The sequence below is a fragment of the Pristiophorus japonicus genome, unplaced genomic scaffold, assembly GCF_044704955.1.
Source record: "Pristiophorus japonicus isolate sPriJap1 unplaced genomic scaffold, sPriJap1.hap1 HAP1_SCAFFOLD_314, whole genome shotgun sequence".
Classification (NCBI taxonomy): domain Eukaryota; kingdom Metazoa; phylum Chordata; class Chondrichthyes; family Pristiophoridae; genus Pristiophorus; species Pristiophorus japonicus.
Window position 1 is genome coordinate 224,715 of NW_027252933.1, and position 71,510 is coordinate 296,224.

Here is a 71,510-nt window from a genome sequence, read left to right on the forward strand (position 1 = left end):
AGGTAGGCGACAGCCGAGAGAAAGTTTTTTATAATTTCAAAATATACTTTATTCATATAAAACTTTGTACAGTACATTCAAAAGCAGTTCAATACATTTAGCTGCGGTCAGCAATCCCATACACTACATTTGGGTGCTGACAGCAGTTCCGTTCGATACATTTCCTTGCTTTTCAGTTCAAGTACAATTCGGTCCAATACGGGATACATAGTGGTACATTCAACAAATTACATTACATGTGTCACGATACAGTACACGGAATGGGTGACGGTATATTTACATTTTTCTTTTCAACGTGCATTACGAAACAGACCTTGCATTGTACATGGCACTACATAGGTGTTTACTGATCATGGTGCTCCATGTTCACAAAAAAGAAGTTACAAATACAGCCCGAGGGGAGTTTTGTACTGATTCCTGCCCCTGGGTTTACCGTGGCAGAAGGGCTTTAAACTGTGGCCCTTCCCCACCGTGCCTTTGCGGCGACTGCACCAATTTTTAGTGCGTCCCTCAGCACGTATTCCTGGATCTTGGATTGCGCCAGTCTGCAACACGCAGACATGGACATCTCCTTGCTCTGGAAGACCAGCAAGTTTCGGCAAGACCAAAGAGCGTCTTTGACCGAGTTGATGGCCCTCCAGCAGCAGGTGATGTCAGTCTCGGTGTGTGTCCCTGGGAACAGCCTGTAGAGCACAGAGTCCTGTGTTACGGAGCTGCTCGGGATGAACCTCGACAGCAACCACTGCATCTCTTTCCAAACCTGCCTTGCGAAGGCGCAATCCTGAAGGAGATGGGTGACAGTCTCGTCCGCCCCGCAGCCGATTCGGGGGCACCGTGCCGTGCTGCTGAGATGTCGGCTGTGCATGAACGCTCTGACGGGTAGGGCCCTCCTCACCGCCAACCAAGCTACGTCTTGGTGCTTGTGTGACAGCTCTGGCGATGGGACGTTCTGCCAAACGAGTTCGACAATCCGCTCAGGGAACCAGCCTGGAGAAAGTTGTGAGGTCAAGGCTGGGCAGGGGGAACATTGTGGAAGTTTGGGTTGAGGTAAGGAGGGAAGAGGTAGATACAGCTAATAAGATGATCTCAGTCCATGAGTTCCTCACACTTGTTGGAGGGGAGGGTGGTGGTGAAAGGGCTGAGGGGTTTTAGAAGATAGGTGGTAATGGAGAACATAAGAACATAAGAACATAAGAATTAGGAACAGGAGTAGGCCATCTAGCCCCTCGAGCCTGCTCCGCCATTCAATAAGATCATGGCTGATCTGGTCATGGACTCAGCTCCACTTACCCGCCCTCTCCCCGTAACCCTTAATTCCCTTATTGCTTAAAAATCTATCTATCTTTGACTTGAAAAGATTCAATGAGCCAGCCTCAACTGCTTCCTTGGGCAGAGAATTCCACAGATTCACAACCGTCTGGGAGAAGAAATTCTTTCTCAACTCGGTTTTAAATTGGCCGTTCCGTATTTTGAGCCTGTGCCCCCTAGTTCTAGTCCCCCCTACCAATGGAAACAACCTCTCTGCCTCTATCTTGTCTATCCCTTTCATGATTTTAAATGTTTCTAGAAGATCACCCCTCATCCTTCTGAACTCCAAGGAGTAAAGACCCAGTCTACTCAATCTATCATCATAAGGTAACCCCCTCACTTCTCGAATCAGCCGAGTGAATCATCTCTGTACCCCTTCCAAAGCTAGTATATCCTTCCTTAAGTAAGGTGACCAAAACTGCACGCAGTACTCCAGGTGCGGCCTTAACAATACCTGAGACAGTTGCAGCAACACCTCCCTGCTTTTGTACTCCATCCCTTTCGCAATGAAGGCCAACATTCCATTTGCCTTCCTGATTACCTGCTGCAACTGCAAACTAGCCTTTTGGGATTCATGCACAAGGACCCCCAGGTCCCTCTGCACCACAGCATGTTGTAATTTCTCCCCATTCAAATAATATTCCCTTTTACTGTTTTTTTCCCCAAGGTGGATGACCTCACACTTTCCGACATTGTATTCCATCTGCCAAACCTTAGCCCATTCGCTTAACCTATCCAAATCTCCTTGCAGCCTCTCTGAGTCCTCTACACAACCCGCTTTCCCACTAATCTTAGTGTCATCTGCAAATTTTGTTGCACTACACTCTGTCCCCTCTTCTAGGTCATCGATGTATATTGTAAACAGTTGTGGTCCCAGTACTGATCCCTGTGGCACACCACTAACCACTGATTTCCAAACGGAAAAGGACCCATTTATCCCGACTCTCTGCTTTCTGTTCGCCAGCCAATTCTCTATCCATGCTAATACATTTCCTCTGACTCCGCGTACCTTTATCTTCTGCAGTAACCTTTTGCGTGGCACCTTATCGAATGCCTTTTGGAAATCTAAATACACCACATCCATTGGTACACCTCTATCCACCATGCTCGTTATATCCTCAAAGAATTCCAGTAAGTTAGTTAAACATGATTTCCCTTTCATGAATCCATGCTGCGTCTGCTTGATTGCACTATTCCTATCCAGATGTCCCACTATTTCTTCCTTAATGATAGTTTCAAGCATTTTCCCCACTACAGATGTTAAACTAACCGGCCAATAGTTACCTGCCTTTTGCCTGCCCCCTTTTTTAAACAGAGGCATTACATTAGCTGCTCTCCAATCTGCTGGCACCTCCCCAGAGTCCAGAGAATTTTGGTAGAAGAGAAGCTGGGGTTTAACTTTGCATTCCAGGATGATTCTGGGGTAGTGACCAGTTTGGGCACAGGAGAGCAGGACCCAATAGTGCTTTATGTGGCCAGAGCAGGCGATAAATGGCTAAACCAGTTGTGCACCATAAACAGTCAAGTCTGCATCTCTTGGATTTAAGGGAGCGAAGATGAGGGCCGTAACTGGGGGAATGTCCAGGGTGAGAGAGAGTAATGGTTTTAATGGGGACAAGGGCAGCAAAGGTGAGGGTGGGATTAGATATTTTGTGGATTAGAATGGAGGGCCAATGGCTAGACAGTTGGGAATTTGATAGTGCCTTGTAAATGACGGGGAGAATTTTTTTCAGGAGTGGACACAGAAGGAAGTGAGCGGTGGGAAGGGGGATGTGAGTGGAGAGCGATACAAGGGAGTGATCAGAGATGGTCTCCAACAGCAGTGGCTCACTGATGACCAACAGGGTTGGGGACAGTACTGAGACAGGGGGAGGCTGGTGTTGGTAGTGCCCCTGCGTGTGACTACAAATCCTTACCTGCTCCTCTTTACTGTCAATGACTATGAGGTGAGACCGGGTGGAGAAGTAATGCATGTTAGCTGCATTCCAGTCCTTCACAGATGCCTCCGAAATACTTCCAGCCGGTGGCACAATGTGTGCATTGGGAATCTGTAAACACACTACAAATAGTTACTCTGTGAAACATAAATTCCACGGCTTGTTCATTTCATTCCCCGTTATTACACGGGAGAAAGCAGTGTGCTGTGCAGCTCGGTGGTATCGCTGGTGTCCTAAACTCACTCAGGTTTCTCAATAGAAAACGATCCCCTCTAACCCCACACAGAGGGTGATGATGTCATCGTGGCACTGACACCGCTCGAACCCAACTTCCGCCCCTAAGTTACTGTCACTGCCGCGTATCCACCCCTCAGGTGTTGTCACTGCTCCCATTTTGATCGACTTCCGGATCCATGGGAAAAAAAAGAGCCGAATGTCGCTCAAGAGGCGACCTGACCCGCAGCTGTGGTAAAAACCATGGAAACGGGCCCCGTTTCGGGCAGGGGGCAATTTCAACCTCTTCGGGTGTTACCCACTGAGCCACAGCTGACACTAGAGGGCTACATGGAACATTCAGGGGGCAAAATTGCCCCTATTTGAGAGACCCATTAGCACCTCCGGGGGGTGCTAACGCGGCAGAAGAAACCGCCCGGGAGTTTGCGGAGGTGCTGCCCCTCACCGTCCCGTGCCGACCTCAATGCCCCGCGGGGGAAATTGCCTCACAGGCCCCGGGGTTGGTGCGAGCGGCTTCGCTCTCGAGGCCACACCTAAAGGGGAGGGTGTCAGCGCCCCACATCGCCATCTTTACTGGTTTGCCGACTCTCGGTTTGGGTGCCGGGCTACAGGCCCAGTCCCATGCTGCCCTGGTGGCCTAGTGGAGGACATCAGAAGCCTTGCAGAGTGCGCAGCGTCCTCCCCTTTAAGCGAAGGGGAATGGCGTTGAATCATGTCAGTGCTACGCGGAGCATTCACATAGCAATTCACTCGCCGCCCCAGTAGCACCCCACCAACTGCCCCTAATGGAAGTGGAGTGGCGAGATTGTGCCTCACTTCCTTTGAGGAACGGGAAGCCCAATTCAATGACAGGAGTGGGACTTATGTGCCAGGCACAGAAAGTCCCAGCTCCAGCTGGTTACCGCCCCCAATCGGGGCAGAGGGCAATTTCACAAGTGACTGTCACAATGTGGAACACCAGGAACAAGGGAATGTCACAATGTGGAACTACAGGCACAAGGGAATGTCACAATGTGGAACACCAGGAACAAGGGAATGTCACAATGTGGAACACCAGCAACAAGGGAATGTCACAATGTGGAACTACAAGCACAAGGGAATGTCACAATGTGGAACACCAGGAACAAGGGAATGTCACAATGTGGAACACCAGGAACAAGGGAATGTCACAATGTGGAACTACAGGCACAAGGGAATGTCACAATGTGGAACACCAGGAACAAGGGAATGTCACAATGTGGAACAAGGGAATGTTTAAGCCAATAGCGGAGCACCTTGTGTGGGTCTTCGAATGAAGAAACCCTCAAGCACTTTGGTATCAAAAATTTTTGGTTTATTCTTCTGTTTGTGAATAAATTCATCAGCTTTTGCACATTTGAAAGTTGTTTCCTTTCGTGGATTGTCAGAATGTCGCTGATAGCGGGCGGCTGAATGGGTTCTCTGTTCTTTAATGAAGGGAGCAGATTACATCGGACTTGCAGCACAGAAAAAGGCTATTCGGCTCAACCAGTCCATGCCGCAGTTTATACTCCACGTGAGCCTCCTCCCATCTTTCCTCATCTAACTCTCAGCATAACCCTCTGTTCCCTTCTCCCTCATACGCTTATCTTGCCTCCCCTTAAATGCATCGATACTATTCACCTCAACTACTCCCTATAGTAGCGAGTTCCACATTCTCACCCTCTCTGGGTAGAGAAGTTTCTTCTGAACTCTCTATTTGATTTCTTGGTAACTATCGTGTATTGATGGCCTCAAGTTTTGTTCTGACCCACAAGTGGAAACATTCCCTCTGTGTCCACTCTATCAAAACCTTTCATAATTGTAAAGACCTCTATTAAGTCACCCCTCAGCCTTCTCCTTTCAAGAGAAAACAGACCCAGACTGTTCATCCTTTCCTCATGGGTATAACCTCGCATTTCTGGTATCATCCTTGTAAAGTTAGGTAGTTACTGCTTCAGCAAGCCACAATCTGGCATGGAGCAAGATCTCCTCAAACAGTAACGTACCTATTCCCTGCCTGACTAAATTCTCATTGGGTTTCACATGACTGAAAGGCAGCAAAATAAAAACAATGAATTGCTTGTTGAATTTGCTGACACTCAAAAAAAACTTGCTGGTTAAATATGTTTTTTAAATGTACAGAACGACGACAAATGAATGATTTGGATGTAAATGTCGGGGACATGATAAAGAAATTTGCAGATGATACAAGAATTGACCATATGGTTGACATTGAGGAGGAAAGCTTTAGACTGCAGGAAGATATCGATGAACTGGTCATTTGGGCAGAAAAGTGGCAAATGGAATTCAACCCAGAAAAGTGAGGCAATGCATTTGGGGAGCGTTAACAAGGCAAGGGAATACACAATACATGGGGGGATACTGAGTGGTGTGGAGGAAGAGAGGGACCTTGGAGTATATGTCCACAGATCCTTAAATGTAGCCGGACAGGTCGATAAGGCATATGGAATGCTTTGCTTTATTAGCCGAGACACAGAATACAAGAGCAGGGAAGTTATGCTAGAACTGTTTGCAACACTAGTTAGGCCACAGCTTGAGTACTACGTGCAGTTCTGGTCACCGCATTACAGGAAGGATGGAATTGCACTCGAAAGTGTGCAGAGGAGATTTACGAGGATGTTGCCAGGACTGGAAAACTTTAGCTATGAGGAAAGATTGGATAGGCTGGAGTTGTTTTCCTTGGAACAGAGGAGGTTGAGGGAGATTTAATTGAGGTGTATAAAATTATGAGGGGCCTAGATAGAGTGGATAGGAAGGACCTATTTCCCTTGGCGGAGGGGGTCAATAACCAGGGGCCATAGATTTAAAGTAGTTGGACTCGCGGGGAGATGAGGGAACATTTCTTCACCCAGAAGGTAGTGGGGGTCTGGAACTCACTGCCTGAAAGGGTGATAGAGACAGAAACCCTTATCACATTTAAAAAGTACTTGGGTGTGCACTTGAAGAGTCGGAACCTACGAAAGAAGGAGAGGGTGGACCCTATCGGGTGGTTCCCTGTGCGGACTGTCGAACTTGTTTGGCAGAACGTCTCATCGCCAGAGCTTTCACACAAGCACCAAGACGTAGCTTGGTTGGCGGTGAGGAGGGCCCTACCCGTCAGAGCGTTCATGCACAGCCGACGCCTCAACAGCACGGCACGGTGCCCCCGGGCCGGCTGCGGGGCGGACGAGACTGCCACCCATCTCCTTCAGGATTGCGCCTTTGCGACGCAGGTCTGGAAAGAGATGCAGTGGTTGCTGTCGAGGTTCATCCCGAGCAGCTCCGTAACACAGGACTCTGTGCTCTACGGGCTGTTCCCAGGGACACACACCGAGACAGACATCACCTGCTGCTGGAGGGCCATCAACTCGGTCAAAGACGCTCTTTGGTCTTGCCGAAACTTGCTGGTTTTCCAGAGCAAGGAGATGTCCACGTCTGCGTGTTGCAGACTGGCGCAATCCAAGATCCAGGAATACGTGCTGAGGGACGCACTGAAAATTGGTGCAGTCGTCGCAAAGGCACGGTGGGGAAGGACCACAGTTTAAAGCCCTTCCGCCACGGTCAACCCAGGGGATGGAATCAGGACAAACCCCCCTCGGGCTGTACTTGTAATTTACTTTTTGTGTACATAGAGCGCCAAATCTGTAAACACCAATGTCGTGCCATGTACAATGCAAGGTGTGTTACGAAATGCATGTTTGAAAAGAAAAATGTAAATGTACCGTCACCCATTCCGGGCACTGGATTGTGACACATGAAATGTAATTTGTGTGAATGTACCACAATGTATCCCGTTTATTGCACCGAATTGCACTTGAACTGAAAAACAAGAAATGTAACGAACGGAACTGCCGTCAGCACCCAGATGTATTGTATGGGATTGCTGACCGCAGCTAAATGTACTGAAATGCCATTGAATGTACTGTACAGATTGTTTTATGAATAAAGTATATTTTGAAATTTATAAAAATGCCTTGGGACGTTTCACTGCGTTCAAGGCGCTATATAAATACAAGTTTTTGTTGTTGCTGTTGTTGTGACGAAGACTCCCGGCCACAAGCTCACACCTCCCTATTGATCTTCCCCTGTGCAAAACTGGAACATTGCTTTTTCAAACACGTCAGATTCTGAATTCGTTTTCACGTGAAGATTTGACAAACATTTACTTCACAGGCAATAAATATACATCGCGATTATATTTGCGGAAAACTTTCCCTGGCCCGAAGGCATGTTACTGAGGGAGCTTTGATTTCCTTTTAAGGGCAATATGCAAATAAGGACGGTATCTTCTGTATTAATGCAGTGTTTTCACAAGGGATATATCATGAGACATTGCAATATTTTAGCAGAATGGACATGTCAAAGCAGCAGCACTTTGTGAAAAGGGACATTGTGATTTTTTATACATGAGTCGTTGAGACGTTAAGAGGCAGCGGATGATGTCGGGAGGCAGTTGTGTGCGAAAATCGAGCATACTTACCTGGCAGGGGAGTAACCATGATCAAGAAGGTGGTTTTCCCAGGACGAGGCTAGCCCATTGCACTTCGGGTGTGCTGACGCCTGCGATGTCCCCAAATGCGGGATACTCGACTGCAAAATTTGTGGTAGTGGGGGACTGCGTTCGCGCTCTCCCCTGGCTTTGCAATTAATATCAGAATTAGCGACATATGCATTTGTAACTTCAATGTTTCTTCATCAATCTCAATCTATACTTTATTTCCAACACAAGCACTGACAAAAATGGCCCCTGACTAACCCTGCAAAGCATTTACTGACAAGAGATTATCACAAAACTCTCGGAGTCCAAGCCGACGAACTGCGTATCATCATGCACAGACAATCCAACAGGGGACGACGGACAACTCGTGTGGGACTGTGCTGTCATACACACATAATCCAACAGGGGGACCATATTTCAGGTTTAAGAAATCACATTTCAGTGCCTTAAATATCTCACTTGGATCTCGGGGACCACAATTCCACACAGTACGGAAGCTATGGTCTCAGCAGAACATCACGCACTTTCACTTGCTTTAGCCACATAGTTCATTCAGCTTTCTTCACTGCTACTTTGGACAAATTGCTTGGGCATTTTCAGCGTTAAATCAACTCCAACCCACAAATCTCTTTCAATTCATCTGGAGCTATCTCAGCACACTTATTTTGGATCAGCTCGCTGATTGGCGCGTGGGCACACACAGCGGGAGCGACGAGGTCGGGGCGAAGGGGCGGTAAGAGACTGTGGAGGGACGTGATCGGGGACCAGGAGAGGCCTGAGTTCGGGGACAGGGGCCCAAGGACAGCACGGGGCCAGCCCACACTGCGGTATAAAAAGGGAGGGAGAGACAAAGTGGGGAATTATAGACCGGTTAGCCTGACATCAGTGCTGGGGAAAATGTTGCAATCATTTATTCAGGATGAAATAGCAGCGCATTTGGAAAGCAGTGACAGGATCGGTCCAAGTCAGCGTGGATTTAGGAAAGGGAAATCATGCTTGACAAATCTTACGGAATTTTTTGAGGATGTAACGAGTAGAGTGGACAAGGCAGAACCAGTGGATGTGGTGTATTTGGACTTTCAAAAGGCTTTTGACAAGGTCCCATTGGTGTGTAAAATCAAAGCACGTGGTATTGGGGGTAATATACTGACGTGGATAGAGAAATGTTTGGCAGACAGGAAACAGAGAGTTGTGATAAACGGGTCCTTTTCAGAATGGCAGGCAGTGACTGGTGTGGGGTACCGCAGGGCTCAGTGCTGGGACCCCAGCTCTTTACTATATACATTAACGATTTGGATGAAGGAATTGAGTGTAATATCTACAAGTTTGCAGATGACACTAAACTGGGTGGCGATGTGAGCTGTGAGGGTGACACTAAGAGGCTGCAGGGTGACTTGGACAGGTTAGGTGAGTGGGCAAATGCATGGCAGATGCAGTATAATGTGGATAAATGTGAGGTTATCCATTTTGGGGGCAAAAACACAAAGGCAGAATATTAGCTGAATGGCGGCAGATTAGGAAAAGTGGAGCTGCAACGCGACCTGGGTGTCATGGTACGTCAGTCATTGAAAGTTTGCATGCAAGTACAGCAGGCGGTGAAGAAAGCAAATGGTATGTTGGCCTTCACAGCTAGGGGATTTGAGTATAGGAGCAGGGAGGTCTTACTGCAGTTGTACAGGGCCTTGAGGGAGTTAGATATGGCCCTTGCAGCTAAGGAGATCAATGAGTATGGAGAGAAAGCAGGAAAGGGGTACTGAGGGAATGATCAGCCATGACCTTATTGAATGGCGGTGCAGGCTCGAGGGGCCGAATGGCCTACTCCTGCGCCTATTTTCTATGTTTCTATGTTTCTATGTTTCTATGGGAGGAAAAGCAATGTGTGAGGACACAAAAATCTGCAAAAGGACTTAGACAGTTTAAGTGAGTGGGCACAAATTTGGCAGAATTAGTATAATGTTGGAAAGTGTGAGGTCATGCACTTTGGCAGAAAAAAATCAAAGAGCAAGTTATTATTTAAATGGAGAAAGATTGCAAAGTGCCACAGTACAGCGGGACCTGGGGGTACTTGTGCATGAAACGCAAAAGGATAGTATGCAGGTACAGCAAGTGATCAGGAAGGCCAATGGTATCTTGGCCTTTATTGCAAAGGGGATAGAGTATAAAAGCAGGGAAGTCTTGCTACAGATATATAAGGTATTGCTGAGGCCACACCTGGAATACTGCGTACAGTTTTGGTTTCCATATTTACGAAAGGATATACTTGCTTTGGAGGCAGTTGAGAGAAGGTTCACTCAGTTGATTCCGGGGATGAGGTCGTTGACTTATGAGGAAAGGTTGAGTAGGTTGGGCCTCTACTCATTGGAATTCAGAAGAATGAGAGGTGATCTTATCGAAACATATAAGATGATGAGGGGGCTTGACAGGGTGGATGCAGAGAGGATGTTTCCACTGATGGGGGAGACTAGAACTAGAGGGCATAATCTTAGAATAAGTGGCCGCCCATTTAAAACTGAGATGAGGAGAAATTTCTTCTCTCAGAGGTTTGTAAATCTGTGGAACTCGCTGCCTCAGAGAGCTGTGGAAGCTGGGACATTGAATAAATTTAAGACAGAAATAGACAGTTTCTTGAATGATATGGGGATAAGAGATTATGGTAAGTGGGCAGGGAAGTGCCCCTTGGTCTGTCCTCCTACTCCTCTGGTACTTTCTCCTCCTTTGAGCATCTCACCTCGTTCCACCCGCCTCACATCTCATTTAAAATTCTCGTTCTCCACCACCCAGCCAAGTACCATAAACATTTTATCAGCGAGATTATCTTTAGTGCTCCCTCCCTCAGCCTCTGCACCAAGCAATTTCTCATCCCCAATGATTTTAACCTCCATCTCAATCCATCATGTTTTCTCTCCTATGATTTCACTACCCTCCTCCCTTAATCTCTTTCTCCACATAAACTCCCCAACACATATCCACGTCCTTGGTCTCACCTTGATCTCTCGTGGCCTCGCTACTCCCATCGTGTCACTCACAGATAAGGCCATCTCTGACCACTTCCTTGTATTTCTCTCCACCACATCACCCCCTCCACCCCCCTGACCCCCGCTCCCCCTGCCCCAGGCCCGCCCTGACCCTACTTCCTTCTGTGTCCGCCCCGGGAAAAAAACTCTCACCCACATCACTTACAACTGCGCTTACAAAATCCAAACTGTCCAGCCTTTGGCCCTCGATTCAATCTGACATTTCTGCAGCTACCGACCTGCTCAACCACACCCTGACCACCACCGTTGATGCTCCCGTCTCTGTTAAAACCATTGCACTCCCACCCTGTCCGTTCTGCCTGGTACTTGAATGGATATGGCAGACAACTGGTTTAGCCATTCACTCTCCGATATGGCTGAGCCACATAAAGCATTATCGGGTTTTGCTCTCGCCTTCCAAAACTGATCACTATTCCAGGATCAATATGTAGCTGATATTGTTAACGGTTCTCCTCGGGTACTGTCTCCCTTTCCTCAAAAAAACCAATCCTGGACTCAACGAGCTTGCAAACTTCCTGCCCATCTCCATCCTCCCTTTCCCTTCCAGAGTCTTTCATCGTGTTGTCGCCTCCCCCGGAGCTCCAGGTTTGAATCCCTCCAATCAGGTTTCCACCACTGCCACAGAACCAAAACAGCTTTTATCAAAGTTACAAATGACAGCCTTTGTGACGGTGGCAAAGATAAACTTTCCCTTCTTGAGCAGCCTGCAGATTTTGACACGGTTGACCACTCCATCCTCCTCCAACGCCTTCCCACCTTCATCCAGCTGGGTGGGACTGCACTCGCCTGCTTCCATTCTTATCCAGCTAATTGTAGCCAGAGAGTCACCTGCAATGGATTCTCTTCCCGTTCCCACATCGTTACCTCTGGTGTCCTCCAAGGATCTATCCTTGGCCCCCTCCTATTTCTCATCCTTATGCTGCCCTTCAGCGACATCATCCAAAAACACAGCATCAGTTTCCACATGTATGCTGTGACAGCCAGCTCTACCTCACTTCTCTTGACCCCTCCATGGTCTCTAAGTTGTCAGACTGCTTATCTGACATCCAATACTTAATCAGCTGAAATTTCCTGCAATTAAATATTTGGATTTTCCTGAGTCTCACCCACACAGTGCGGAGCGACCCGGGATATGGAGGGAAACCCGCAAGTGTGGAGTGACTTCACAGATCGTGTGCGACTTCAGGGTGGGTTCCCTGAGTGCTGGGCTGGCTTCCAGTCGTGTGGGAAACTCAGAGAAGGAGACCGCAGCAACAGGTAAGTGGTGGGCCCAGGATAGTGGGGACAGGGGTTCCAATCCCTGTGTCCGGGGGTGTGGGGGGTGCGGGCGGTAATTGTTCCTGGCGCAGGGTATGGCCCCTCGGGAGGTCGGATCGCTGACCCCGGAGGGGTGGGAGTGTTCCAGGCCCAGGGTATGACCCCTCGGGAGGTCGGATCCCTGACCCCGGGGGGAGTGTTCCAGGCCCAGGGTATGACCCCTCGGGAGGTCGGATCCCTGACCCCGGGGGTGGGCGGGGGGGGGGGGGGCGGTAAGTGTTCCAGGCCCAGGGTATGGCCCCTCGGGAGGTCGGATCGCTGACCCCGGGGGGGTGGGTGTGTTCCAGGCCCAGGGTATGACCCCTCGGGAGGTCGGATCCCTGACCCCGGGGGTGGGCGGGGGGGTGCGGTAAGTGTTCCTGGCGCAGGGTATGACCCCTCGGGAGGTCGGATCCCTGACCCCGGGGGGGTGGGTGTGTTCCAGGCCCAGGGTATGACCCCTCGGGATGTCGGATCCCTGACCCGGGGTTGGGGTGTTGCGGGCTGATGCTGGGGGAGCGGGGGTGCCAGGAGCAAGCATTCCTGCTCCTCCCGTCCCATCAGCATTGCTCCCTGAGGCTGAGGCCGCCTCATTGCAGCCACCCGGAATCCCAAGCCCCGGGATCTCAGCCGTCTGCAGTAAAACTGGCCAAATTGGTTAAAGTAGAGGCTTCAGGCCTCATTATAATATTTAAATTGCCAACCCTCCTCTTGGCAGTGGGTTGGCCCCATGCCCCTATCCCACCTTGGTGAAAGTGGGCGGGTTGGAGGCTGATTGGGGTCGGCTTTTACATTTGTTTCAACTTTCATTTCCAACCCACCCACTCTTCCCACAGAAAGTTCCGGCCACAATCTCCGTTCGCTAGCCACTGACTCCATCCTTCTCCATAGCATCTGTCAGAGGCTGAACCAGACTGATCGCAACTTTGGTGTCATATTTCATCCTGAAATTAGCTTCCGACCACATATCTGCGCCGTAACTAAGATAGCCGATTTCCACCTCCGTAACATCGCCTGTCTCCGCCCTTGCCTCAGCTCATCCATGCTGAAACTCTCATCCATGCCTATGTTACCTGGAGACTTGACTATTCCAACGCACTCCTGGTCGGCCTCCCACATTCTACCCTGCGTAAACTTGAGATCTTCCAAAAGTCGGCTGCCTGTGTCCTAACTCACACCAAGTCCTGCTCACCCATCACCCCTGTGCTCGCTGACCTACATTGGTTCCCAGTTCAGCAACAGCTCGATTTTAAAATTTTCATCCTTGTTTTCAAATCCCTCCATGGCCTCGCCCCTCCCAATGTCTATAATCTCCATCAGCCCCACAACCCCCCGAGCTATCGACACTCCTCTATTTCTGCCCTCTTAGGCATCCCTAATTTTAAATGCTTAATTATTGGCAGCCGTACCTTCTGTTGCCTAGGCCCTAAGCTCTGGAATTCTGTTGCCTTTGCCTCTCTACATCTCCTTTTTCCGTTAAGATGCTCCTTGAAACCTACCTTTTTGGCCACGTTTTTGGTCATCTGCCCTAATATCTCCTTATGTGGCTTAGAGTCAAATTTTGTTTGATAACGCTTCTGTGAAGTAACTCGGACCGTCTTACTATGTTTAAGGCAGTATATAAACACAAGTTATTGTTGTTGTTGTGATCGGGATGGGAAGGTGGGTCATGAGCTTTGCCCCGAGGGATGGCCTGGGTGGGAAGGAAGAGAAGGATGCGGCAGCGAAGGCTGCTACTTGTAAGGAGGCAGTGACGGGTTCCTCAATAGACCCTTCGACAGAGGCACAGGGGAAAGCTGTGGGCTTATCCAAAGGGGGATCAAACCTGACAGTGCCAGGACAGTAGGCTGGGTTGGAGAAGGAATTGAGGGGGTCAAATGACATTTGAAAAATGAAAGGTGACATGACTGGGTGATAGGAAGGGGAGTAGACAGGAGAGCAGAGAGGAGCGAAGAGACAAAAATGGAGATGGAAGTAATGGGCTTGGGTTTGATCTGTGGGGATGTGAAGAGCTGCAAAGAGAATGGAGAGAGAGTCCTTGGCCCAAAGCTCCCGTTGACCCTTTGAGGGGACAGAAGTGCAGCGGGGTGGGACTTCTCGCTGCTCTTTTTCTGTCTCCTTGATCCTTTCCCAAATCCTGTGGATGGGGTCATTGGGATATCCAAGGTGGGCACACACAGCTGTAGTTCCCCAATGGAGGTGTCCACCGCACTGAGCAGGTGAACTGAGGAGCAACTCCATGACAAGGCCCAGAGGCTAAAAGCAAAGATAAATATTTGAAAATGTTGTCCTGCCCGTGTGGGATCAGAGGGTAAACTCTGTGAAGGTAATAAGTCCCTTCAGGATCAATCACCTCCGTGTTCATTATTCATGGGACTTCTTCATGACACAACTGGACCCGTGCCCACTCTCAGCAGTGTGCCTATCACTGGGTCTATCGGGCACAATGGGCAGAATTCCTGGACGTGTCCTGGAAAGCCCCAGACATGCCCCCAGTCAGTGCGATGTAACGGGGCAGGTCTGAGTGGGGCAGCCCCTCCATTGAGCACAGTTTCCCAGGGAAGTTGAAATGACCTCCACACTAATAGCAGCCAGCAGTCACATTGCAGTTCTTCACATCTCCACAGATCAGAATCTACCCTCGTAAATCCTTTTAAAAGGGAATTAGACTTTAAGTGAAAAAGAGGAAGATTGCAAAGAGTGCGGGGTGCAAACAGCGATGGGATTAGAACAGGTGGCTGATGTGGCTCAATAGGCTCTGCCCAGTCAGTTATTAAAATAGTTTAGCCTTCTTTTGTACATCACAGGACTCCAAATTACATTTATTCATGAGGCTCCCGTCTGAGTCAAACAAGTGCCTCAACCACCCAAGAAAACATCAGCATTAAAATGTCCGCGGGCCAGTGAACGAGCAGGAACTTTACTGCTTGGGTTTATAACAGTCCAAAAAGTACTTCATTGGCTGAAAAGCACTTTGAGAGGTTCGGTGGTCTGAAAGACGTAATATAAATCCAGGTCTTTTTTTCAGTCCCATTCCGTCCAGTTACTGTCGGGCAGAAGGAGGTAAGAGTCTCCCTAGTAGGGGCTGGATTTTCACTATGTTGCCGCCTATGTTTGTGCCCCAGGGGGCGGTAATGGAGGCGGGGATGGTTTCCGGGCGGCCGGCCAGCTCCCAGTGTCCCGCCGGGGGCACAGAGCAGCACTGCCTGGGAGCATTAAACCGGCATCCTTTGAAATCTGGCGCTTTCACCAAAAACCTTTTTCCTTCCTTTCAGGTATCAAGGATTGTAAACTCCAACAACTCTTGGACACCAATGCCCCTCCGAAACCTTCTCCCCGACACTTCCCCCTGATCCCATCCCTTCTTCCAATCTCATCCCCTGCCATGTTTTCACTATCGCCTCTGACCTTCCTCTCTCTGACCCCGAACGATCAGTCCTCAGCAAAGGTCAGAGCTTCATCCCCTTACGCCCCTACCTCAATGAATTCCGAGCTCGGCACAATGCTGAGCTCTTTTTCCGCCACCTTCACCTTCGTGCCCACTTCTTCGGCCAGGAGTCTTCCCCCCACACAGCCGACCCTTTCTCACGCTTTCAGAAATCTCGCTCTACCTGGACCTCTCCCTCTGGCCTCGAACCCTCTCTAGACCTCTTCATTGCAAATTGCCGATGATACATCGGCCATCTTAATTTCTCTGCTCCCCTCACTCACTCACTCCAACCTACCTCTATCTGAACTTGCAGCAATCCGCTCGCTCAGATCCAACTTCAACCTTGTGAATAAACCTGCTGACAAGGGCGGCGCTGTTGTTTGGCAAACCGACCTCTACCTTGCAGAGGCTGATCGCCAACTCTCTGACATCTCCTCCGACCACCCCCTGAACCATGACCCCACGACTGATCGTCAAGCCATCATTTCCCAGACTGTCACTGACCTCATCTCCTCTGGAGATCTTCCCTCCACAGCCACCAACCTCATAGTTCCCCAACAACACACAGCCCACTTCTACCTCCTTCCTAAGATCCACAAACAGGACTGCCCCGGTAGACCCATTGTTTCAGCCTGTTCTTGCCACACAGAACTTATTTCTTCTTATCTCGACTCTATTTTCTTCTCCCCTTGTCCACTCTCGTCAACGCCCTCCGTCACTTTAACAGTTTCCAGTATCCTAGCCTCAACCATCTCGTTTTCACTATGGACGTCCAATCCTTCTACATTTCCATCCCCCACCAGGATGGCCTGAGGGCGCTCCGATTCTTCCTCGAGCAGAGGCCCAACCAATCCCCATCCATCACCACCTTCTTCCGCCTGGCTGAACTTGTTCTCACATTGAACAACTTCTCCTTTAACTCCACTCACTTTCTCCAAATTAAAGGTGTTGCTATGGGAACCCGCATGGGTCCTATCTATGCCTTTTTGTGGGATATGTGGAACATTCTTTCTTCCAGTCCTACTCGGGTCCCCTCCCTCACCTCTTTTTCCGGTACATTGATGACTGTATCGGTGCCGTTTCCTGCTCTCGCCCTGAACTAGAAAATGTTATTCACTTTGCATCCAATTTCCACCCTTCCCTCACCTTCACATAATCCATCTCCGACTCTTCCCTTCCCTTCCTCGACTTTTCTGTCTCTATTTCTGGGGATAGACTTTCGACCAGTACCCACTAGAAGCCCACTGAATCCCACAGCTGCCTGGACTATACTTCCTCCCACCCCACATCCTGTAAGGACTCCATTTCATTCTCCCAGTTTCTCCGTCTCCGTTGCATCTGCTCTGATGACACCACCTTTCACACTTGTGCCTCTGATATGTCTTTTTCCTCAGCCGAGGATTCCTCTCCGTCGTGGCTACGATGGCCCTCGACCGTGCCCGTTCTATTTCCTGCATCTCTGCTCTCACCCCTTCCCCTCAGAACCATGACAGGATTCCCCTTGTCCTCACCTTTCACGCCATCAGCCTGCACGTTCAATGGATCATCCTCCGCCATTTCCGCCACCTCCAGTGTGATCCCACTACCAATCACATCTTCCCCTCCCCTCCCTTCTCAGCGCTCTAAAGGGACCGCTCCCTCCGGGACACTTTGGTCCACACCGTGGTCACCCCCTGCAGCCCCTCCCCATCCCACAGCACCTTCCCGTGCAAGTGCAGGAGATGCAACACCTGACCTTTTACCTCCTCCCTTCCCACTATCCAGGACCCCAAATGCTCCTTCCAGGTGAAACTGATTTACATGTACTTCTTTCAATTTAGTACACTGTATTCGTTGCTCACAATGTGGTCTCCTCTACACTGGGAAGACCAAGCGTAGATTGGGTGACCGCTTTTCTGAACACCTCCATTCAGTGTGACCCTGAGCTTCTGGTCACCTGTCACTTTAATCCTTCACTCTACTCCCACTCTGATATCTCCATCCTCGGACTCCTCCACTGTTCCAGTGAAGCTCAGCGCAAGCTCGAGGAACAGCACCTCATCTTTCGTTGAGGCACTTTACCGCCTTCTGAACTCAAGATCAAGTTCAACAATTTCAGAGCATAACCTCTGGCCATCTTTGGCTGTCTTCCCTCCCCATCTTATGTTTTGTTCTTCTCCGTTTTTTTAATCTTTGTCTCTAATGGCAGCTGGTCATTACTCTGCCATTCACACCCTATCCCACCCTCCTGTATGGCTCAGAGATGTTGACCATATACAGTAGACACCTCAAATCTCTGGAGAAATACCACCAACGATGTCTCCACAAGATCCTGCAAATCCCCTGGGAGGACAGATGCACCAACGTTAGCATCCTCGATCAGGCCAACATCCCCAGCATCGAAGCACTGACCACACTCGACCAGCTCCGTTGGGCAGGCCACATTTGCATGCCTGACACAAGACACCCAAAGCAAGGCTCTACTTGGAACTCCTATACGGCAAGCGAGCCCCAGGTGGGCAGAGGGAACGATTCAAGGACACACCCAAAGCTTCCTTTATAAAATGCAACATCCCCACCAACACCTGGGAGTCCCTGGCCAAAGACCGCCCTAAGTGGAGGAAGTGCATCTGGGAGGGCACTGAACAACTCGAGTCTCGTCGCCGAGAGCATACAGAAATCAAGCGCAGGCAATGGAAGGAGCGTGCGGCAAACCTGTCCCGCCCACCCTTTCTTTCAACGACTGCCTGTCCCACCTGTGACAGAGACTGTAATTCCCGTATTGGACTGTTCAGTCACCCAAGAATTCACTTTCAGAGTGGAAGCAAGTCTTCCTCGATTTCGAGAGACTGCATATGGTGATCCAGATTGACTTTTTTCTAACTTCTACTATTACCATTTCAATTCGACCCAACATCCCCTTTGTCTCTCTAATCTCTCCTGCCTTCCACCCTATCACAGACCTTCCCTTTTGTTCTTTCTCACTCTCCCCCTTTCAGTGCTTGAGAACCTGTTCTTTTCGAACATTTGGCAATTCTGATGAAAGGTCGTTGACCTGAAATGTTAACTTTGTTTTTCTTTCCACAGATGCTGCTTGACCCGCTGAGATTTCCAGCATTATCTGGTTTTATTTCAGATTCCAGCATCCACAGTATTTTGCTCGTACATTGAAATTTGCTGTGTGCTCACCGTATAGCGTCCCGTAGTGTGCCACGGTGGGACGGCCTGGAAAACCAGGTGATCAGAGCTGTCCCAGCAGCGGTGAGTGCTGGAATTGGTGAATGAGGTAAGTGTGATGGTTTTGTTTTGTTCTATTTTTGCGATGTAGCTTATTGTGGGGTGTTTAAGGTATTGGGAGTGTTTGTTGTGCTTTCAGGTGCGATTTTTTTTTTGCCACAGAATCCTCTCCTGGAGCACTCCGAGGCCGGCTCTTTGGCAATGGATTTTCAGTTGGTCAGCCGGCTTAAAAGAGGTGTAACGCCTCCCTTATCGCTCTGCCTCACACTCAGGGCCCAGCTGATGAATTTTGCTGACTGTACCCAGGCTCACTTTACCGCCCTGCCGCCATTACCACCCTGAAATGAGCAGAACCGAAAATCTAGCCCTATGTGTGTATCTTTGCTCTAATGCTGTAAGGAACTTCAACCCAGGAGTATAAGGATGTGACCAATTCCCTGTTCGACCAGTGAGCCTGTATTTACTACAAGGTGTGGTTATGTGTCCTGCCCCACACTGTCGAGTAGGATCACCTTTACTGTTACTGGTGCCCGGTCCCACTACTGAATTAATATTGGGCCAAATTTTGCTGGAGTGGGGCAACTCGCACCATGTGCCGTTAGTTGGACTTTTCCTGCCCCCTTCAGCGCAAAGGGTTTTTGTGCTGTAACTTGCTGGAAGTTCGAGCTCATAGCAGCGTGGCGAGGGCAAGGGGCATCTAGGACCTGAGTGAAGGACGGGAACAACAGGTTAACTCCTTAACTAATGAGATTTAAACACAGAGAAATGAACTAGGAATGACTGAGAGTGAATTCAATGTCAGCAAAAGATCGGTTTAAGAGAGACAGAGGAAGGAGACAGGAAGGAAAAGTAGGAAAAAAATTAAATTTTAAATTTGACATTTTTAAAATCTCCAACAACAATTCACTAATTGACGGAATAAGATTCCAGACATTTAATTGTTCACTTTATAGACCAGGGAGGTTGACGAGCACTCATTAACAAATATCACATTGTTAACAGGGTACCTATGAAGAAACCTCAGGAAACTCACGGGGAGATTAAGGGCGAGATATCGTTTTTTGCGAAGGTAACGTCTGAGCAGCGCAAATCATCCAGGGTGTCCCTTCCCCGCCACAAGTTATTGGCCGATTTGTACATTAATAGTGGCGTGCGGCATTCACACAGTTACTGTTTCAGCAAATTCCGGCCCAGTACCTACATTATTAATACATGCTACTTCATGCACATCGCTGTATTAGCTTTGTTAACTGTCATTGCAGAATTCACAACAATAAGTTCCAAAGTTTAAAATATCACAAAACTTACACAGTATAACTGAAGTGCCAAGAATGACTACAGACAGCAGGATGGAGAGACCCAGGAGGATGACCAGAGATGGCTGTTTTCCTCGGACAGGCTCGGCTGATCGCACACCATGTTCTGCAAAGTGTAAGTGCAAGTCATCACTGAAAGGATTAGAGGGAGCCATCTTGTGGAAAAGGCTCCAAACCTTTTCTCATTTGCACCTGGAGAAGAGGAAGAGGAGCCGAGACTTGTTGTCAACACTGGAGTTTTTAAACTTTGCACGACTGAGCCTATCGAACCCACATTTCTTCAATTCAAGGACATTCATCAACAACAGGTTAGAGATCTACACTGTGCAGGAAATTGAAGTGACGCAAGTTACAAACAGTCACAAAATATCATTTATTCAGGTAATCTGCAAAGTACAAGGAATAAAGACCCTTTGTTCATCTCACACCTCTATCCTCATCATTTCTTCAACTTTTCACCATCCCTCATCCAGCATCTTTACTTCAAAACCTTCCTCACAGATTTCAGTGTGAGCCAACACCATCAGTTAAAGGGATGGTCATAGGGGGTTTCTGACCCCACTGCTTTATTCATTGTGTGTTCACACCATCAGTTAAAGGGATGTCACAGGGATTTATGACCCCACTGCTTTATTCACTGTTCAGCTGTAAAATCAATCAGTTTTTCTGAAGAAATTGAATTTCCTGACAACACGTTCCCTCAACCAGTGAGAAATGACCTTTTCACTGTTGCTAATTGATCTGAGGGTGTTCGTGAATTCGAGCTAATTAACTCAAACTGAATATACAATAATGATCAGATCACTGATGGGTACCTGGCTTCACTTCTTCCTGTTTTCCTCTGTCTTCTCTTAGTCGTTCAGGATGAAAATTGTCGAGATTTTGATAATCGTCCAGCTCCATATTATCAGCTGGAAGAAGTTCTTGTCTTTGAAGAACATGTGAGAGGCAGTTGGAGAAATGGGACCTTTTGTCTCACACAGTTCCTCTTGCTGCGCTTTCAGTGTTTCTCTGAAAAACCACAACTATAAATATTTTTTGCTGTTAGTAAGAGCCCCTTTGTGAAAGTGACCTCCAGCTCCCTGCAATGCTATTGAGTACAATAAGTGTGCCAATAAAGAGAATTATTTCAGCTGTTGTTTAGTTCCCCAATGCAGTATAACCAGTTACAGCACAAACTTCGGTGGAATCTCAAGTTCCTCATTTATGTAGCAAATGGGTCATGGATTTGAGTCCAATCCTATTAAACCCTGTGTCACTTTCCCACACATTTAACTTCAGAATTTTGCAGCATCTGAGACATGTCCAAATTAACTGAGGCTTTGGTCTCAAACCTGAACCAACCCGGAGTGCTGCGCGGACAGAGGCTGGATTCTCTAGGACGAGGGATCACCTGCTCAGCCTTTAAAGCCTCTACCATCTCATCATCATCATAGGCAGTCCCTTGGAATCGAGGAAGACTTGCTTCCACTCCTGAAGTGAGTTCTTTGGTGGCTGAACAGTCCAATATGAGAGCCACAGATTCTGTCACAGGTGGGACAGATCGTCATTGAGGGAAGGGTGGGTGGGACTGGTTTGCCGCATGCTCTTTCCGCTGTCTGCGCTTGATTTCTGCATGCTCTCGCCGTGGAGACTCGAAGTGCTCAGCATCCTCTCGGATGCACTTCCTCCACTTAGGGCGGTCTTGGGCTCACTGTTGCACTTTATCAAGGAGGCTTTAAGGGTGTCCTTGTAGCGTTTCTGCTGCCCACCTTTGGCTCGTTCCCAGGCTAACCCTTCGGCCTGTTGCTCCCCTGCACTGTCTTCCAGCCATTATGGGTGGTGCGGCTAGCTGTGCCGTGGTGAAAAGATGCCGGTCTGATCAGGCGTGATCCCGTGGCTTGTCGACTCTCGCGGCCATCTGCTCCTGGGGTGGGGCTTGCTGCTGCTTGGATCCCAGGATTGAGGACATTCCCCTTTGTTCTTTCCTCCCCTCCCCACTTTCCCTGCCCCAAAACGTGCTTAAAATCTGTTACATCTCTCACTTTTTCCAGTTCTGATGAAAAGTCATCAACCTGAAACGCTAACTCTGTTTCTCTCTCCACAGATGCTGCCTGACCTGCTGAGTATTTCCAGCATTTTCTGTTTCTACTGCATTATCTAGATATGTGTGAGATCCTTTGTGAGCAAAGACGTGAGAAGCTCAGGAGTAAGGGAGTGATCTCTCATATCTAGGTGCTGGTGCTTCATTGATTTGGAAGTCATCAGGTTACCTACCTGACTTTGTGAGGTGATTGATGCCAAAAGGACAGAACTCCCCAGAGGGCTTTGGAGGCTGGGTCATTGAATATATCTAAGGTGGAGATGGATTTTTGAACGATAAGGGAGTCAAGGGTTATGGGGAGCGGACAGGGAAGTGGAGTTGAGGCCAAGATCAGATCAGCCATGATCTTATTGAATGGTGGAGCAGGCTCGAGGGCCGAATGGCCTACACCAGCTCCTATATGTTCTTATGTATGTTTGTGCCATATGTGTTGAGGGGACTGCCGTGTGGAAGCATCAGACACTCGGACCCCACGACCCGACCCACCAGTGCCGAATTGACCAGCGATCTCAGCCAATGGGTGGAACCATGGCAGCCAGGTCCCGCAATGCCTCTTTAGGATACTGATAACCGCGAGCCATCACACCCTGCAGTCTGTCTCCCAAGGCCTGAGGAGCAGCCATTTCATTGACCACTGGCCGGATATTCCAAGGCAGTAGTCAAGCACTGGATGGGCTCCTGCACTTAGAAATGTATTTACATAGAAACATAGAAATTTACAGCGCAGAAGGAGGCCATTTCGGCCCATCATGTCTGCGTCGGCCGACAAAGAGTCGCACGGCCCTCGGTCAGCAGCCCTAAAGGTCACATATAAACCTATGAACAATGACGGAAAGGCAAAGAGCACCCAGCCAACCAGTCTGCCTCACACAACTGCGACACCCCTTATACTGAAAACATTCTACACTCCACCCCAACCGGAGCCATGTGATCTCCTGGGAGAGGCAAAAAATAGATAAAAACCCAGGCCAATTTAGGGAGAAAAAATCTGGGAAAATTCTTCTCCGACCCATCCAGGCGATCAAAACTAGTCCAGGAGATCACCCTGGCCATATTCTATTTCCTGCAGTACTTACCATTATATCTGCGCCATCCAACAAAAGGTCATCCAGTCTAATCCCAATTACCAGCTCTAGGTCCGTAACCCTGCAGGTTACTGCACTTTAAGTGCCCAGCAAACCATCTCTTAAAAGTGGTGAGGGTTTCTGCATGCACCACTCTTCCAGGCAACGAGTTCCAGATCCCCACAATCCTCTGCGTAAAAAAGCCCCTCCTCAAATCCCCTCTCAACTTTCCACCAACCATCTTAAAACTATGCCCTCTCGTAATAGACACCTCCACCAATGGAAATAGACTGTTACTATCCACTATGTCCAGGCCCCTCAATATTTTGTACACCTCGAAGAGGTCTCCTCTCAACCTCCTCTGTTCCAATGAGAACAAACCCAGCCTATCCAGTCTGTCCTTATAACTAAGATTCTCCATTCCAGGCAGCATCCTCGTAAATCTCCTCTGCACCCTCTCGAGTGCAATCACATCCTTCCTATAATACGGTGACCAGAACTGCATGCAGTACTGCAGCTGTGGCTAACCAAGCTGTTATACAATTTAAGTATAACCCTTCTGCTCTTATAATCTCTGCCTCGGCCAATAAAGGCAAGCATTCCGTATGCCTTTTTAACCACCTTATCCACCTGGCCTGCTACTTTCAGAAATCTGTGAACAGCTATTGGAGGCGTGGCCTGATCATTTGGAGCCTGGAGCAGTGAGGGAATGAGCTCCCTGCTGTAGCTCCTGCCTGAAGGCATTTATGAACCATAGAAACATAGAAACATAGAAAATAGGTGCAGGAGTAGGCCATTCGGCCCTTCTAGCCTGCACCACCATTCAATGAGTTCATGGCTGAACATGCAACTTCAGTACCCCATTCCTGCTTTCTCACCATACCCCTTGATTCCCCTAGTAGTAAGGACTTCATCTAACTCCTTTTTGAATATATTTAGTGAATTGGCCTCAACAACTTTCTGTGGTAGAGAATTCCACAGGTTCACCACTCTCTGGGTGAAGAAATTCCTCCTCATCTCGGTCCTAAATGGCTTCCCCCTTATCCTTAGACTGTGTCCCCTGGTTCTGGACTTCCCCAACATTGGGAACATTCTTCCTGCATCTAACCTGTCTAACCCCGTCAGAATTTTAAACGTTTCCATGAGGTCCCCTCTCATTCTTCTGAACTCCAGTGAATACAAGCCCAGTTGATCCAGTCTTTCTTGATAGGTCAGTCCCGCCATCCCGGGAATCAGTCTGGTGAACCTTCGCTGCACTCCCTCAATAGCAAGAATGTCCTTCCTCAGGTTAGGAGACCAAAACTGTACACAATACTCCAGGTGTGGCCTCACCAAGGCCCTGTACAATTGTAGCAACACCTCCCTGCCCCTGTACTCAGACCAGCCCAGGAAGAGGAGGAAGGGGCTTACTTCATTACAATCCATCCAGAGGGAGAGGAGGAGAGCAGAAAATTAAACAACTTTATTACTTCTACAGAGAGTTGGAGAGAGGGGGAAAAGAACAACAACCTGTGTGGAAGGAGGGAGACTCGACAACATTCTACAGGTGGGTGTACTGGTGCATTCCCCTAAAAGACATTGTTTTATTGGTGGGGGGAGAAAAGAAGATTTCTTCAAGGCCTGGAACATTGCGGGGGCTGTGTGTGTGGGGGGGTCTTGCTTACAGCTAGGCCCCACACACCACTGAAGCACCCCTCCCCCATTGCCTAGCCTGGGATAGCTGGAGCTACTTGGCTGAAGAATTATTAATCATCCTATTTAACATCGTTGGGAGTGTGTGCCTGGGTGGCTCCAGCTGTCCCAGGTGAAGACATCTTCTCCCCCCACCCGAAGACCATCTACAAAGACTGTGTTTTTTGCCATCTGAGGGGTGCACCTCAAGAAACAACCACCCATCGTTGTGAGCGGAGACCTGCCCTCGCAGCTTCCCTCTTTCCCACCCCTCTCACTTTCTCTCTCTCTCTGTCTCTCCCCTCTCTCTCTGAGAGCCCTTTCCTCCTAATTGAAAAAAAACAATTAAGACAACTGAGCAGAGGGAGCAAGGCCCCTCTCCAATTGTCAACTAGAGGAGAGTTGTGCCTCATTGAGAGCAGTCTGTCCCCGGGGAGGGTGAGCCGGTCGAGGCTGCCCAGCCTCTGCCTCCCGGGGATGGCGTGGAGGATCTGCCTGTCGTGGGGGGCTTGGGGCCAGCGGAGGAATGCTTTGCCGGCGGGCCGGGTGTCCCGGGGACTGAGGCGGGCGGGGCCGAAAAGGCCGAACCTGAGCCCGCCCAGCTATTAACCAACTTCCCCCGGGAGTCACTCGACCCGACAGAAACTGAAATTAATGATTTTAATGACACTGTAAATGCTGGGCCGGGGGGTGGCAGCGGGGAGGGGGAGGAACACCCACCCTCGCCCCCTACTTTGGAGCTGGAGCACTTGGAGGGCCTGGGGATTTCCTATGGCCGGGCCTCTCCTTGTTCCCCGGTTCCTGGGGCGGAGGGGGAACCCCTTCCGCTGTCGTTTCCCGACCCGGCACCATTTTTAAAAGAGCCCAGTAGGGACTCCTCTGCCGACGATCCTGGGGGTGGGATCGGGGCAGAGCCAGGGCCGGTTGGAGCGGCCGGTTCATTTGCCGTACCTTGTGCGGTCGATGGGCCGGCTGCTGGCGGCCACCTCCCGGAGGAGGACGGGGACTCGGTGGGGGACGCGGGAGAAGAACTAGAGACCACCGCCAGCAAGGCGGTGGATCTGCTCGCGGCCGCCGCTGAGACCCTCCTCATTCCTGCAAAGGAACTCCGGGACTTTTTGGCCCAGAGCCGGGGTCGCTGCAACCGAGCCCAACTGGCCCTGGAAAAATGGTCCGAGCCAGAGCTGATCAAGGGGTCCGTCCGCGCCGCCGCTAAAACCTTGGCCGCGGGCGGGCCCTTGACAAAGGCGCAACACCTTGAGCAGCGTGAGCTCGAGGGACTCCTCGCTGGGCTGTGGAGGGAGTGGAGTTCAACAAAAGACTCCGCTCCCTCCCCCACAATAGGTTAAGGTAGAGGTTGCACTATGCTTTTGCTATGAAGATAACCATAGCCAGCCTCAACATCAACGGCGGCAGAGGGGCACGCCGTAGATTTGACAATTTTTCGCTCCTGCGGGAGGGGAAATATGCGGTGTGCTTCCTGCAAGAAACCCACACCGTTCCAGGAGACGAAGCCACGTGACTCCTGGAATGGCAAGGAGAGGTCCGCATGAGCCACCTCACTGCCACTTCTAGTGGGGTGGCCATCTTGCTGGGCCCGCATTTTCAGCCGGAGATCTTGGGGGTCGAGGAGCCCGTGCCAGGCCGCTTGCTGCACGTAACGGTTCGCCTGGGAGACGTGCCGCTCCATCTCGTGAACGTGTACGCCCCTCAGCCCGGCCCGCAGCAAACGCGCTTCTTTGAAGGGGTGTCTGCTCTTCTTGGCTCCGTCGACGTCGGCGACTGCATTGTCCTCGGGGGGGATTTTAACTGCACCCTCAAGGCGAGGGACCGCTCCGGTGCCCCGCAGTGCATGACGGCGATGGAGAAGTTGAGGGACCTGGTCGGGTCCTTCGACTTGGTGGACGTCTGGCGAAATCTCCACCCCGACTCCAGCGCCTTTAATTGGGTGAGGCCTGGAGTAGGATGGTCCAGAGTCGACCGCCTTTACGTGTCTCGGGCGTACGTTTCCTGCGTCCCGGCGGCCTCCATGCGGCCGGTGCCGTGTTCGGACCACCACCTGGTGTGGGCGGAGCTCGCTTCGCTCCGCGCGAGGACGGGGTCCGCGTACTGACATTTTAACAACCAGCTGCTGGAGGACGTGCGGTTCCAGGACTCGTTCCGTCGTTTCTGGTCCGACTGGAGAAGGAAGCAGGGGGGCTTCCCCTCCTTGAGGCTATGGTGGGACGTGGGCAAGGCTCATCACGTCCGCATCTTCTGTCAAGAGTACGCGAGGGGGTCGACCAAGAGGCGGGCGGCCAGGATCGGGCGCCTAGAAAAAGAGGTGCTCGACCTGGAATCCCGTCTCGGTCAAGTTGTCGAGGACCCGGCCCTGCGGACGGTGTACGAAGCGAAGAAGGCCGCGCTGAAGGACCTGCAGCTCGTCGGGTCCCGAGGCGCGTTCGTGAGGTCGCGGATCCGGTTCCTGCGGGATCTGGACCGCGGCTCCCCCTTCTTCTACTCGCTGGAAAAAAGGCAGAGTGTCCGTAAGCAGCTCTTGACGCTGCTGGCCGACGACGGCTCTCTCGTCTCGGATCCGGAGGGCGTCAACAACAGGGCCCGTGAATATTATGGGGCTCTGTTCTCTCCGGATCCGTCCAACGAGGAAGCGCGTAGAGTTTTGTGGGAGGACCTGCCGAAGGTCAGCCCGGAGGACGCCGAAAATCTGGAAGCTCCGCTAAGCCTGGCGGAGCTGACCGGCGCCCTCGACCGGCTCTCGAGGGGAAAATCCCCGGGGCTGGACGGGCTGACCGTGGAGTTCCACAGGGCGTTCTGGGACGTCCTGGGGGGCGACTACGCGCGGGTCCTGGGGGAAAGTCTGGCGACCGGGGAGATGCCCCTCTCTTGGCGCAGGGCAGTCATCGTCCTGCTGCCTAAGAAGGGCGATCTCCGCCTCCTTAAGAACTGGCGCCCGGTCTCCCTCCTCACCACGGACTACAAAATCTTCGCCAGGGCGATGTCTGCTCGCCTTGGTGCCGTGCTGGACCACATGATCCACCCCGACCAGTCCTACACGGTCCCGGGCCGGACAATCCACGACAACATCCATCTGGTCCGGGACCTCATCCATCATTTCCAGGAGGCTGGTCTGTCGGTCGCCTTCCTATCTCTCGACCAAGAGAAGGCGTTCGACAGGGTGGATCACGACTATCTGCTCAGAACTCTGCGCGCTTTCGGGTTCGGGACGCATTTCGTCGCCCGGATCCGACTTTTGTACGCCGCCGCGGAGTGTCTGATTAAGGTTAACGGGTCCTTGACGGCGCCCCTTCACTTTAGGAGAGGGGTGCGCCAGGGATGCCCCATGTCTGGCCAGTTATACGCCGTCTGCGTGGAGCCTTTCCTGCGCCTCCTGCGGACGAGGTTGACGGGACTGGCTCTGCAAGGGCCGGGCGTGGAGGTCGTCCTCTCGGCTTACGCCGATGACGTGCTCCTCGCGGTAGAGGATCCCGCTGACCTGCGGAGGATGCGTGAGTGCCAGGAGATTTACTCGGCCGCGTCCTCCGCCAGGATCAACTGGGAGAAATGTTCCGGACTCCTGGTGGGTCAGTGGCGGGTGGACTCCCTGCCAGAGGAGCTCAGGCCTTTTGCCTGGAGCACGACCCATCTCCTCTATCTGGGAGTCTACCTTAGCCCCGACGAGGAAGCCTGGCCGGCGAACTGGCAGGAGCTGGAGGCCAAGGTCGCCGCTCGCCTAGGGCGCTGGACAGGACTGCTCCGAGTGCTGTCCTACAGGGGTCGAGCGCTAGTCATAAACCAGCTGGTGGCCGCAATGTTGTGGTACCGGCTGGTCACTTTGACCCCTCCCCCTGCGTTGGTCGCCAAGATACAGAAGAAGCTGGTGGACTTCTTCTGGAACACCAGGAAGCACTGGGTCTCTGCCGCGGTCTTGAGTCTCCCGCTTGAGGAGGGCGGTCAGTCGTTGGTGTGCGTCAGCACCCAGCTCGCGACTTTCAGTCTTCAGACCCTGCAGAGATACCTTTACGTCGAGCCCCCTCCTAGGTGGTGTGCTCTGGCGATGTATTTCTTCCGCCAGCAGCGCGACCTCAATTACGACACGCAGCTCCTGTTTGTGAACTTGGGGGGCGTCAGGACCGCCCTCCGGGAGCTGCCTGTCTTTTATAAGGAACTCATCAGGGTCTGGAACAAAGTCTCCACCAAGCGCAGCTCTCCGCCGGCTGGAGTGGCGGCTGTCCTGCAGGAGCCGCTGCTCGGGAATCCGTACCTCCACGACCGAGGTTTTATGTGGCGGTCGGAAGAGAGGGCTGAGGTGACCAGAGTCAGGGACCTGCTCGATGGCAGAGGAGCGGGCTGGATGGTGCCAGGCACGCTGACGCGGCGCCTAAATTCAGCCGACGTCCGCCACGCGGCCGAAACCATCGAGTCGCTAAAAACAGCTCTGGGCCCTGACTCCGTTAGGTGCATCGAGGAGGCTCAAGCACGTGGGGAGATCCCGTCCGAACTGACCCCCGTCCGGACGGAATTCCTCATTGGCGCCAAACCCCGGAACCTCCCTCGGGGGCCGGCGCCTCACAACTTGAGCCGCCTCGGGGAAATCCCCTCCGTGCCTTTCAGTTCCGCGCGGAGGGGTTTCCTGTACGGGCTGCTCCTGCACACTCTCAACTTTGCCATCCTCGGCGGCCGTCCGGACACGCCATGGCGTACCATCTTGCCGTCCGGAGGAGGCGGGGGTCCCCGATGGAGGGCACTCTATGCGGGAGTCCTCCCACTATTCATCGGGGATTTGGCCTGGAGGGTGGTGCACGGAGCAGTGCCGTGCAACAAATTTTTAAGCCGGTTCACGGACTCCCAGGCCGCCTGCAATTTCTGCGGTCTGGAGGAGTCCGTGTTCCATGTTTTTATTGAGTGCACGAGGTTGCAGCCCCTGTTCTATTGTGTGAAGGGGCTGCTCCTGAAATTCTGGCTGCACTTCAGTCCCACTCTCCTGATCTTTGGGCACCCTGTGCGGAGGGGAGCGGGTAGGTCCGAGGGCCTCCTCGTAGGACTGCTCCTGGGCACGGCCAAGGGTGCCATCAGCCGGTCCAGGCAGCGGGCGGTCGAGGGGGTCGTTCAACCTGACTGCCTGCCTCTCTTCCGCTCTTACATCCGGTCCAGGGTGTCCTTGGAGATGGAGCACGCGGTGTCCACCGGTACGCTCGCGGCCTTCCGCGAGAGGTGGGCACCGGAGGGACTGGAGTGCATCATCACGCCCGGCAACCACATTTTAATTTGATTTTACGTTTTAAAGTTTAATTTGTTTTAATTGCCGGTGCTTTTAGTGTCCCCCTTCCCTTTTATAGCGGGCACTGGGGGAAAAATGTGATTTTAGTGCCCAAAAAAAAACCAAAAAAAGAAAAACACAAAAAAAAAAGGCCTTGTAAATGTCTGGTGTGTCATCCAGGTCGGGTGGCACGGTTTAATGTTTTATGTTTTACAGGTAGACTCTAAAAGAGTTTCATGCACAAGGACCCCCAGGTCCCTCTGCACCACAGCATGTTGTAATTTCTCCCCATTCAAATAATATTCCCTTTTACTGTTTTTTTTCCCAAGGTGGATGACCTCACACTTTCCGACATTGTATTCCATCTGCCAAACCTTAGCCCATTCGCTTAACCTATCCAAAACTCCTTGTAGCCTCTCTGAGTCCTCTACACAACCCGCTTTCCCACTAATCTTAGTGTCATCTGCAAATTTTGTTGCACTACACTCTGTCCCCTCCTCTAGGTCATCTATGTATATTGTAAACAGTTGTGGTCCCAGCACTGATCCCTGTGGCACACCACTAACCACTGATTTCCAACCGGAAAAGGACCCATTTATCCCGACTCTCTGGTTTCTGTTCGCCAGCCAATTCTCTATCCATGCTAATACATTTCCTCTGACTGCGCGTACCTTTATCTTCTGCAGTAACCTTTTGTGTGGCACCTTATCGAATGCCTTTTGGAAATCTAAATACACCACATCCATCGGTACACCTCTATCCACCATGCTCGTTATATCCTCAAAGAATTCCAGTAAGTTAGTTAAACATGATTTCCCTTTCATGAATCCATGCTGCGTCTGCTTGATTGCACTATTCCTATCCAGATGTCCCGCTATTTCTTCCTTAATGATAGTTTCAAGCATTTTCCCCACTACAGATGTTAAACTAACCGGCCTATAGTTACCTGCCTTTTGCCTGCCCCCTTTTTTAAACAGAGGCGTTACATTAGCTGCTCTCCAATCCACTGGTACTTCCCCAGAGTCCAGAGAATTTTGGTAGATTATAACAAATGCATCTGCTATAACTTCCGTGCATCTGGGATGCATTTCATCAGGACCAGGGGACTTGTCTACCTTCAATCCCATTAGTCTGTCCAGCACTACCTCCCTAGTGATAGTGATCATCTCAAGGTCCTCCCTTCCCACATTCCTATGACCAGCAATTTGTGGCATGGTTTTTGTGTCTTCCACTGTGAAGACGGAAGCAAAATAATTGTTTAAGGTCTCAGCCATTTCCACATTTCCCATTATTAAATCCCCCTTTTCATCTTCTAAGGGACCAACATTTACTTTAGTCACTCTTTTCCGTTTTATATATCTGTAAAAGCTTTTACTATCTGTTTTTATGTTTTGCGCAAGTTTACCTTCGTAATCTATCTTCCCTTTCTTTATTGCTTTTTTAGTCATTCTTTGCTATTGCTGAAAATCTTCCCAATCCTCTAGTTTCCCACTAACCTTGGCCACCTTATACGCATTGGTCTTTGATTTGATACTTTCCTTTATTTCCTTGGTTATCCACGGCTGGTTATCTCTTCTCTTGCCGCCCTTCTTTTTCACTGGAATATATTTTTGTTGCGCATTCTGAAAGAGTACCTTGTATGGGTCTTCGAATGAAGAAACCCTCAAGCACTTTGGTAGCAAAAATTATTGGTTCATTCTTCTGTTTGTAAATAAATTTATCAGCTTTTGCACATTTGAAAGTTGTTTTCTTTTGTGGATTGTCAGAATGTCGCTGATAGCGGGCGGCTGAATGGGTTCTCTGTTCTTTAACGAAGGGAGCAGATTACATCGGACTTGCAGCACAAAAAAAGGCTATTCGGCTCAACCAGTCCATGCCGCAGTTTGTACTCCACTTGAGCCTCCTCCCATCTTTCCTCATCTAACTCTCAGCACAACACTCTGTTCCCTTCTCCCTCATACGCTTATCTTGCCTCCCCTTAAATGCATCGATACTATTCACCTCAACTACTCCCTATAGTAGCGAGTTCCACATTCTCACCCCTCTCTGGGTAGAGAAGTTTCTTCTGAACTCCCTATTTGATTTCTTGGTAACTATCGTGTATTGATGGCCTCAAGTTTTGTTCCTACCCACAAGTGGAAACATTCCCTCTGTGTCCACTCTATCAAAACCTTTCATAATTGTAAAGACCTCTATTAGGTCACCCCTCAGCCTTCTCCTTTCAAGAGAAAACAGACCCAGACTGTTCATCCTTTCCTCATGGGTATAACCTCGCATTTCTGGTATCATCCTTGTAAAGTTAGGTAGTTACTGCTTCAGCAAGCCACAATCTGGCATGGAGCAAGATCTCCTCAAACAGTAACGTACCTATTCCCTGCCTGACTAAATTCTCATTGAGTTTCACATGACTGAAAGGCAGCAAAATAAAAACAATGAATTGCCCGTTGAATTTGCTGACACTCAAAAAAACTTGCTGGTTAAATATGTTTTTTAAATGTACAGAACGACGACAAATGAATGATTTGGACGTAAATGTCGGGGACATGATAAAGAAATTTGCAGATGATACAAGAATTGACCATGTGGTTGACATTGAGGAGGAAAGCTTTAGACTGCAGGAAGATATCGATGAACTGGTCATTTGGGCAGAAAAGTGGCAAATGGAATTCAACCCAGAAAAGTGAGGCAATGCACTTGGGGAGCATGAACAAGGCAAGGGAATACACAATACATGGGGGGATACTGAGTGGTGTGGAGGAAGAGAGGGACCTTGGAGTATATGTCCACAGATCCTTAAATGTAGCTGGACAGCTCGATAAGGTAGTTATAAAGGCATTTGGAATGCTTTGCTTTATGAGCTGAGACACAGAATACAAGAGCAGGGAAGTTATGCTAGAACTGTTTACAACACTAGTTAGGCCACAGCTTGAGTACTACATGCAGTTCTGGTCACCGCATTACAGGAAGGATGGAATTGCACTAGAAAGTGTGCAGAGGAGATTTACGAGGATGTTGCCAGGACTGGAAAACTTTAGCTATGAGGAAAGATTGGATCGGCTGGAGTTTTTTTCCTTGGAACAGATATGGTTGAGAGGAGATTTAATTGAGGTGTATAAAATTATGAGGGGCCTAGATAGAGTGGATAGGAAGGACCTATTTCCCTTCGCGGAGAGGGTCAATAACCAGGGGACATAGATTTAAAGTAGTTGGACTCGCGGGGAGATGAGGGAACATTTCTTCACCCAGAAGGTAGTGGGGGTCTGGAACTCACTGCCTGAAAGGGTGATAGAGACAGAAACCCTTATCACATTTAAAAAGTACTTGGGTGTGCACTTGAAGAGTCGTAACCTACAGGGCTACGGACCTAGTGCTGGAAGGTGGGGTTAGGCTGGGTAGCTCTTTTTCAATCGGCGCATACACGATGGGCCGAATGGCCTCCTGTGTCGTAATTTTTCTATGATTCGAGGAAATTGCACAACTCGAGCTGATGTGTCAGGACATTTTACAGTTAAAGTCACAGTCGCTTGTCGGAACATACATTTTAACCGAGTGGAGAAAGTATCTTCTACTTTTGGTACGTTGTAAGAAAGAAAGACTTGCAATTATAGAGCGATTTTCTTGATCACCCGGGATGGCGGGACTGACATATCAAGAAAGACTGGATCAACTGGGCTTGTATTCACTGGAGTTCAGAAGAATGAGAGGGGATCTCATCGAAACATTTAAAATTCTGACGGGTTTGGACAGGTTAGATGCAAGAAGAATGTTCCCAATGTTGGGGAAGTCCAGAACCAGGGGTCACAGTCTAAGGATAAAGGGTAAGCCATTTAGGACCGAGATGAGGAGAAACTTCTTCACCCAGAGAGTGGTGAACCTGTGGAATTCTCTACCACAGGAAGTTGTTGAGGCCAATTCACTAAATATCTTCAAAAAGGAGTTAGATGTAGTCCTTACTACTAGGGGGATCAAGGGGTATGGCGAGAAAGCAGGAATGGGGTACTGAGGTTTCATGTTCAGCCATGAACTCATTGAATGGTGGTGCAGGCTCGAAGGGCCGAATGGCCTCCTCCTGCACCTATTTTCTATGTTTCTATGTCTCAATGCGCTTTACAGCCAATAAAGTACTTTTGGAGTGAAGTCACTGTTGTAATGTGGGAAACACGGCAGCCAATTTGCACACAGCAAACTCCCACAAACAGCAATGTGATAATAACCAGATAATCTGTTTTTGTCATGTTGATTGAGGAATAAATATTGACCAGGACACTATGGGGCTGCCATGCAGACTTTGCAATTCATAAAAAAGTATACAAAGTAAGTGAGAGAAATTGCTGGGGTCCAGTTTTTAATATGAATGGTTACATGCTGGGCCAGAGCATGCGGCCAACTCTTTTCACTCTTTCAGTGATGAGTATTTTTCCTTCAAGTATTATCCAAATTAACTTTTCCACATTACTATTCAATGTGCTTCCACCACCTTTTCACACAGCTCACAACAATTTGCTGCATAATGTTGTTTTACCTTTAGTCGCTTCAGGTCGGGGAGCGGACATCCTCCTGTTGCCTCTCGTTCTTTGGCAAATTTTCTTCAATCTCTGTCCCCTGGTTAATGACCTTCTGACACTGGAAAAAGTTTATCCTTATTTACTGATCAATGCGTCATTTATATAGCGCCTTTAACGTAGTAAAACATTCCAAGGCACTTCACAGGAGTGTTATCAAAAAAAACTTGACACCGAGCCACATCAGGAGGTGTGAGGACAGGTGACCTAAAGTTTGGTCAAAGAGCGTCTTGAAGGAGCGTCTTAAAGGGGCAGATGTTTTTGGGGGGGAATTCCAGTGTTTCGGGCCAAGGCAGCTGAAAGCACGCCCGCTGATAGCGGCTCTGCAAAAAATTGGAGCCCCACTTCAACAAAAGAAGGTGGAGTGAGATGGGTTATGGGAAAGTGGTGAAATGGTTCCACCACAGAGGGTGAATGTCACAGGTCTTAGTCCTGGCAAATGCCTTGGGACGTTTCACTGCGTTAAAGGCGCTATATAAATACAAGTTTTTGTTGTTGCTGTTGTTGTGACGAAGACTCCCGGCCACAAGCTCACACCTCCCTCTTGATCTTCCCCTGTGCAAAACTGGAACATTGCTTTTTCAAACACGTCAGATTCTGAATTAGTTTTCATGTGAAGATTTGACAAACATTTACTTCACAGGCAATAAATATACATCGCGATTATATTTGCGGAAAACTTTCCCTGGCCCGAAGGCATGTTACTGAGGGAGCTTTGATTTCCTTTTAAGGGCAATATGCAAATAAGGACTCTATCTTCTGTATTACTGCAGTGTTTTCACAAGGGATATATCATTAGACATTGCAATATTTTAGCAGAATGGACATGTCAAAGCAGCACCACTTTGTGAAAAGGGACATTGTGATTTTTAGACATGATTCGCTGAGACGTTAAGAGGCAGCGGATGATGTCGGGAGGCAGTGTGTGCGAAAATAATGCATAAACCATGCAGGGGATTAACCATGATCAAGAAGTTGGTGCTTCCAGGGCGTTGCCTGCGATGTTCCCAAATGCGGGATCCTCGACTGCAGAATTTGTGGTAGTCGGGGAGTGTGTTCGCGATCTCCCGTGGTTTATAAATATATGCACTTATTCAATATTTGTTGATCAATGTCACGGGAAACTTTCATTTTAACAGAGGGAGTGATTCGAAATGGCCAGTACCCTGCAAAGCCTCGTTGACACGTTGAAGAGGCCATCACAGAACTCTCGGAGTCGAAGCAACAACAGGCTTCCTCCATTCCGAGCGACTGCCGATGATGCGGATGCACAGAAAATCCAACATGGGGCGAGGGAGAAGCTCTGATACAGACACAATCCAACAGGGGGAGTCAGTCTGCCGTTTAAAGTAACAACACGAAATCACATTTCAGTATCTTCAATGTCTCCCTTAATGATTAATGTGCAAAGTTAAACAACATGGGATTGGGGGGTGTGCTGACATGGATTGAGAACTGCTTGTCAGGCAGGAAACAAAGAGCAGGAGTAAATGGGTAATTTTCAGAATGGCAGGCAGTGACTAGTGCGCTACCGCAAGGTTCTGTGCTGGGCCCCCAGCTGTTTACATTGTACATTCATGATTTAGACGACGGGATTAAATGTAGTATCTCCAAATTTGCCGATGAAACGAAGTTGGGTGGCAGTGTGAGCTGCGAGGAGGATGCTATGAGGCTGCAGAGTGACTTGGATAGGTTAGGTGACTGGGCAAATGCATGGCAGATGAAGTATAATGTGGATAAATGTGAGGTCATCCACTTTGGTGGTAAAAACAGAGAGACAGACTATTATCTGAATGGTGACAGATTAGGAAAAGGGGAGGTGCAACGAGACCTGGGTGTCATGGTACATCAGTCATTGAAGGTTGGCATGCAGGTACAGCAGGCGGTTAAGAAAGCAAATGGCATGTTGGCCTTCATAGCGAGGGGGTTTGAGTACAGGGGCAGGGAGGTGTTGCTACAGTTGTACAGGGCCTTGGTGAGGCCACACCTGGAGTATTTTTTTTTAATGTTTTATTCGTTGCCAATCTTTCCAATTCTTTGTCAGATCAACTTGTCAGATCATAAACGCCAGGGGTCACCTTGGGCCCATTCAAGGATCACTCTGCGCCAATGTTTTTGCTCTTAGCCAAAAGGCCTAGACCCAAAGCACCGTTCCTGGAAGGACTGCATTACCAGGTTCGTGCCATGGAGGTGGATGGGTCAAACCACCCCACCCACACCTGGAGTATTTTTTTTTTTTTTTTTTTATAAATTCGTAGCCGATCGTTTCCAATTCTTTGTCAAGTCACAAACGCCAGAGGTCACCCTGCACCAGTCAAGGATCACTCTGCGCCAATGCTCTTAGCCAAAAGGCCAAGAGCCACTGCACCGTTCCTGGAAGTACTGCAATACCAGGTTCGTGCCATGGAGGTGGATGGGTCAGGTCCCCCACACACCTCCGTGGAGGTGGATGGGTCAAGCCATCCCACCCACCTCCTGTTTACAAAAATGTAAGCATATACCTTCCTGACCAGGGAGAAACCACCCGGAGGTCCTGGAGTATTGTGTACAGTTTTGGTCTCCTAACTTGAGGAAGGATATTCTTGCAATTGAGGGAGTGCAGCGAAGGTTCACCAGACTGATTCCCGGGATGGCGAGACTGACCTATCAAGAAAGACTGAATCAACTGTGCTTGTATTCACGGAGTTCAGAAGAATGAGAGGGGATCTCATAGAAACGTTTAAAATTCTGATGGGTTCAGACAGGTTAGATGCAGGAAGAATGTTCCCAATGTTGGGGAAGTCCAGAACCAGTGGTCACAGTCTAAGGATAAGGGGTAAGCCATTTGGGACCGAGATGAGGAGAAACTTCTTCACCCAGAGAGTGGTGAACCTGTGGCATTCTTTACCACAGAAAGTTGTTGAGGCCAATTCACGAAATATATCCAATCAGATCTGGAGTCAGGCAAGGCTGTCCTCTCTCGTCTGTCTTGTTTGTGTGTTGTATCGAGCCCTTTGCCAAGTCCATCAGGAAGGATGCGGGCATTAGAGGGGTGACGATCCCAGGCAGCGGAGGCGCTCAGGTCAAGACCTCCCTGTACATGGACCACGTCGCCGTCTTTTGCTCGGATCCGCAGTCGGTCCGCAGATTGCTCTCAATCTGCGACGAGTTTGAACTGGCCTCAGGAGCAAAGGTCAATCGCACCAAGAGCGAGGCCATGCTCTTTGGCCACTGGACCGACCGAGCCTCCATTCCCTTTACCGTCAAGCCAGATTTCCTGAAGGTGCTGGGAATATGGTTCGGAGCTGACGGGGCGTGCGCCAAAAACTGGGACGAGCGCATTGCCAAGGTCAGACAGAAACTGGCATTTTGGGAGCAGCGCTCCCTTTCCATCACAGGCAAGAACCTGGTCATCAGGAGTGAGGTGCTCTCGGGGTTGCTGTACGTAGCACAGGTCTGGCCCATCTCACGCTCCTGTGCCGCGGCAGTCACCCGGGCCGTCTTCCACTTTGTCTGGAGGTCCAAAATGGACCGTGTCCGCAGAGACACGATGTACAAATCTCTGGACAGTGGAGGAAAGGACGTTCCGAACGTGGCCCTCATCCTGATGGCCACCTTTGTGTGCGGCTGCATCAAGCTATGCACAGACCCCCGGTACACAAACACCAAGTGTCACTACGTGCTGAGGTTCTACCTGTCTCCGGTGTTGAGAAGGATGGGTCTGGCCACGCTGCCGCGAAATGCCCCCACCAGCTGGACCATGCCTGTCCACCTGTCCTTCGTGGAAAAGTTTTTCAAAAGAAACTCCTTTGACCACAAGGCCATAAAACAGTGGTCAGCACGTAAGGTCCTGGACGCCCTACGAAAGAAGGAGAGGGTGGACCCTGTCGGGTGGTTCCCTGAGCAGACTGTCGAACTCGTTTGGCAGAACGTCTCATCGTCAGAGCTTTCACACAAGCACCAAGACGTAGCTTGGTTTGCGGTGAGGAGGGCCCTACCCGTCAGAGCGTTCATGCACAGCCGACGCCTCAACAGCACAGCACGGTGCCCCCGAGTCGGCTGCGGGGCGGACAAGACTGTCACCCATCTCCTTCAGGATTGCGCCTTCGCAAGGCAGGTCTGGAAAGAGATGCAGTGGTTGCTGTCGAGGTTCATCCCGAGCAGCTCCGTAACACAGGACTCTGTGCTCTACGGGCTGTTCCAAGGGACACACACCGTGACTGACATCACCTGCTGCTGGAGGGCCATCAACTCGGTCAAAGACGCTCTTTGGTCTTGCCGAAACTTGCTGGTTTTCCAGAGCAAGGAGATGTCCACGTCTGCGTGTTGCAGACTGGCGCAATCCAAGATCCAGGAATACGTGCTGAGGGACGCACTGAAAATTGGCGCAGTCGCCGCAAAGGCACGGTGGGGAAGGGCCACAGTTTAAAGCTCTTCTGCCACGGTAAACCCGGGGGATGGAATCAGTACAAAACTCCCCTCGGGCTGTATTTGTAATTTACTTTTTGTGTACATAGAGCACCAAATCTGTAAACACCAATGTCGTGCCATGTATAATGCAAGGTGTGTTACGAAATGCATGTTTGAAAAGAAAAATGTAAATGTACCGTCACCCATTCCATGCACTGGATTGTAACACATGAAACGTAATTTGTGTGAATGTACCACAATGTATACCGTTTATTGGACCGAATTGCACTTGAACTGAAAAACAAGAAATGTAACGAACGGAACTGCCGTCAGCACCCAGATGTATTGTATGGGATTGCTGACCGCAGCTAAATGTACTGAAATGCCATTGAATGTACTGTACAGATTTTTTTATGAATAAAGTATATTTTGAAATTTAAAAAAATGCCTTGGGACGTTTCACTGCGTTCAAGGCGCTATATAAATACAAGTTTTTGTTGTTGCTGTTGTTGTGACGAAGACTCCCGGCCACAAGCTCACACCTCCCTATTGATCTTCCCCTGTGCAAAACTGGAACATTGCTTTTTCAAACACGTCAGATTCTGAATTAGTTTTCATGTGAAGATTTGACAAACATTTACTTCACAGGCAATAAATATACATCGCGATTCTTTTTGCGGAAAACTTTCCCTGGCCCGAAGGCATGTGACTGAGGGAGCTTTGATTTCCTTTTAAGGGCAATATGCAAATAAGGACGGCATCTTCTGTATTAATGCAGTGTTTTTACAAGGGGTATATCATTAGACATTGCAATATTTTAGCAGAATGGATATGTCAAAGCAGCAGCACTTTGTGAAAAGGGACATTGTGATTTTTTATACATGAGTCGTTGAGACGTTAAGAGGCAGCGGATGATGTCGGGAGGCAGTTGTGTGCGAAAATCGAGCATACTTACCTGGCAGGGGAGTAACAATGATCAAGAAGGTGGTTTTCCCAGGACGAGGCTAGCCCATTGCACTTCGGGTGTGCTGAAGCCTGCGATGTCCCTAAATGCGGGATACTCGACTGCAAAATATGTGGTAGTGGGGGACTGCGTTCGCGCTCTCCCCTGGCTTTGCAATTAATATCAGAATTAGCGACATATGCATTTGTAATTTCAATAATTATTCATTAATCTCAACCTGTACTTCAATTACAGCAGCAATACTTTATTTTCAACAGAGGCACTGATAAAAATGGCCACTAACCCTGCGAAGCATGTGAGACGTTAAGTGAGAGGCCATCACAAAACTCTCGGCTTCCTCCATTCCGACGAACTGCCGCATATCATCATGCACAGACAATCCAACAGGGGACGACGGACAACTCATGTCGAACTGTGCTGTCATACAGACACAATCCAACAGGGGCACAATATTTCAGTCTGCAGCTTTAAGAAATCACATTTCACTGCCGAAAATGTCTCCCTTGGATCTCGGGGACCACAATTCCACACAGTGCGGAAGCTATGGTCTCAGCAGAACGTCACGCACTTTCACTTGCTTTAGCCACATAGTTCATTCAGCTTTCTTCACTGCTACTTTGGACAAATTGCTTGGGCATTTTTAGCATTAAATCAAATCCAACCCACAAATCTCTTTCAATTCATCTGTCGCTATCTTAGCACACTTATTTTGGATCAGCTCGCTGATTGGCGCGTGGGCACACACAGCAGGAGCGACGAGGTCGGGGCGAAGGAGCGGGAAGAGACTGTGGAGGGACGTGATCGGGGACCAGGAGAGGCCTGAGTTCAGGTACCCAGGGACAGCACGGGGCCAGCCCACGCTGCGATATAAAAAGGGAGGGAGGGAGGGACAGAGAAAGTGGGTCATTATAGACCGGTTAGCCTGACATCAGTGCTGGGGAAAATGTTGCAATCATTTATTAAGGATGAAATAGCAGCGCATTTGGAAAGCAGTGACAGGATCGGTCCAAGTCAGCATGGATTTAGGAAAGGGAAATCATGCTTGACAAATCTTATCGAATTTTTTGAGGATGTAACTTGTAGAGTGGACAAGGCAGAACCAGTGGATGTGGTGTATTTGGACTTTCAAAAGGCTTTTGACAAGGTCCCATTGGTGTGTAAAATCAAAGCACGTGGTATTGGGGGTAATATACTGACGTGGATAGACGACTGGTTGGCAGAGAGTCGGGATAAACGGGTCCTTTTCAGAATGGCAGGCAGTGACTAGTGGGGTGCCGCAGGGCTCAGTGCTGGGACCCCAGCTCTTTACAATATACATTAATGATTTGGATGAAGGAATTGAGTGTAATATCTACAAGTTTGCAGATGACACTAAACTGGGTGGTGGTGTGAGCTGTGAGGGGGACGCTAACAGGCTGCAGGGTGACTTGGACAGGTTCGGTGAGTGGGCAAATGCATGGCAGATGCAGTATAATGTGGATAAATGTGCCTCGTATTGTAGTACTTCCAGGAACGGTGCAGTGGCTCTAGGCCTTTTGGCTAAGAGCATTGGCGCAGAGTGATCCTTGAATGGGCCCAAGGTGACCTCTGGCGTTTGTGATTTGACAAAGAATTGGAACGATTGGCTACGAATTTCAAAAAAAAATAAATAAATAATGTGGATAAATGTGAGGTTATCCACTTTGGGGGCAAAAACACGAAGGCAGAATATTATCTGAATGGTGACAGATTTGGAAAAAGGGAGGTGCAACGAGACCTCGGTGTCATGGTTCTTTAGTCATTGAAGGTTGGTAAACAGGTGCAGCATGCGGTAAAGAAGGCAAATGGTATGTTGTCCTTCATAGCTAGGGGATTTGAGTATAGGAGCAGGGAGGTCTTACTGCAGTTGTACAGGGCCTTGGCGAGGCTTCACCTGGAATATTGTGTTCAATTTTGGTCTCCTAATCTGAGGAAGGATGTTCTTGCTATTGAGGGAGTGCAGCGAAGATTCACCAGACTGATTCCCGGGATGGCAGGATTGACATATGAGGAGAGACTGGATCGACTGGGCCTTTGCACATTGGAGTTTAGAAGGATGAGAGGGGATCTCATAGAAACATACAAGATTCCGATGGGACGGGACAGGTTAGATGCCGGTAGATTGTTCCCAATGTTGGGGAAATCCAGAACCAGGGGACACAGTCTTAGGATAAGGGGTAGGCCATTTAGGACTGAGATGAGGAGAAACTTCTTCACTCAGAGAGTTGTTAACCTGTGGAATACTCTGTCGCAGAGAGTTGTTGATGCCAGTTCATTGGATATAGTCAAGAGGGAGTTAGATATGGCCCTTCTGGCTAAAGGATCAAGGGGTATGGAGAGAAAACAGGAATAGGATACTGAGGGAATGATCAGCCATGATCTTATCGAATGGTGGTGCAGGCTCGAAGAGCCGAATGGCCTACTCCTGCACCTATTTTCAATGTGTGCGCAATACGAGAACCTGCACCTATTTTCTATGTGTGTGCAATACGAGAACCACAGTCCCTGTCACAGGTGGGACAGACAGTCGTTGAAGGAAAGGGTGGGTGAGGAGCCTGGTTTGCCGCACAGTTACACACGAGTTGTCCGTCGTCCCCTGTTGGATGATTTATATGCGGCAGTTCGTCGGAATGGAGGAAGCCGAGAGTTTTGTGATGGCCTCTCTCTTAACGTCTCATATGCTTCGCAGGGTTGGTAGCCATTTTTATCAGTGCCTCTGTTGGAAATAAAGTATTGCTGCTGTAATTGAAGTACAGGTTGAGATTGATGAATAAATATTGAAATTACAAATGCATATGTCGCTAATTCTGATATTAATTGCAAAGCCAGGGGAGAGCGCGAACGCAGTCCCCCACTACCACAAATTTTGCAGTCGAGTATCCCGCATTTGGGGACATCGCAGGCGTCAGCACACCCGAAGTGCAATGGGCAAGCCTCGTCCTGGGAGAACCACCTTCTTGATCATGGTTACTCCCCTGCCAGGTAAGTATGCTTGATTTTCGCACACAACTGCCTCCCGACATCATCCGCTGCCTCTTAACGTCTCAACGACTCATGTATAAAAAAATCACAATGTCCCTTTTCACAAAGTGCTGCTGCTTTGCCATATCCATTCTGCTAAAATATTGCAATGTCTAATGATATATCCCTTGTGAAAACACTGCAGTAACACAGAAGATGCCGTCCTTATTTGCATATTGCCCTTAAAAGGAAATCAAAGCTCCCTCAGTCACATGCCTTCGGGCCAGGGAAAGTTTTCCGCAAAAAGAATCGCGATGTATATTTATTGCCTGTGAAGTAAATGTTTGTCAAATCTTCACATGAAAACTAATTCAGAATCTGACGTGTTTGAAAAAGCAATGTTCCAGTTTTGCACAGGGGAAGATCAATAGGGAGGTGTGAGCTTGTGGCCGGGAGTCTTCGTCACAACAACAGCAACAACAAAAACTTGTATTTATATAGCGCCTTGAACGCAGTGAAACGTCCCAAGGCATTTTTTTAAATTTCAAAATATACTTTATTCATAAAAAAATCTGTACAGTATATTCAATGGCATTTCAGTACATTTAGCTGCGGTCAGCAATCCCATACAATACATCTGGGTGCTGACGGCAGTTCCGTTCGTTACATTTCTTGTTTTTCAGTTCAAGTGCAATTCGGTCCAATAAACGGGATACATTGTGGTACATTCACACAAATTACGTTTCATGTGTCACAATACAGTGCCCGGAATGGGTGACGGTACATTTACATTTTTCTTTTCAAACATGCATTTCGTAACACACCTTGCATTGTACATGGCACGACATTGGTGTTTACAGATTTGGTGCTCCATGTACACAAAAAGTAAATTACAAATACAGCCCGAGGGGAGTTTTGTACTGATTCCATCCCCCGGGTTTACCGTGGCAGAAGAGCTTTAAATTGTGGCCCTTCCCCACCGTGCCTTTGCGGCGACTGCACCAATTTTCAGTGCGTCCCTCAGCACGTAATCCTGGATCTTGGATTGCGCCAGTCTGCAACACGCAGACGTGGACATCTCCTTGCTCTGGAAAACCAGCAAGTTTCGGCAAGACCAAAGAGCGTCTTTGACCGAGTTGATGGCCCTCCAGCAGCAGGTGATGTCTGTCTCGGTGTGTGTCCCTGGGAACAGCCCGTAGAGCACAGAGTCCTGTGTTACGGAGCTGCTCGGGATGAACCTCGACAGCAACCACTGCATCTCTCTCCAGACCTGCGTCGCAAAGGCGCAATCCTGAATGAGATGGGTGACAGTCTCGTCCGCCCCGCAGCCGGCCCGGGGGCACCGTGCCGTGTTGCTGAGACGCCGGCTGTGCATGAACGCTCTGACGGGTAGGGCCCTCCTCACCGCCAACCAAGCTACGTCTTGGTGCTTGTGTGAAAGCTCTGGCGATGAGACGTTCTGCCAAACGAGTTCGACAGTCCGCTCAGGGAACCACCCGACAGGGTCCACCCTCTCCTTCTTTTGTAGGGTGTCCAGGACCTTACGTGCTGACCACTGTTTTATGGCCTTGTGGTCAAAGGGTTTTTTTTGAAAAACTTTTCCACAAAGGACAGGTGGACAGGCATGGTCCAGCTGGTGGGGGCGTTTCGCGGCAGCGTGGCCAGACCCATCCTTCTCAACACCGGGGACAGGTAGAACCTCAGCACGTAGTGACACTTGGTGTTTGCGTACCGGGGGTCTGTGCATAGCTTGATGCAGCCGCACACAAAGGTGGCCATCAGGATGAGGGCCACGTTCGGAACGTCCTTTCCTCCACTGTCCAGAGATTTGTACATCGTGTCTCTGCGGACACGGTCCATTTTGGACCTCCAGACAAAGTGGAAGACGGCCCGGGTGACTGCCGCGGCGCAGGAGCGTGAGATGGGCCAGACCTGTGCCACGTACAGCAACCCCGAGAGCACCTCACTTCTGATGACCAGGTTCTTGCCTGTGATGGAGAGGGAACGCTGCTTCCAAAATGCCAGTTTCTGTTTGACCTTGGCAATGCGCTCGTCCCAGTTTTTGGCGCACGCCCCGTCCGCTCCGAACCATATTCCCAGCACCTTCAGGAAATCTGGCTTGACGGTGAAGGGAATGGAGGCTCGGTCGGTCCAGTGGCCAAAGAGCATGGCCTCGCTCTTGGTGCGATTGACCTTTGCTCCTGAGGCCAGTTCAAACTCGTCGCAGATTGCGAGCCTGCGGACCGACTGCTGATCCGAGCAAAAGACGGCGACGTGGTCCATGCACAGGGAGGTCTTGACCTGAGCACCTCCGCTGCCTGGGATCGTCACCCCTCTAATGTCCGCATCCTTCCTGATGGACTTGGCAAAGGGCTCGATACAACACACAAACAAGACAGACGAGAGAGGACAGCCTTGCCTGACTCCAGATCTGATTGGATATATTTAGTGAATTGGCCTCAACAACTTTCTGTGGTAGAGAATGCCACAGGTTCACCACTCTCTGGGTGAAGAAGTTTCTCCTCATCTCGGTCCCAAATGGCTTAGCCCTTATCCTTAGACTGTGACCCCTGGTTCTGGACTTCCCCAACATTGGGAACATTCTTCCTGCATCTAACCTGTCTGAACCCATCAGAATTTTAAACGTTTCTATGAGGTCCCCTCTCATTCTTCTGAACTCCAGTGAATACAAGCCCAGTTGATTCAGTCTTTCTTGATAGGTCAGTCCCGCCATCCCGGGAATCAGTCTGGTGAACCTTCGCTGCACTCCCTCAATTGCAAGAATGTCCTTCCTCAAGTTAGGAGACCAAAACTGTACACAATACTCCAGGTGTGGCCTCACCAAGGCCCTGTACAACTGTAGCAACACATCCTGGGTGGCTTCTCGGCCTTTTGGCTAAGATCAAGTGGAGTACCTGTTGATTGGGCATTCATATGCAAATCGACTGACTGCAGAAACTCGTTTTTCCAGTTTTGCTGGCTCTGGCCTTTGGCTTGAGCCAGGCGCCAATTGGAGAGAGGAGACAAAATCTGCATGTCGACTAACGATTCGACGGGCCCTTGGGCCTGTCAGGGGGCGGACACGGAGGTCCGCCCGTGCCCCGGACTGGGGCAACGAGAGAATGAAGGCTTCGGCCAAAACTCACAGCGAAAGGAGGAACCTGCAACCCGGATGGCGGCCAACCGAGCGGCGAACCAGGGAGTCCAAAACACCATCCGAGTGACGGTAAAGAAAGTGGAAGGACAGACAATGATCAACCGGGACCTTTTCGTGAAGAAACTCCTGCTGGGAACATGTGGCATGAAACTCGCCGACATCTTTGCCTTGCAGGACCACCCGAAGAGAGGTTACTTCGATGTGACCTTCAGAACCGTCACCCTCTGCCTGAAGTTCCTGAAGGGTTTGAAGGAGGCGAGTGAACCGGTGCGCTCAGTGATAACTTGGGAGCCGCTGTTCACCCTCCCGTCGCAGCGAAGACGCACTATCACAGTGCAAATGTTCGACCCCCACATCCCCGTCATCGATGTGCTGACTTTCCTCAACAGGTTTGTCGATGTGGCAGGAAGCAGCAGTGACGTGAAAGACGTGAGAGACGGGTACGGAATATGGACCAGCAAGCGCCAAATCCAGGCCACCTTGAGGGTGGACGCCAGCGGAACCATCCTGCACCCACCCTCCTGCTTTTCCATCGGAGGAAGCCGGGGCTACATGGTGTACGCTGGCCAACCCAACGTGTGCCGCACCTGCGGGAAGGCAGGCCATGTGGCGGCAAGCTGCAAGACGGTCATCTGCCGAAACTGCAAGAACGAGGGCCACCAGGCAAAAGACTGCAAGGAGACCAAGTGCTGCAACCTCTGTGGTCTGGCGGGGCACCTTTACAAAAACTGCCCCAAACGCAATCGCAGCTATGCGCAGGCAGCAAAGAACTTTGCACCAGAGGAGGAGGAAGCTGACGAACACAACGCTCCAGAGGAGAGCCACACCCTCCCCCCGACCAGGAACTCGGGACAAGACGGCGAGGAAGAGAAGACTGCTACCGCGAGCTGCGAGCCACCAGCAGCCAGCAGCGAACCTCGCCCCCAGAGCACCGAACCCAGAGACGAGATGACATCAGACGAGGAAGCGGAATGGCAGATAGTCGGGAAAAGGCGCAAGGCCAAGAGGCGACCACCAAGCTCGGCAGAAACCAGCGACGGCAGCTTGTCTGATGAGGAAAAGTGCCACCGCCTGAAGAAGAGGCAATGCGCCATCCCACGGAAAAACAGGAGCAGGAAAGCGACCAACACAGCCCTGCCCCAGGAACCAGAGAGCAACAAAGGTCCCAGCGCACACGAGCTCCGGGAAACCGGGAGCGAAGGAGCAACCAACGCAGACCAGCCCCGGGACAACGGGAGCAGCGAAGTGCCCAGCACACCCCACCTCCGGAACACCGGGAGCGACGCAGCGGTCGACGCACAACAGCTCGACACCGCCGCGACTGACGAAAAGGGGGAACCACCAACACCAGGCGAGGACACTGCAGAGAACATTGAGGACTTAATCGCAGAACTGCAGCAGTCCCCTGGTCAAAACATCCCCACAGCAGAGGACGATGATGACCACGCCACCCCAGGTGCAGTAAATGTGGAATTTGATGTAAACAGTAATAACTTAGACATGCTGGAAATCGCCATTGTGGAATATAGGGGAACTGAAAACGGTTCACCTGAAATTGAAGATGTATCTGAACTGCAATGTATGTAAATGTAAAACATAGCGTAAAAATGGATTTAAAAATTGCTAGTATTAACGTGCGTAGCGTGAAATCGACTACGCGATGTGTTTCCACCTTGGGGTACCTCGCCAAGGTCAAAGCGGACCTGCTGTTCTTGCAGGAGTGCGGCCTGCCGCACTTCAGCAGTTACCGGCAGTGGTCACGATGGTGGACCCATGGACCATCCATTTGGTCAGGGGGCAACGACAGCCGAGCTTCCGGCTTAGGCATTCTGCTGCGGGGAGGCCACTTCACCATCACCGAAGTTAAGGAGTTGGTGGGCGGCCGCCTCCTCGTAGCAGATGTAATGTACAAAAACTCCCCTCTCAGGTTAATTAATGTTTATGCTCCAGCGGTGAAGAACGAGAGGCTGGCCCTCTTCCAGCAGCTCCCACTGTTACTGGCAACGTCCAGACCGGTCATTCTGGGTGGTGACTTCAACTGCATCATCGATGCGGCTGGACGATCCAGCAGAGCCGACAGCAAACTGGACGCCACGTCCAAACTCCTGATGGATGCGGTAAAAGATGCCAAGCTGTGCGACGTCTTCAGCAACCCTGCAGACGGAGCACCGCGCAGATACACCTGGTCGAGACCAGACGGGTCCGTCCGTTCCAGAATTGACTTCCTGTTTGTGTCCCACACGCTCAAGGTCAGATCCACCGACGTCACGCCGGTGTTCTTCTCTGACCACTGCCTCCTACTGGCTGACTGCCACATGCAGGACAACCAGAAAGTTGGCAGAGGGATATGGAAGCTGAACGTGAAACTGTTGACTCGGGAAAACATTGAGGAACTCAAGAGGGATTACAAAGGTTGGAGAACCGTAAAACCCCTCTGCGATTCCCCGATGCACTGGTGGGAAACAATCAAGACGAACATCAAGAGGTTCTTCATCCTCAAAGGTGTTCAGGAGGCGAGAGGGAGACAGAGGGAATTATCCCGACTCCAGACAAATATGCAAAACCTGCTCCTGCTGCAGTCGATGGGGGTCGATGTCGCGGAGGAACTCGAAGAGGTGAAGGGCCAGCAAGGCTCGCTCTTTGCCTCGGAGTCCTCCAAGATCATCTTCCGATCCAGAGTCCGCTCCGTCGAGCAGGATGAGACGTGTTCGCGTTTCTTCTTCCAAAAGGTACACAGGGGGAGCTCTGTGATCACTAGCCTAAAGGAAGAAGACGGTTCTGTGACGTCTTCGCAGCCTGACATGCAGAGGATCAGCGAATCTTTCTATGCCAGGCTGTACGAAGTCAAACCCACAGACCGCGCGGCCTCCCAGTCTTTCCTGTCGTCTATTTCGGATGTCTTAGACGACGGCAAGCGAGAGAGTCTGGACCACCCGCTAACTCTGGACGAGCTGACAAAGGCCGTCCGGTCCTTCGAGACGAATAAAACTCCCGGAAGCGATGGCTTACCGGTCGAGTTGTACTCGGCTCTGTGGGACTGGATAGGCCCGGACCTGCTGGAAGTGTACGGAGGTATGCTTCTGGCCGGCAGCATGTCAGAATCGATGAGGAAAGGCATCATCACCCTCATCTACAAGCAGAAGGGGGAGAGGGAGGAAATCAAAAACTGGCGGCCCATTTCGCTGCTCAATGTGGACTACAAGATCCTGTCAAAGGTCATCGCCAACAGGGTCAAGTCTGCTCTTGAGCTGGTGATTCACCCGGACCAGACCTGCGCTGTCCCCGGCAGGAAGATCTCTGATAGCCTCGCGCTACTCAGAGATACGATCGCCTACGTGCGGGACAGGAGGGTGAACACCTGTCTAATCAGCTTAGACCAGGAGAAAGCCTTTGACAGGATATCGCACACGTACCTGATGGACGTGCTCTCCAAAATGGGGTTCGGGGAGGGCATCCGAAATTGGGTCAAACTGCTCTACACAGACATCAGTAGTGCAGTTCTAATCAACGGGTGGGAAACTCAAAGCTTTCCAATCAGATCTGGAGTCAGGCAAGGCTGTCCTCTGTCGTCTGTCTTGTTTGTGTGTTGTATCGAGCCCTTTGCCGAGTCCATCAGGAAGGACGCGGGCATCAGAGGGGTGACGATCCCAGGCAGCGGAGGCGCCCAGGTCAAAACCTCGCTGTACATGGACGACGTCGCCGTCTTTTGCTCGGACACGCAGTCGGTCCGCAGATTGCTCGCAATCTGCGACCAGTTTGAACTGGCCTCGGGAGCAAAGGTCAACCGCACCAAAAGCGAGGCCATGCTCTTTGGTCACTGGACCGACCGAGCCTCCATTCCCTTCACCGTCAAGCCAGATTTCCTGAAGGTGCTGGGAATATGGTTCGGAGCGGACGGGGCGTGCGCCAAAAACTGGGACGAGCGCATTGCCAAGGTCAGACAGAAACTGTCATTTTGGGAGCAGCGCTCCCTTTCCATCACAGGCAAGAACCTGGTCATCAGGAGCGAGGTGCTCTCGGTGTTGTTGTACGTGGCGCAGGTCTGGCCCATCTCACGATGCAGCGCCGCGGCAATCACCCGAGCCGTCTTCCACTTTGTCTGGAGATCCAAAATGGACCGTGTCCGCAGAGACACGATGTACAAATCTCTGGACAGTGGAGGAAAGGACGTTCCGAACGTGGCCCTCATCCTGATGGCCACCTTTGTGTGCGGCTGCATCAAGCTATGCACAGCCCCCCAGTACGCAAACACCAAGTGTCACTACGTGCTGAGGTTCTACCTGTCCCCATTGTTGAGAAGGATGGGTCTGGCCACGCTGCCGCGAAACGCCCCCACCAGTTGGACCATGCCTGTCCACCTGTCCTTCGTGGAAAAGTTCTTCAAAAGAAACCCCTTTGACCACAAGGCCATCAAACAGTGGTCAGCACGTAAGGTCCTGGACACCCTACGAAAGAAGGAGACGGTGGACCCTGTCGGGTGGTTCCCTGAGCGGACTGTCGAACTTGTTTGGCAGAACGTCTCATCGCCAAAGCTTACACACAAGCACCAAGACGTAGCTTGGTTGGCGGTGAGGGGGGCCCTACCCGTCAGAGTGTTCATGCACAGCCGACGCCTCAGCAGCACGGCCCGGTGCCCCCGGGCCGGCTGCGGGGCGGACGAGACTGTCACCCATCTCCTTCAGGATTGCGCCTTTGCGACGCAGGTCTGGAAAGAGATGCAGTGGTTGCTGTCGAGGTTCATCCCAAGCAGCTCCGTAACACAGGACTCTGTGCTCTACGGGCTGTTCCCAGGGACACACACCGAGACAGACATCACCTGCTGCTGGAGGGCCATCAACTCGGTCAAAGACGCCCTTTGGTCTTGCCGAAACTTGCTGGTCTTCCAGAACAAGGAGATGACCACGTCCGCATGTTGCAGACTGGCGCAATCCAAGATCCAGGAATACGTGCTGAGGGACGCACTGAAAATTGGTGCAGTCGCCGCAAAGGCACGGTGGGGTAGGGCCACAGTCTAAAACCCTTCCGCCACGGAAAACCCGGGGGCAGAAATCAGCAGCAAACTCCCTCGGGCTGTATTCGTATTTGAAATTTACACTTTGTGTACATAGAGCACCAAACCTGTAAACATCAATGTAGTGCCATGTACAATGTAAGGTGTGTTATGAAATGCAAGTTTGAAAAGAAAAAATGTAAATGTACCATCACCCATTCCGGGCTCTGTAATGTAACACATGAAATGTAATTTGTGTAAATGTACCACAATGTACCCTGTTTATTGTACTGAATTGCAGTTGAACAGAAAAACGAGAAATGTAACGAACGAAACTGCCGTCGGCACCCAGATGTATTGTATGGGATTGCTGACCGCAGCGAAATGTAATGAAATGCCATCGAATGTACTGTACAGATTCTTTTTTATGAATAAAGTATATTTTGAAATAAAAAAAAAAAAAAACACATCCTGGGTGGGTGGGGAGGTTTGACCCATCCACCTCCACGGAGGTGTGTGGGGGACCTGACCCATCCACCTCCATGGCACGAACCTGGTATTGCAGTACTTCCAGGAACGGTGCAGTGGCTCTCGGCCTTTTGGCTAAGAGCATTGGCGCAGAGTGATCCTTGGCATGTGCAAGGTGACCTCTGGCGTTTGTGATTTGACAAAGAATTGGAACGATTGGCTACGAATTTTTTTTAAAAAAAACACATCCTGAAATCGGCCTTTTAGCTAAGATCAAGTGGAGTACCTGTTGATTGGGCATTCATATGCAAATCGACTGACTGCAGAAACTCGTTTTTCCAGTTTTGCTGGCTCTGGCCTTTGGCTTGAGCCAGGCGCCAATTGGAGAGAGGAGACAAAATCTGCATGTCGACTAACGATTCGACGGGCCCTTGGGCCTGTCAGGGGGCGGACACGGAGGTCCGCCCGTGCCCCGGACTGGGGCAACGAGAGAATGAAGGCTTCGGCCAAAACTCACAGCGAAAGGAGGAATCTGCAACCCGGATGGCGGCCAACCAAGCGGTGAACCAGGGAGTCCGAAACACCATCCGAGTGACGGTGAAGAAAGTGGAAGGACAGACAATGATCAACCGGGAACTTTTCGTGAAGAAACTCCTGCTGGGAACATGTGGCATGAAACTCGCCGACGTCTTCGCCTTGCAGGACCTCCCGAAGAGAGGTTACTTCGATGTGACCTTCAGAACCGTCACCCTCTGCCTGAAGTTCCTGAAGGGTTTGAAGGAGGCGAGTGAACCGCTGCGCTCAGTGCTAACTTGGGAGCCGCTGTTCACCCTCCCGTCGCAGCGAAGACGCACTATCACAGTGCAAATGTACGACCCCCACATCCCCCTCATCGATGTGCTGACTTTCCTCAACAGGTTTGTCGATGGGGCAGGAAGCAGCAGTGACGTGAAAGACGGGTACGGAATATGGACCAGCAAGCGCCAGATCCAGGCCACCTTGAAGGTGGACGCCAGCGGAACCATCCTGCACCCACCCTCCAGCTTTTCCATCGGAGGAAGTCGGGGCTACATGGTGTACGCTGGCCAACCCAACGTGTGCCGCACCTGCGGGAAGGCAGGCCATGTGGCGGCAAGCTGCAAGACGGTCATCTGCCGAAACTGCAAGAACGAGGGCCACCAGTCAAAAGACTGCAAGGAGACCAAGTGCTGCAACCTCTGTGGTCTGGCTGGGCACCTTTACAAAAACTGCCCCAAACGCAATCGCAGCTATGCGCAGGCAGCAAAGAACTTTGCACCAGAGGAGGAGGAAGCTGACGGACACAACGCTCCAGAGGAGAGCCACACCCTCCCCCCGACCATGAACTCGGGACAAGGCGGCGAGGAAGAGAACACTGCTACCGCGAGCTGCGAGCCACCAGCAGCCAGCAGCGAACCTCGCCCCCAGAGCACCGAACCCAGAGACGAGATGACATCAGACGAGGAAGCGGAATGGCAGACAGTAGGGAAAAGGCGCAAGGCCAAGAGGCGACCACCAAGCTCGGCAGAAACCAGCGACGGCAGCTTGTCTGATGAGGAAAAGTGCCACCGCCTGAAGAAGAGGCAATGCGCCATCCCACGGCCACGGAAAAACGGGAGCAGGGAAGCGACCAACACAGCCCTGCCCCAGGAACCAGAGAGCAACAAAGGTCCCAGCGCACACGAGCTCCGGCAAACCGGGAGCGAAGGAGAAACCAACGCAGACCAGCCCCGGGATAACGGGAGCAGCGAAGTGCCCAGCACACCCCACCTCCGGAACACCGGGAGCGACGCAGCGGTCGACGCACACCAGCTCGACACCGCCGCGACTGACGAAAAGGGGGAACCACCAACACCAGGCGAGGACACTGCAGAGAACATTGAGGACTTAATCGCAGAACTGCAGCAGTCCCCTGGTCAAAACATCCCCACAGCTTCTCGGCCTTTTGGCTAAGATCTGCATAACTAACCTGACCAGCCACCATGACTTCCGGGTGGTTTCTCCCTGGTCAGGAAGGTATATGCTTACATTTTTGTAAACAGGAGGTGGGTGGGATGGCTTGACCCATCCACCTCCACGGAGGTGTGTGGGGGACCTGACCCATCCACCTCCATGGCACGAACCTGGTATTGCAGCACTTCCAGGAACGGTGCAGTGGCTCTAGGCCTTTTGGCTAAGAGCATTGGCGCAGAGTGATCCTTGACTGGTGCAGGGTGACCTCTGGCGTTTGTGACTTGACAAAGAATTGGAAACGATTGGCTACGAATTTATAAAAAATAAAAATAAAAAAAAAACATCCCCACAGCAGAGGACGATGACCACGCCACCCCAGGTGCAGTAAATGTTGAATTTGATGTAAATAGTAATAACTTAGACATGCTGGAAATCGCCATTGTGGAATATGAAGCAACTGAAAACGGTTTACCTGAAATTGAAAACGATGTAACTGAACTGCAATGTATGTAAATGTAAAACATAGCTTAAAAATGGATTTAAAAATTGCTAGTATTAACATGCGTAGCGTGAAATCGACTACGCGATGTGTTTCCACCTTGGGGTACCTCGCCAAGGTCAAAGCGGACCTGCTGTTCTTGCAGGAGTGCGGCCTGCCGCACTTCAGCAGTTACCGGCAGTGGTCACGATGGTGGGCCCATGGACCATCCATATGGTCAGGGGGCAACGACAGCCGAGCTTCCGGCTTGGGCATTCTGCTGCGGGGAGGCCACTTCACCATCACCGAAGTTAAGGAGGTGGTGGGCGGCCGCCTCCTCGTAGCAGATGTAATGTACAAAAACTCCCCTCTCAGGTTAATTAATGTTTACGCTCCAGCTGTGAAGAACAAGAGGCTGGCCCTCTTCCAGCAGCTCCCACTGCTGCTGGCAACGTCCAGGCCGGTCATTCTGGGCGGTGACTTCAACTGCATCATCGATGCGGCTGGACGATCCAGCAGAGCCGACAGCAAACTGGACGCCACGTCCAAACTCCTGATGGATGCGGTAAAAGATGCCAAGCTGTGCGACGTCTTCAGCAACCCTGCAGACGGAGCGCCGCTCAGATACACCTGGTCGAGACCAGACGGGTCCGTCCGTTCCAGAATTGACTTCCTGTTTGTGTCCCACACGCTCAAGGTCAGATCCACCGACGTCACGCCGGTGTTCTTCTCTGACCACTGCCTCCTACTGGCTGACTGTCACATGCAGGACAACCAGAAAGTTGGCAGAGGGATATGGAAGCTGAACGTGAAACTGTTGACTCGGGAAAACATTGAGGAACTCAAGAGGGATTACAAAGGTTGGAGAACCGTAAAACCCCTCTGCGATTCCCCGATGCACTGGTGGGAAACAATCAAGACGAACATCAAGAGGTTCTTCATCCTCAAAGGTGTTCAGGAGGCGAGAGGGAGACAGAGGGAATTATCCCGACTCCAGACAAATATGCAAAACCTGCTCCTGCTGCAGTCGATGGGGGTCGATGTCGCGGAGGAACTCGAAGAGGTGCAGGGCCAGCAAGCCTCGCTCTTTGCCTCGGAGTCCTCCAAGATCATCTTCCGATCCAGAGTCCGCTCCGTCGAGCAGGATGAGACGTGTTCGCGTTTCTTCTTCCAAAAGGTACACAGGGGGAGCTCTGTGATCACCAGCCTAAAGGAAGAAGACGGTTCTGTGACGTCTTCGCAGCCTGACATGCAGCGGATCAGCGAATCCTTCTATGCCAGGCTGTACGACGTCAAGCCCACAGACCGCGCGGCCTCCCAGTCTTTCCTGTCGTCTATTTCGGAGGTCTTAGACGACGGCAAGCGAGAGAGTCTGGACCACCCGCTAACTCTGGACGAGCTGACAAAGGCCGTCCGGTCCTTCGAGACGAATAAAACTCCCGGAAGCGATGGCTTACCGGTCGAGTTGTACTCGGCTCTGTGGGACTGGATAGGCCCAGACCTGCTGGAAGTGTACGGAGGTATGCTTCTGGCCGGCAGCATGTCAGAATCGATGAGGAAAGGCATCATCACCCTCATCTACAAGCAGAAGGGGGAGAGGGAGGAAATCAAAAACTGGCGGCCCATTTCGCTGCTCAATGTGGACTACAAGATCCTGTCAAAGGTCATCGCCAACAGGGTCAAGTCTGCTGTTGAGCTGGTGATTCACCCGGACCAGACCTGCGCTGTCCCCGGCAGGAAGATCTCTGATAGCCTCGCGCTACTCAGAGATACGATCGCCTACGTGCGGGACAGGAGGGTGAACACCTGTTTAATCAGCTTGGACCAGGAGAAAGCCTTTGACAGGATATCGCACACGTACCTGATGGACGTGCTCTCCAAAATGGGGTTCGGGGAGGGCATCCGAAATTGGGTCAAACTGCTCTACACAGACATCAGTCGTGCAGTTCTAATCAACGGGTGGGAAACTCAAAGCTTTCCAATCAGATCTGGAGTCAGGCAAGGCTGTCCTCTGTCGTCTGTCTTGTTTGTGTGTTGTATCGAGCCCTTTGCCGAGTCCATCAGGAAGGACGCGGGCATCAGAGGGGTGACGATCCCAGGCAGCGGAGGCGCTCAGGTCAAAACCTCGCTGTACATGGACGACGTCGCCGTCTTTTGCTCGGACACGCAGTCGGACCGCAGATTGCTCGCAATCTGCGACCAATTTGAACTGGCCTCGGGAGCAAAGGTCAACCGCACCAAAAGCGAGGCCATGCTCTTTGGTCACTGGACCGACCGAGCCTCCATTCCCTTCACCGTCAAGCCAGATTTCCTGAAGGTGCTGGGAATATGGTTCGGAGCGGACGGGGCGTGCGCCAAAAACTGGGACGAGCGCATTGCCAAGGTCAGACAGAAACTGGCATTTTGGGAGCAACGCTCCCTTTCCATCACAGGCAAGAACCTGGTCATCAGAAGCGAGGTGCTCTCGGTGTTGTTGTACGTAGCACAGGTCTGGCCCATCTCACACTCCTGCGCCACGGCAGTCACCCGAGCCGTCTTCCACTTTGTCTGGAGATCCAAAATGGACCGTGTCCGCAGAGACACGATGTACAAATCTCTGGACAGTGGAGGAAAGGACGTTCCGAACGTGGCCCTCATCCTGATGGCCACCTTTGTGTGCGGCTGCATCAAGCTGTGCACAGACCCCCAGTACGCAAACACCAAGTGTCACTACGTGCTGAGGTTCTACCTGTCCCCGGTATTGCGAAGGATGGGTCTGGCCACGCTGCCGCGAAACGCCCCACCAGCTGGACCATGCCTGTCCACCTGTCCTTCGTGGAAAAGTTCTTCAAAAGAAACCCCTTTGACCACAAGGCCATCAAACAGTGGTCAGCACGTAAGGTCCTGGACGCCCTACGAAAGAAGGAGAGGGTGGACCCTGTTGGGTGGTTCCCTGAGCGGACTGTCGAACTCGTTTGGCAGAACGTCTCATCGCCAGAGCTTTCACACAAGCACCAAGATGTAGCTTGGTTGGCGGTGAGGAGGGCCCTACCCGTCAGAGCGTTCATGCACAGCCGACGTCTCAGCAGCACGGCACGGTGCTCCCGGTCCGGCTGTGGGGCGGACGAGACTGTCACCCATCTCCTTCAGGATTGCGCCTTTGCAACGCAGGTCTGGAAAGAGATGCAGTGGTTGCTGTCGAGGTTCATCCCAAGCAGCTCCGTAACACAGGACTCTGTGCTCTACGGGCTGTTCCCAGGGACACACACCGAGACAGACATCACCTGCTGCTGGAGGGCCATCAACTCGGTCAAAGACGCTCTTTGGTCTTGCCGAAACTTGCTGGTCTTCCAGAACAAGGAGATGACCACGTCTGCATGTTGCAGACTGGCGCAATCCAAGATCCAGGAATACGTGCTGAGAGACGCACTGAAAATTGGTGCAGTCGCCGCAAAGGCACGGTGGGGAAGGGCCACAGTTTAAAACCCTTCCGCCACGGGAAACCCGGGGGCAGAAATCAGCACCAAACTCCCTCGGGCTGTATTTGTATTTGTATTTATAATTTACACTTTGTGTACATAGAGCACCAAACCTGTAAACATCAATGTAGTGCCATGTACAATGCAAGGTGTGTTATGAAATGCAAGTCTGAAAAGAAACAATGTAAATGTACCATCACCCATTCCGGGCTCTGTATTGTAACACATGAAATGTAATTTGTGTCAATGTACCACAATGTATCCCGTTTATTGGACTGAATCGCAGTTGAACAGAAAAACGAGAAATGTAACGAACGAAACTGCCGTCAACACCCAGATGTATTGTATGGGATTGCTGACCGCAGCGAAATGTAATGAAATGCCATTGAATGTACTGTACAGATTCTTTTTATGAATAAAGTATATTTTGAAATAAAAAAAACACATCCTGAAATCGCTTCTCGGCCTTTTGGCTAAGATCATGCGTAACTAACCTGACAGGGGAGTAACCACCATAACCCCAAGGTGGTTCTCCCTGGATCAGGAAGGTATATGCTTGCTTTTTTGGAAATAGGAGGTGGCTTGACCCATCCACCTCCACGGAGGTGTGTGTGGGGGACCTGACCCACCACCTCCATGGCACGAACCTGGTATTGCAGTACTTCCAGGAACGGTGCAGTGGCTCTATGCCTTTTGGCTAAGAGCATTGGTGCAGAGTGATCCTTGATGTGTGCAAGGTGACTTCTGGCGTTTGTGATTTGTCTAAGAATTGGAAAGATTGGCTACGAATTTTTAAACATATCCCTGCCCTTGTACTCAAACCCCCTCGCTATGAAGGCCTACATGCCATTTGCTTTCTTAACCGCCTGCTGTTCCTGCATAGCAACCTTCAATGACTGATGTACCATGACACCCAGGTCTCGTTGCACCTCCCCTTTTCCTAATCTGTCACCATTCAGATAATAGTCTGTCTCTCTGTTTTTACCACCAAAGTGGATGACCTCACATTTATCCACATTATACTTCATCTGCCATGCATTTGCCCACTCACCTAACCTATCCAAGTCGCTCTGCAGCCTCATAGCATCATCCTCGCAGCTCACACTACCACCCAACTCCGTGTCATCGGCAAATTTGGAGATACTACATTTAATCCCCTCGTCTAAATCATGAATGGACAATGTAAACAGCTGGGGGCCCAGCACAGAACCTTGCGGTGGCGCACTAGTCACTGCCTGCCATTCTGAAAATTACCCATTTACTCCTGCTCTTTGCTTCCTGTCTGACAAGCAGTTCTCAATCCATGTCAGCACAATACCCCCAATCCCATGTTGTTTAACTTTGCACATTAATCATTAAGGGAAACATTTGAGCCATTGAAATGTGATTTCGTGTTGTTACTTTAAACGGCAGACTGACTCCCCCTGTTGGATTGTGTCTGTATCAGAGCTTCTCTCTCGCCCCATGTTGGATTTTCTGTGCATCCGCATCATCGGCAGTCGCTCGGAATGGAGGAAGCCTCTTGTTGCCTCGACTCCGAGAGTTCTGTGATGGCCTCTTAACGTGTCAACGAGGCTTTGCAGGGTACTGGCCATTTTGAATCACTCCCTCTGTTGAAATGAAAGTATACCGTAACATTGATCAACAAATATTGAATTAACAAATGCATATATTTCTAATTCTGACATTAATTGCAAAAATCAGGGGAGATCGCATACGCACTCCCCCACTACCACAAATTCTGCAGTCGAGGATCCCGCATTTGCATTTGGGAACATCGCAGGCAATGGCACACGCGGAAGTGCAATATGACCTAGGAACACCACCTTCTTGATCATGGTTACTCCCCTGCATGGTTTATGCTTGATTTTCGCAAACACTGCCTCCCGACATCATCCGCTGCCTCTTAATGTCTCAGCGACTCATGTATAAAAAATCACAATGTCCCTTTTCACAAAGTGCTGCTGCTTTAACATGTCCATTCTGCTAAAATATTGCAATGTCTAATGATATATCCCTTGTGAAAACACTGCAGTAACACAGAAGATACCGTCCTTATTTGCATATTGCCCTTAAAAGGAAATCAAAGCTCCCTCAGTAACATGCCTTCGGGCCAGGGAAAGTTTTCCGCAAATATAATCGCGATGTATATTTATTGCCTGTGAAGTAAATGTTTGTCAAATCTTCACATGAAACTAATTCAGAATCTGACGTGTTTGAAAAAGCAATGTTCCAGTTTTGCACAGGGGAAGATCAATAGGGAGGTGTGAGCTTGTGGCCGGGAGTCTTCGTCACAACAACAGCAACAACAAAAACTTGTATTTATATAGCGCCTTTAACGCAGTGAAACGTCCCAAGGCATTTGCCAGGACTAAGACCTGTGACATTCACCCCCTGCGGTGGAACCATTTCACCACTTTCCCATGACCCATCTCACTCGACCTTTTGTTGAAGTGGGGCTCCAATTTTTTGCAGAGCCGCTATCAGCGGGCGTGCTTTCAGCTGCCTTGGCCCGAAACACTGGAATTCCCCCCAAAAACATCTGCTCCTTTAAGACGCTCCTTTAAGGCGCTCTTTGACCAAACTTTAGGTCACCTGTCCTCACACCTCCTGATGTGGCTCGGTGTCAAGTTTTGTTTGATAACACTCCTGTGAAGTGCCTTGGAATGTTTTACTACGTTAAAGGCGCTATATAAATGACACATTGATCAGTAAATAAGGATAAACTTTTTCCAGTGTCAGAAGGTCATTAACCAGGGGACAGATTGAAGAAAATTTGCCAAAGAATGAGAGGCAACAGGAGGATGTCCGCCCCCCGACCTGAAGCGACTGAAGGTAAAACAACATTATGCAGCAAATTGTTGTGAGCTGTGTGAAAAGGTGGTGGAAGCACATTGAATAGTAATGTGGAAAAGTTAATTTGGATAATACTTGAAGGAAAAATACTCATCACTGAAAGAGTGAAAAGAGTTGGCCGCATGCTCTGGCCCAGCATGTAACCATTCATATTAAAAACTGGAACCCAGCAATTTCTCTCACTTACTTTGTATACTTTTTTATGAATTGCAAAGTCTGCATGGCAGCCCCACAGTGTCCTGGTCAATATTTATTCCTCAATCAACATGACAAAAACAGATTATCTGGTCATTATCACATTGCTGTTTGTGGGAGTTTGCTGTGTGCAAATTGGCTGCCGTGTTTCCCACATTACAACAGTGACTTCACTCCAAAAGTACTTTATTGGCTGTAAAGCGCATTGAGACATAGAAAACGTTGAGGAACTCAAGAGGGATTACAAAGGTTGGAGAACCGTAAAACCCCTCTGCGATTCCCCGATGCACTGGTGGGAAACAATCAAGACAAACATCAAGAGGTTCTTCATCCTCAAAGGTGTTCAGGAGGCGAGAGGGAGACAGAGGGAATTGTCTCAACTCCAGAAGAGCATGCAAAACCTGCTCCTGCTGCAGTCGATGGGGGTCGACGTCGCGGAGGAACTCGAAGAGGTGAAGAGCCAGCAAGCCTCACTCTTTGCCTCAGAGTCCTCCAAGATCATCTTCTGCTCCAGAGTCCGCTCCGTCGAGCAGGATGAGACGTGTTCGCGCTTCTTCTTCCAAAAGGTACACAGGGGGAGCTCTGTGATCACCAGCCTAAAGGAAGAAGACGGTTCTGTGACGTCTTCGCAGCCTGACATGCTGAGGATCAGCAAATCCTTCTATGCCAGGCTGTACGACGTCAAGCCCACAGATCGCGCGGCCTCCCAGTCTTTCCTGTCGTCTATTTCGGAGGTCTTCGACGACAACAAGCGAGAGAGTCTGGACCACCCGCTAACTCTGGACGAGCTGACAAAGGCCGTCCGGTCCTTCGAGACGAATAAAACTCCCGGAAGCGACGGCTTACCGGTCGAGTTGTATTCGGCTCTGTGGGACTGGATAGGCCCAGACCTGCTGGAAGTGTACGGAGGTCTGCTTCTGGCTGGCAGCATGTCAGAATCGATGAGGAAAGGCATCATCACCCTCATCTACAAGCAGAAGGGGGAGAGGGAGGAAATCAAAAGCTGGCGACCCATTTCGCTGCTCAATGTGGACAACAACATCCTGTCAAAGGTCATCGCCAACAGGGTCAAGTCTGCTGTTGAGCTGGTGATTCACCCGGACCAGACCTGCGCTGTCCCCGGCAGGAAGATCTCTGATAGCCTGGCGCTACTCAGAGATACGATCGCCTACGTGCGGGACAGGGGGGTGGACACCTGCTTAATCAGCTTAGACCAGGAGAAGGCCTTTGACAGGATATCGCACACGTACCTGATGGACGTGCTCTCCAAAATGAGGTTTGGGGAGGGTGTCCGTAATTGGATCCAACTGCTCTACAGAGACATCAGTCGTGCAGTTCTAATCAACGGGTGGGAAACTGAAAGCTTTTCGGTCAGATCTGGAGTCAGGCAAGGCGGTCTTCTCTCGTCTGTCTTGTTTGTGTGTTGTATCGAGCCCTTTGCCGGGTCCATCAGGAAGGATGCGGGCATTAGAGGGATGACGATCCCAGGCAGCGGAGGTGCTCAGGTCAAGACCTCCCTGTACATGGACGACGTAGCCATCTTTTGCTCGGATCTGCAGATTGCTCACAATCTGCGACCAGTTTGAACTGGCCTCGGGAGCAAAGGTCAATCGCAGCAAGAGCGAGCCTCCATTCCCTTCACCGTTAAACCAGATTACCTGAAGGTGTTGGGAATATGGTTCGGAGCGGACGGAGCGTGCGCCAAAAACTGGGAAGAGCGTATCGCCAAAGTGAAGCAAAAACTGGGATGGTGGAAGCTGCGCTTCCTCTCCATGGCAGGAAAGAACCTGGTCATCAGGAGTGAGCTGCTCTCGGGGTTGTTGCACGTGGCACAGGTCTGGCCCATCTCTCGCTCCTGTGCCGCGGCAGTCACCCGGGCCGTCTTCCACTTTGTCTGGAGGTCCAAAATGGAACGTGTCCGCAGAGACACAATGTACAAATCTCTGGACAGTGGAGGAAAGGATGTTCCGAACGTGGCCCTCATCCTGATGGCCACCTTTGTGTGCGGCTGCATCAAGCTGTGCACAGACCCCCAGTACACAAACACCAAGTGTCACTACGTGCTGAGGTGCTACCTGTCTCCGGTGTTGCGAAGGATGGGTCTGGCCACACTGCCGCGAAACGCCCCCACCAGCTGGACCATGCCTGTCCACCTGTCCTTCATGGAAAGGTTTTTCACAAAAAAAACCCTTTGACCACAAAGCCATAAAACAGTGGTCAGCACGTAAGGTCCTGGACGCCCGACGAAAGAAGGAGAGGGTGGCCCACAATGTATCCCGTTTATTGGACCGAATCGCACTTGAACTGAAAAACAAGAAATGTAACGAACGGAACTGCCGTCAGCACCCAGATGTATTGTATGGGATTGCTGACCGCAGCGAAATGTACTGAAATGCCATTGAATGTACTGTACAGATTTTTTTATGAATAAAGTATATTTTGAAATTTAAAAAAATGCCTTGGGACGTTTCACTGCGTTAAAGGCGCTATATAAATACAAGTTTTTGTTGTTGCTGTTGTTGTGACGAAGACTCCCGGCCACAAGCTCACACCTCCCTATTGATCTTCCCCTGTGCAAAACTGGAACATTGCTTTTTCAAACACGTCAGATTCTGAATTAGTTTTCATGTGAAGATTTGACAAACATTTACTTCACAGGCAATAAATATACATCGCGATTATATTTGCGGAAAACTTTCCCTGGCCCGAAGGCATGTGACTGAGGGAGCTTTGATTTCCTTTTAAGGGCAATATGCAAATAAGGACGGCATCTTCTGTATTAATGCAGTGTTTGCACAAGGCATATATCATTAGACATTGCAATATTTTAGCAGAATGGATATGGCAAAGCAGCAGCACTTTGTGAAAAGGGACATTGTGATTTTTTTATACATGAGTCGTTGAGACGTTAAGAGGCAGCGGATGATGTCGGGAGGCAGTTGTGTGCGAAAATCAAGCATACTTACCTGGCAGGGGAGTAACACCTTGATCAAGAAGGTGGTTTTCCCAGGACGAGGCTAACCAATTGCACTTCGGGTGTGCTGACGCCTGCGATGTCCCCAAATGCGGGATACTCGACTGCAAAATTTGTGGTAGTGGGGACTGCGTTCGCACTCTCCCCTGGCTTTGCAATTAATATCAGAATTAGTGACATATGCATTTGTAATTTCAATATTTATTCATCAATCTCAACCTGTACTTCAATTACAGCAGCAATAATTTATTTCCAACAGAGGCACTGATAAAAATGGCCACTAACCCTGCGAAGCATGTGAGACGTTAAGAGAGAGGCCATCACAAAACTCTCGGCTTCCTCCATTCCGACGAACTGCCGCATATCATCATGCACAGACAATCCAACAGGGGACGACGGACAACTCGTGTCGAACTGTGCGGCAAACCAGGCTCCCCACCCACCCTTTCCTTCAACGACTATCTGTCCCACCTGTGACAGGGACTGTGGTTCTCGTATTGCGCACACATAGAAAATAGGTGCAGGTTCTCGTATTGCGCACACATTGAAAATAGGTGCAGGAGTAGGCCATTCGGCTCTTCGAGCCTGCACCACCATTCGATAAGATCATGGCTGATCATTCCCTCAGTATCCTATTCCTGTTTTCTCTCCATACCCCTTGATCCTTTAGCCAGAAGGGCCATATCTAACTCCCTCTTGACTATATCCAATGAACTGGCATCAACAACTCTCTGCGACAGAGTATTCCACAGGTTAACAACTCTCTGAGTGAAGAAGTTTCTCCTCATCTCAGTCCTAAATGGCCTACCCCTTATCCTAAGACTGTGTCCCCTGGTTCTGGATTTCCCCAACATTGGGAACAATCTACCGGCATCTAACCTGTCCCGTCCCATCGGAATCTTGTATGTTTCTATGAGATCCCCTCTCATCCTTCTAAACTCCAATGTAAAAAGGCCCAGTCGATCCAGTCTCTCCTCATATGTCAATCCTGCCATCCCGGGAATCAGTCTGGTGAATCTTCGCTGCACTCCCTCAATAGCAAGAACATCCTTCCTCAGATTAGGAGACCAAAATTGAACACAATATTCCAGGTGAGGCCTCGCCAAGGGCCTGTAGAACTGCAGTAAGACCTCCCTGCTCCTATACTCAAATCCCCTAGCTATGAAGGCCAACATACCATTTGCCTTCTTTACCGCCTGCTGCACCTGTATGCCAACGTTCAATGACTAAAGAACCATGACACCCAGGTCTCGTTGCACCTCCCTTTTTCCAAATCTGTCACCATTCAGATAATATTCTGCCTTCGTGTTTTTGCCCCCAAAGTGGATAACCTCACATTTATCCACATCATTATTTTTTTTTTTGGAAATTCGTAGCCAATCGTTCCAATTCTTTGTCAAATCACAAACGCCAGAGGTCACCTTGGGCCCATTCAAGGATCACTCTGCGCCAATGCTCTTAGCCAAAAGGCCTAGAGCCACTGCACCGTTCCTGGAAGTACTGCAATACCAGGCACATTTATCCACATTATACTGCATCTGCTATGCATTTGCCCACTCACCGAACCTGTCCAAGTCACCCTGCAGCCTCTTAGCATCCCCCTCACAGCTCACACCACCACGCAGTTTAGTGTCATCTGCAAACTTGTAGATATTACACTCAATTCCTTCATCCAAATCATTAATGTATATTGTAACGAGCTGGGGTCCCAGCACTGAGCCCTGCGGCACTCCACTAGTCACTGCTTGCCATTCTGAAAAGGACCCGTTTATCCCGACTCTCTGCCAACCAGTCGTCTATTCACGTCAGTATATTACCCCCAATACCACGTGCTTTGATTTTACACACCAATGGGACCTTGTCAAAAGCCTTTTGAAAGTCCAAATACACCACATCCACTGGTTCTGCCTTGTCCACTCTACAAGTTGCATCCTCAAAAAATTCGATAAGATTTGTCAAGCATGATTTCCCTTTCCTAAATCCATGCTGACTTGGACCGATCCTGTCACTGCTTTCCAAATGCGCTGCTATTTCATCCTTAATAAATGATTGCAACATTTTCCCCAGCACTGATGTCAGGCTAACCGGTCTATAATGACCCACTTTCTCTGTCCCTCCCTCCCTTTTTATATCGCAGCGTGGGCTGGACCCGTGCTGTCCCTGGGTCCCTGAACTCAGGCCTCTCCTGGTCCCCGATCACGTCCCTCCACAGTCTCTTCCCGCTCCTTCGCCCCGACCTCGTCGCTCCTGCTGTGTGTGCCCACGCGCCAATCAGCGAGCTGATCCAAAATAAGTGTGGCAAGATAGCGACAGATGAATTGAAAGAGATTTGTGGGTTGGACTTGATTTAATGCTAAAAATGCCCAAGCAATTTGTCCAAAGTAGCAGTGAAGAAAGCTGAATGAACTATGTGGCTAAAGCAAGTGAAAGTGCGTGATGTTCTGCTGAGACCATAGCTTCCGTACTGTGTGGAATTGTGGTCCCCGAGATCCAAGGGAGACATTTTCGCCAGTGAAATGTGATTTCTTGAAGCTGCAGACTGAAATATTGTCCCCCTGTTGGATTGTGTGTGTATGACAGCACAGTTCGACACGAGTTGTCCGTCGTCCCCTGTTGGATTGTCTGTGCATGATGATATGCGGCAGTTCGTCGGAATGGAGGAAGCCGAGAGTTTTGTGATGGCCTCTCTCTTAACGTCTCATATGCTTCGCAGGGTTAGTAGCCATTTTTATCAGTGCCTCTGATGGAAATAAAGTCTTGCTGCTGTAATTGAAGTACAGGTTGAGATTGATGAATAAATATTGAAATTACAAATGCATATGTCGCTAATTCTGATATTAATTGCAAAGCCAGGGGAGAGCGCGAACGCAGTCCCCCACTACCACAAATTTTGCAGTCGAGTATCCCGCATTTGGGGACATCGCAGGCGTCAGCACACCCGAAGTGCAATGGGCTAGCCTCGTCCTGGGAAAACCACCTTCTTGATCATGGTTACTCCCCTGCCAGGTAAGTATGCTTGATTTTCGCACACAACTGCCTCCCGACATCATCCGCTGCCTCTTAACGTCTCAACGACTCATGTATAAAAAAATCACAATGTCCCTTTTCACAAAGTGCTGCTGCTTTGCCATATCCATTCTGCTAAAATATTGCAATGTCTAATGATATATCCCTTGTGCAAACACTGCATTAATACAGAAGATGCCGTCCTTATTTGCATATTGCCCTTAAAAGGAAATCAAAGCTCCCTCAGTCACATGCCTTCGGGCCAGGGAAAGTTTTCCGCAAATATAATCGCGATGTATATTTATTGCCTGTGAAGTAAATGTTTGTCAAATCTTCACATGAAAACTAATTCAGAATCTGACGTGTTTGAAAAAGCAATGTTCCAGTTTTGCACAGGGGAAGATCAATAGGGAGGTGTGAGCTTGTGGCCGGGAGTCTTCGTCACAACAACAGCAACAACAAAAACTTGTATTTATATAGTGCCTTTAACGCAGTGAAACGTCCGAAGGCATTTTTTTAAATTTCAAAATATACTTTATTCATAAAAAAATCTGTACAGTACATTCAATGGCATTTCAGTACATTTCGCTGCGGTCAGCAATCCCATACAATACATCTGGGTGCTGACGGCAGTTCCGTTCGTTACATTTCTTGTTTTTCAGTTCAAGTGCGATTCGGTCCAATAAACGGGATACATTGTGGTACATTCACACAAATTACGTTTCATGTGTCACAATACAGTGCCCGGAATGGGTGACGGTACATTTACATTTTTCTTTTCAAACATGCATTTTGTAACACACCTTGCATTGTACATGGCACGACATTGGTGTTTACAGATTTGGTGCTCAATGTACACAAAAAGTAAATTACAAATACAGCCCGAGGGGAGTTTGTACAGATTCCAGCCCCTGGGTTTACCGTGGCAGAAGGGCTTTAAACTGTGGCCCTTCCCCACCTTGTCTTTGCGGCGACTGCGCCAATTTTCAGTGCGTCCCTCAGCACGTATTCCTGGATCTTGGATTGCGCCAGTCTGCAACACGCAGACGTGGACATCTCCTTGCTCTGGAAAACCAGCAAGTTTCGGCAAGACCAAAGAGCGTCTTTGACCGAGTTTATAGCCCTCCAGCAGCAGGTGAGGCCTGTCTCGGTGTGTGTCCCTGGGAACAGCCTGTAGAGCACAGAGTCCTGTGTTACGGAGCTGCTCGGGATGAACCTCGACAGCAACCACTGCATCTCTTTCCAGACCTGCGTCGCAAAGGCGCAATCCTGAAGGAGATGGGTGACAGTCTCGTCCGCCCCGCAGCCGGCCCGGGGGCACCGTGCCGTGTTGCTGAGGCGTCGGCTATGCATGAACGCTCTGACGGGTAGGGCCCTCCTCACCGCCAACCAAGCTACGTCTTGGTACTTGTGTGAAAGCTCTGGCGATGAGACGTTCTGCCAAACGAGTTCGACAGTCCGCTCAGGGAACCACCCGACAGGATCCACCCTCTCCTTCTTTCGTAGGGCGTCCAGGACCTTACGTGCTGACCACTGTTTTATGGCCTTGTGGTCAAAGGGGTTTCTTTTGAAAAACTTTTCCACAAAGGACAGGTGGACAGGCATGGTCCAACTGGTGGGGGCATTTCGCGGCAGCGTGGCCAGACCCATCCTTCTCAACAGGTAGAACCTCAGCACGTAGTGACACTTGGTGTTTGCGTACTGGGGGGCTGTGCATAGCTTGATGCAGCCGCACACAAAGGTGGCCATCAGGATGAGGGCCACGTTCGGAACGTCCTTTCCTCCACTGTCCAGAGATTTGTACATCGTGTCTCTGCGGACACGGTCCATTTTGGACCTCCAGACAAAGTGGAAGACGGCCCGGGTGACTGCCGCGGCACAGGAGTGTGAGATGGGCCAGACCTGTGCCACGTACAGCAACACCGAGAGCACCTCACTCCTGATGACCAGGTTCTTGCCTGTGATGGAAAGGGAGCGCTGCTCCCAAAATGCCAGTTTCTGTCTGACCTTGGCAATGCGCTCGTCCCAGTTTTTGGCGCACGCCCCGTCCGCTCTGAACCATATTCCCAGCACCTTCAGGAAATCTGGCTTGACGGTGAAGGGAATGGAGGCTCGGTCGGTCCAGTGGCCAAAGAGCATGGCCTCGCTCTTGGTGCGATTGACCTTTGCTCCTGAGGCCAGTTCAAACTCGTCGCAGATTGAGAGCAATCTGCGGACCGACTGCGGATCCGAGCAAAAGACGGCGACGTCGTCCATGTACAGGGAGGTCTTGACCTGAGCGCCTCCGCTGCCTGGGATCGTCACCCCTCTAATGCCCGCATCCTTCCTGATGGACTTGACAAAGGGCTCGATACAACACACAAACAAGACAGACGAGAGAGGACAGCCTTGCCTGACTCCAGATCTGATTGGATATATTTAGTGAATTGGCCTCAACAACTTTCTGTGGTAGAGAATTCCACAGGTTCACCACTCTCTGGGTGAAGAAGTTTCTCCTCATCTCGGTCCTAAATGGCTTACCCCTTATCCTTAGACTGTGACCCCTGGTTCTGGACTTCTCCAACATTGGGAACATTCTTCCTGCATCTAACCTGTCTGAACCCATCAGAATTTTAAATGTTTCTATGAGATCCCCTCTCATTCTTCTGAACTCCGTGAATACAAGCACAGTTGATTCAGTCTTTCTTGATAGGTCAGTCTCGCCATCCCGGGAATCAGTCTGGTGAACCTTCGCTGCACTCCCTCAATTGCAAGAATATCCTTCCTCAAGTTAGGAGACCAAAATTGTACATAATACTCCAGGTGTGGGTGGGGTGGTTTGACCCATCCACCTCCATGGCACGAACCTGGTAATGCAGTCCTTCCAGGAACGGTGCTTTGGGTCTAGGCCTTTTGGCTAAGAGCAAAAACATTGGCGCAGAGTGATCCTTGAATGGGCCCAAGGTGACCCCTGGCGTTTATGATCTGACAAGTTGATCTGACAAAGAATTGGAAAGATTGGCAACGAATAAAACATTAAAAAAAAATACTCCAGGTGTGGCCTCACCAAGGCCCTGTACAACTGTAGCAACACTTCCCTGCCCCTGTACTCAAACCCCCTCGCTATGAAGGCCAACATGCCATTTGCTTTCTTAACCGCCTGCTGTACCTGCATGCCAACCTTCAATGACTGATGTACCATGACACCCAGGTCTCGTTGCACCTCCCCTTTTCCTAATCTGTCACCATTCAGATAATAGTGTGTCTCTGTGTTTTTACCACCAAAGTGGATGACCTCACATTTATCCACATTATACTTCATCTGCCATGCATTTGCCCAGTCACCTAACCTATCCAAGTCACTCTGCAGCCTCATAGCATCCTCCTCACAGCTCACACTGCCACCCAACTCCGTGTCATCGGCAAATTTGGAGATACTACATTTAATCCCCTCGTCTAAATCATGACTGTACAATGTAAACAGCTGGGGGCCCAGCACAGAACCTTGCGGTAGCGCACTAGTCACTGCCTGCCATTCTGAAAATTACCCATTTACTCCTGCTCTTTGTTTCCTGCCTGACAAGCAGTTCTCAATCCATGTCAGCACACCCCCCAATCCCATGTTGTTTAACTTTGCACATTAATCATTAAGGGAGACATTGAAGATACTGAAATGTGATTTCGTGTTGTTACTTTAAACGGCAGACTGACTCCCCCTGTTGGATTGTGTCTGTATCAGAGCTTCTCCCTCGCCCCATGTTGGATTTTCTGTGCATCCTCATCATCGGCAGTCGCTCGGAATGGAGGAAGCCTGTTGTTGCTTCGACTCCGAGAGTTCTGTGATGGCCTCTTAACGTGTCAACGAGGCTTTGCAGGGTACTGGCCATTTCGAATCACTCCCTCTGTTAAAATGAAAGTTTCCCGTGACATTGATCAACAAATATTGAATAAGTGCATATATTTATAAACCACGGGAGATCGCGAACACACTCCCCCACTACCACAAATTCTGCAGTCGAGGATCCCGCATTTGGAAACACCACCTTCTTGATCATGGTTAATCCCCTGCATGGTTTATGCTTGATTTTCGCACACACTGCCTCCCGACATCATCCGCTGCCTCTTAACGTCTCAGCGAATCATGTCTAAAAATCACAATTTCCCTTTTCACAAAGTGCTGCTGCTTTGACATGTCCATTCTGCTAAAATATTGCAATGTCTAATGATATATCCCTTGTGAAAACACTGCAGTAATACAGAAGATAGCGTCCTTATTTGCATATTGCCCTTAAAAGGAAATCAAAGCTCCCTCAGTAACATGCCTTCGGGCCAGGGAAAGTTTTCCGCAAATATAATCGCGATGTATATTTATTGCCTGTGAAGTAAATGTTTGTCAAATCTTCACATGAAAACTAATTCAGAATCTGACGTGTTTGAAAAAGCAATGTTCCAGTTTTGCACAGGGGAAGAGCAATAGGGAGGTGTGAGCTTGTGGCCGGGAGTCTTCGTCACAACAACAGCAACAACAAAAACTTGTATTTATATAGCGCCTTTAACGCAGTGAGTCCCAAGGCATTTGCCAGGACGAAGACCTGTGACATTCACCCCCTGTGGTGGAACCATTTCACCACTTTCCCATAACCCATCTCACTCCACCTTCTTTTGTTGAAGTGGGGCTCCAATTTTTTGCAGAGCCGCTATCAGCGGGCGTGCTTTCAGCTGCCTTGGCCCGAAACACT

General features: G+C 50.1%; 6 non-coding genes and 3 pseudogenes across 6 annotated transcripts; 6 read left to right on the forward strand and 3 right to left on the reverse strand.

Annotated features, from left to right (window-relative positions):
• Positions 1–7,951: 7,951 nt before the first annotated feature.
• Positions 7,952–8,115, forward strand: LOC139249462 (U1 spliceosomal RNA). The gene has a single exon (XR_011591178.1). It is a non-coding gene; the product is annotated as a U1 spliceosomal RNA (small nuclear RNA).
• Positions 8,116–35,847: 27,732 nt separating this feature from the next.
• On the forward strand, positions 35,848–35,979 carry LOC139249469 (U1 spliceosomal RNA; annotated as a pseudogene).
• A 4,264-nt stretch (positions 35,980–40,243) lies between these two features.
• LOC139249466 (U1 spliceosomal RNA) lies at positions 40,244–40,407 on the forward strand. Its single transcript, XR_011591182.1, has one exon. It is a non-coding gene; the product is annotated as a U1 spliceosomal RNA (small nuclear RNA).
• Positions 40,408–43,104: 2,697 nt separating this feature from the next.
• LOC139249459 (U1 spliceosomal RNA) lies at positions 43,105–43,268 on the reverse strand. Its single transcript, XR_011591175.1, has one exon. It is a non-coding gene; the product is annotated as a U1 spliceosomal RNA (small nuclear RNA).
• Positions 43,269–53,801: 10,533 nt separating this feature from the next.
• LOC139249474 (U2 spliceosomal RNA) lies at positions 53,802–54,032 on the forward strand (annotated as a pseudogene).
• Positions 54,033–58,214: 4,182 nt separating this feature from the next.
• On the forward strand, positions 58,215–58,445 carry LOC139249473 (U2 spliceosomal RNA; annotated as a pseudogene).
• Positions 58,446–59,462: 1,017 nt separating this feature from the next.
• On the reverse strand, positions 59,463–59,622 carry LOC139249468 (U1 spliceosomal RNA). Its single transcript, XR_011591184.1, has one exon. It is a non-coding gene; the product is annotated as a U1 spliceosomal RNA (small nuclear RNA).
• A 4,148-nt stretch (positions 59,623–63,770) lies between these two features.
• On the forward strand, positions 63,771–63,935 carry LOC139249467 (U1 spliceosomal RNA). Its single transcript, XR_011591183.1, has one exon. It is a non-coding gene; the product is annotated as a U1 spliceosomal RNA (small nuclear RNA).
• A 2,701-nt stretch (positions 63,936–66,636) lies between these two features.
• On the reverse strand, positions 66,637–66,800 carry LOC139249463 (U1 spliceosomal RNA). Its single transcript, XR_011591179.1, has one exon. It is a non-coding gene; the product is annotated as a U1 spliceosomal RNA (small nuclear RNA).
• Positions 66,801–71,510: the final 4,710 nt, after the last annotated feature.